At 42.9% G+C, this 72,089-nt stretch overlaps 2 protein-coding genes across 2 annotated transcripts; one reads left to right on the top strand and one right to left on the bottom strand.

Moving 5' to 3' along the window:
- Positions 1–22,721: 22,721 nt before the first annotated feature.
- Positions 22,722–35,770, top strand: cnpy1 (canopy FGF signaling regulator 1). Its single transcript, XM_080861824.1, has 6 exons — positions 22,722–23,086; positions 23,666–23,768; positions 24,640–24,755; positions 33,373–33,585; positions 35,203–35,302; positions 35,596–35,770. Exons 2-6 carry the CDS (start codon positions 23,675–23,677, stop codon positions 35,634–35,636), a joined length of 564 nt encoding a protein of 187 aa, XP_080717950.1. The 5' UTR covers positions 22,722–23,086; positions 23,666–23,674; the 3' UTR covers positions 35,637–35,770.
- A 27,240-nt stretch (positions 35,771–63,010) lies between these two features.
- Positions 63,011–67,081, bottom strand: LOC308383779 (homeobox protein engrailed-2b-like). The gene is made up of 2 exons (XM_080861893.1): positions 65,324–67,081; positions 63,011–63,476 (listed from the first exon to the last, which is right to left on the bottom strand). The coding sequence occupies exons 1-2, from the start codon at positions 65,787–65,789 to the stop codon at positions 63,160–63,162; spliced, it is 783 nt and encodes a 260-aa protein (XP_080718019.1). The 5' UTR covers positions 65,790–67,081; the 3' UTR covers positions 63,011–63,159.
- Positions 67,082–72,089: the final 5,008 nt, after the last annotated feature.

Here is a 72,089-nt window from a genome sequence, read left to right as displayed (position 1 = left end):
AGCAATGCAGATGCTGAACATGGTCCATTTGAACTCAATGTCCCCATTCTCCTTCAGGATACTGCTGAAGCTCTGCCAGAGGAGAAGTTGAAAATTTTGTGGACCGGGGTCTCTGCCAAATGTTCCCAGCACACCCCAATTATACATTTAGGCACCCCAGGTCTGTCCAGCATCCTCCCTAGCCACCTGATCCAACTCACCACCAGGTGGTGATCATTTGACAGCTTAGCACCTCTCTTCACTTCCAGAGTGTCCAGAACATATGGCCACTCCAAGACTCCAAGAAAGCTGGGTGCTGTGGTTCAGCACATTGGCACAGATAACAGTCTGGACCCAACAGTGTTATTTGAGTGATGTTAGATAAAAGATTAGCACTGTTGACTCAGACCTCATAGTTGGGAAAACAGTGATAATGGATGGGTGCTGAAAGGTGGAAGACGTGGTGCAGGCCGGGTGCTGGTGGTTGGACGAGCAGTGATGTTGGCTGATGGAGGAGAAGCAGTGTTGACTGAAGCTGGCTGGGAGCTGAAACATTTAAATGAGTCCAAATGATTCCATTGCTACAGCTAATGGACTTTTTTCTCTTTCTAAAAAATTGCTTGTTACTGTCACATTAGAGGGCACCGTGAAATTCTGTCAATAATTACACATTTAACCTAGCAATCTGTCCATTTTGCAATTGTCAGTTTGAGGAAAACAAACAAAACTTTGAGGGAGAATTATTCTGTAATTTTCACTAATCAGCATATTTTTTGTGTTTTATATATATTAAAATATCACACAAAAGCTGAAGGTAATAACTTTGATTTGAATCAGTTTTTCGCGAGCAAGCTAAAGCCATATGGTAGAAAGGTTGAAATATTTATAAAGAGGCCAGTTGGGTGTTATTATCTCACTAGTCCTGGGGTTGAGCCCCAGAGTATGAGAAGTATTTTTGCTGCTAGGCATATTAAGGTATTAATATTTTTTTGTTTATTTGTTGGCTGAACAGTTTGTGTTGAGCCATACATCAACAGTCAACCCAAGGAAGTATGGCGTCTATGGTCTGTTGTCTGCCAAAATTGATCTCACAGACTTTGTACCCCTGGCAATCCAGGGGTATACATTTATTTATTACTGATTAATTAATTAATTAATTGTTTTTTTTATTTTAGATTTTTGTATGTATTATTTTCATGTCATCCTCCCACCGTCTCCTCCCACCGTCCAAAGACATGCAGCTTGTGGGGATAGGTTAATTGGATAATCCAAATTGCCACTAGGTGTGAATGTGCGAGTGAATGTGAGTGTGAATGGTTGTCTGTCCCTATGTGTTAGCCCTGCGACAGACTGGCGACCTGTCCAGGGTGTACCCTGCCTTTCGCCCTATGACAGCTGGGATAGGCTCCAGCGCCCCCCGCGACCCTGAAAAGGATAAGCGGAAGCGAATGGATGGATGGATCATCCCCATGTGAATGAAATGTTGAATTCTCCTTTTGTGTTTGTTTCACATGCCATATGCAGTGTACATTGCCTGAACGTAACTTAACTGGGGATTTAAGCTTCAGCAGAAAATCTACATTGTAACCTGTGGTGTAACTTTGAACCTCTATGATCCCTAGGCTGTCATCTATTCACCTCCCTGAAAATGTGAGTCGGGTTAACGCAGCACACAACTCCTGTAATTGGTCTGTTCAGCAACATTGATTCCTGTTTTGCATTTGAGGCTTTTTTGCCGCAAAAAGCTGATGGTGTATTGTCATCCATTGTACATCTACTAAAAATCTCCTCGTGACCTTGACCCACAAGGTCAGAGGTCACGTTTTCTGAAAATCATGTGGATTCAATAACTCTGAGTGACTCTGAGCAAGCACAGAGTGACCTTACTTCCTACAGGGAGTGCAGAATTATTAGGCAAGTTGTATTTTTGAGGAATAATGTTATTATTGAACAACAACCATGTTCTCAATGAACCCAAAAAACTCATTAATATCAAAGCTGAATGTTTTTGGAAGTAGTTTTTAGTTTGTTTTTAGTTTTAGCTATTTTAGGGGGATATCTGTGTGTGCAGGTGACTATTACTGTGCATAATTATTAGGCAACTTAACAAAAACAAATATATACCCATTTCAATTATTTATTTTTACCAGTGAAACCAATATAACATCTCCACATTCACAAATATACATTTCTGACATTCAAAAACAAAACAAAAACAAATCAGCGACCAATATAGCCACCTTTCTTTGCAAGGACACTCAAAAGCCTGCCATCCATGGATTCTGTCAGTGTTTTGATCTGTTCACCATCAACATTGCGTGCAGCAGCAACCACAGCCTCCCAGACACTGTTCAGAGAGGTGTACTGTTTTCCCTCCTTGTAAATCTCACATTTGATGATGGACCACAGGTTCTCAATGGGATTCAGATCAGGTGAACAAGGAGGCCATGTCATTAGTTTTTCTTCTTTTATACCCTTTCTTGCAGCCACGCTGTGGAGTACTTGGACGCGTGTGATGGAGCATTGTCCTGCATGAAAATCATGTTTTTCTTGAAGGATGCAGACTTCTTCCTGTACCACTGCTTGAAGAAGGTGTCTTCCAGAAACTGGCAGTAGGACTGGGAGTTGGGCTTGACTCCATCCTCAACCCGAAAAGGCCCCACAAGCTCATCTTTGATGATACCAGCCCAAACCAGTACTCCACCTCCACCTTGCTGGCGTCTGAGTCGGACTGGAGCTCTCTGCCCTTTACCAATCCAGCCACGGGCCCTTCCATCTGGCCCATCAAGACTCATTCTCATTTCATCAGTCCATAAAACCTTAGAAAAACCAATCTTGAGATATTTCTTGGCCCAGTCTTGACGTTTCAGCTTGTGTGTCTTGTTCAGTGGTGGTCGTCTTTCAGCTTTTCTTACCTTGGCCATGTCTCTGAGTATTGCACACCTTGTGCTTTTGGGCACTCCAGTGATGTTGCAGCTCTGAAATATGGCCAAACTGGTGGCAAGTGGCATCTTGGCAGCTGCACGCTTGACTTTTCTCAGTTCATGGACAGTTTTTTTGCGCCTTGGTTTTTCCACACGCTTCTTGCGACCCTGTTGACTATTTTGAATGAAACGCTTGATTGTTCGATGATCACGCTTCAGAAGCTTTGCAATTTTGAGACTGCTGCATCCCTCTGCAAGATATCTCACTATTTTTGACTTTTCTGAGCCTGTCAAGTCCTTCTTTTGACCCTTTTTGCCAAGGGAAAGGACGTTGCCTAATAATTATGCACACCTGATATAGGGTGTTGACGTCATTAGACCACACCCCTTCTCATTACAGAGATGCACATCACCTAATATGCTTAATTGGTAGTAGGCTTTCGAGCCTATACAGCTTGGAGTAAGACAACATGCATTAAGAGGATGATGTGGACAAAATACTCATTTGCCTAATAATTCTGCACTCCCTGTAATCTGGGGCTACCATCAATCTAGTGATCTAAACAAGTACACAATCCTGTTATTCAGTAGTGATCTCTCCAGAATTAAACAATCATGGCTTTCAATGTCTTTTTATTAATTCCAAAGTAGTGTAATCTGGGGAAGTAATGACGTAGAATTCAGTTTCTGGGTCAAAACTCTCCTGATTCAATATGCCGCAATGCTGTGTTCCTCATTGCCTTAACAGGGATCTGAATTTTTTTTAAAAACACACTAATTAGTCATTTTACTGTTTTGACGAAATGGCTCCATCTGATAAGGTTACATTACAATTCTCTAGTGTTTGAAGAGGCATGTAAAATTAGCATAATTTTTTACTTCCTCTCCGTGAATCGCTACCTTATCGTGGTGGAGGGGTTTGTGTATCCCAGGGATCCCAGGGGCTATGTTGTCTGGGGGCTTTTGCCCCCTGGTAGGGTCTCCCATGGCAAATTTGTCCTGGGTGAGGGACCAGACAAAGAGCGATTCAGAAGACCCTTATGAAGAGAACATCGAGGGAACAGTTTACCCTGCCCGGGATAGGGTTACCGGGGCCCCGCCCTGGAGCCAGGCCCGGGGAGGGTGCCCGAGGGCGAGCGTCTGGTGGCCGGGCCTTAGTCCATGGGGCCCGGCCAGGCACAACCCGAAGAGGAGACATGGGCCCATCCTCCCGCAGGCCCACCACCCGCAGGAGGCACCATAGGGGTCGGGTGCATTATGTGCCGGGTGGCGGCCAGGAGCCGAGGCCCTGGTGGACTGATCCCCAGCTGCCAAGACTGGCAATAGGGACATGGAATGTCACCTCTCTGGTGGGGAAGGAGCCTGAGTTAGTGCGTGAGGTTGAGAGGTACCGGCTAGATATAGTCGGGCTTGCCTCTACGCATGGCTTGGGCTCTGGAACCAGTCTCCTGGAGAGGGGCTGGACTCTGTCTCAGTCTGGAGTTGCCCTTGGTGGGCGGCGGGCTGGGGTGGGTATTCTAATATCCCCTCGGCTTGCTGCCGGTACGTTGGGGTTTTTCCCAGTGGATGAGAGGGTTTGTTCCCTGCGCCTTAGGGTCGGGGAATGGGTCCTGACTGTCATCTGCGCTTATGCACCGAGTGGCAGTTCAGAGTACCCAGCCTTCTTAGAGTCCCGGGGGGGGCAGGGGGGGGGGGGGGTGCTGGAAGGTGCTCCACCTGGAGACTCTGTTGTCCTCCTGGGAGACTTCAATGCTCACGTGGGTAACGACAGCGAGACCTGGAGGGGCGTGATTGGGAGGAACGGCCTCCCTGATCTGAACCCGAGGGGCGTTTTGTTATTGGACTTCTGTGCAAATCACAGTTTGGCCATAACGAACACCTTGTTCGAACATAAGAGTGTCCATAAGTGCACGTGGCACCAGAACGCTCTAGGCCGTAGGTCGATGATTGATTTTGTAATCGTATCACCAGACCTGCGACCATATGTTCTGGACACTCGGGTAAAGAGAGGGGCTGAGCTGTCAACTGATCACCACCTGGTGGTGAGTTGGATCAGGTGGCGGGGGAGGACGCTGGACAGACCCGGTGCACCTAAACGCGTAGTGAGGGTGTGCTGGGAACGTCTAGCAGAGGCCCCAGTCCGCGAGATCTTCAACGCACACCTCCGGCAGAGCTTCAACAGCATTCCGAGGGAGACTGGGGACATTGAGTCCGAATGGACCATGTTCAGCGTCTCCATTGCCGAAGCTGCTGCATTGAGCTGCGGCCGCAAGGTGGTTGGTGCCTGCCGTGGTGGTGATCCCCGAACCAAATGGTGGACACCAGAGGTGAAGGGAGCCACCAGGCTGAAGAAGGAATCCTATCGGGTTTGGTTAGCCTGTGGGACTCTGGAGGCAGCTGACAGGTATCGACAGGCCAAGCGGAATGCGGCTCAGGCAGTGGCTGAAGCAAAAACTCGGGTGTGGGAGGAGTTCGGAGAGGCCATGGAAAAAGACTTTCGGACTGCCTCGAAGAGATTCTGGCAAAACGTCAGGCGTCTCAGGAGGGGAAAGCAGTGCTCTACCTGCACTGTGTATAGTGTTGGCGGAGCGCTGCTGACGTCGACTGAGAAAATTGTCAGGCGGTGGAAGGAATACTTCGAGGACCTCCTTAATCCCACTGACACGTCTTCCGAGGAGGAAGCAGAGTCTGGGGATGAGGGGAATGACCCACCAATTTCTGGGGGCGAGGTCACTGAGGCAGTTAAACAACTCCTTGGTGGCAGAGCCCCTGGTGTTGATGAGGTCCACCCCGAGTTCCTGAAGGCTCTGGACGTTGTAGGGCTGTCCTGGTTGACACGCCTCTACAATGTTGCATGGAGATCAGGGGCAGTACCCCTGGACTGGCAGACCGGGGTGGTGGTCCCCATCTTTAAGAGGGGGGACCGGAGGGTGTGTTCCAACTACAGGGGGATCACACTCCTCAGCCTCCCTGGGAAAGTCTATGCCAGGGTGCTGGAAAGGAGAGTTCGTCCGCTAGTCGAACCTCAGATACACTGCGGTTGGAACAATGCGGTTTTCGTCCTGGTCGCGGAACACTGGACCAGCTCTTTATCCTCTCGAGGATACTTGAAGGTGCATGGGAGTTGGACTTGGAGAAGGCATTCGACCGTGTCCCTCGGGGTGTCCTGTGGGAGGTGTTGCGGGAGTATGGGGTGTCTGGCCCATTGCTACGGGCCAGTCGATCCCTATACAACCGTTGCAAGAGCTTGGTTCGCATTGCCGGCAATAAGTCGGACTCGTTCCCGGTGGGTGATGGGCTCCACCAGGGCTGCCCTTTGTCACCGGTTCTGTTCATAATTTTTATGGACAGGATTTCTAGGCACAGCCAAGTGGCGGAGGGCTTTCACTTTGGTGGCCTCAGAATCTCATCTCTGCTTTTTGCGGATGATGTGGTTCTGTTGGCTTCATCGGGTGGGGGCCTCCAGCTCGCACTGGAACGATTCGCAGCCGAGTGTGAAGCAGAGGGAATGAGGATCAGCACCTCCAAATCTGAGGCCATGGTTCTCAGCCGGAAAAGGGTGGAGTGCCCACTCCAGGTTGGGGATGAGTTCCTGCCCCAAGTGGAGGAGTTCAAGTATCTCGGGGTCTTGTTCGCGAGTGATGGGAGAAGGGAGCCGGAGATCGACAGACGGATTGGGGCTGCAGCTGCAGTAATGCGGACGCTGCACCGGTCCGTCGTGGTGAAGAGGGAGCTGAGTGTAAAAGCGAAGCTCTCAATTTACCGGTCGATCTACGTCCCACCCTCACCTATGGCCACGAGCTGTGGGTAGTGACCGAAAGAACGAGATCGCGGATACAAGCAGCAGAAATGAGCTTCCTCCCAAGGGTGGCTGGACTCTCTCTTAGAGATAGGGTGAGAAGTTCGGCCATCCGGGAGGGGCTCAGAGTAGAGCCACTGATGCTCCACATCGAAAGGAGCCAGCTGAGGTGGTTTGGGCATCTGACAAGGATGCCTCCTGGGCGCCTCCTGGGTGAGGTGTTCCGGGCATGTCCCACCGGGAGGAGGCATCGGGGCAGACCCAGGACACGCTGGAGAGATTATATCTCTCGGCTGGCCTGGGAACGCCTTGGTGTTCCCCCGGATAAGCTGGAGGAGGTGGCTGGGGAGAGGGAGGTCTGGGCCTCTCTGCTTAGGCCCCCGCGACCCGGCCTCGGATAAAGCGGGTGAAGATGGATGGATGGTTTTTTACTTGTTTAGCTAGCGTTGAACAATGAGTACCCAATAGTAAAAAAAACAAACCGGCTTTTACTAGAGTCTTACATAGGCTTTGGATTTTAATGTGGTCTCTCACCTCGAAGACATCACTGTGTCCCGGATGTCATTATTCCCTCTCCTCCAAGTGAAGCTTGCAAGCTAAGGGTCAACAAATATCTGACAATCCTGAAATGGTCCAGTACTGTCAGGGTCCTGGGTCTCTGGACCTCAGTGTGTTTGTATTATAAATTTATGTTCTAAGTTTTCTTTGTTGCCCTAGTTTATTCAGAGCCTAGTGTCCCAGTTTGAGCTTCTTGTATTCTTTTTGGTTCCCTGTGTATTTAATAGGGTTCCCTCGTGTAGTTGCCCTCTGCGTCTCCCTTTGTGTAACTGTGTTTATATTGTGATGTTAGTTCTGGTGCCTTTTATTCCATGTTTTCCTCACCTCGTCATGTGCTGCTACTTGTTCTCTCTCTCCCTCCAGGTTGCCTCTGTGTATGTCTTGTGCTGCGTTGAAAGTTTGTGTCTGGTGTCAGCATTTTCAGTTTCCATGTCTTTCCCGTCCTGTCACGTGTAATTATCCTCACCTGTGTTCCCTGTGTGCTTCCACTTTCCTCGTTACCTTCTGGGTATTTATGTCCGAGTCTCCCTCTGTTCCATGTCACATCGTCCCTCATGCTGTGTGTTTCCCAGTGTCTCCTCGTGTGCATCTATTAGAGCAGGGGTCTCCAACTCCAGGCCTCGAGGGCCGGTGTCCTGCAGGTTTTAGATGTGTCCTTGGTCCAACACAGCTGATTCAAACGGCTAAATGACCTCCTCAACATGTCCTGAAGTTCTCCAGAGGCCTGGTAACGAACTAATCATGTGACTCAGGTGTGTTGACCCACAGTTATATCTAAACCCTGCAGGACACCGGCCCTCGAGGCCAGAGTTGGAGACCCCTGTATTAGAGTTTCCCAGTTTCGTTTCGTTTTGTATGCTTTCTGCCCTGCCAGCCAATACAGCTGTGGCTTTTTGAGTTTATTGCTTGTGTCCAATCCCTGCCTGCACACAGCCGTAACATGATGAGTACTATACTATATTGCCTGATCCGGCTACTGTCCCCTTTTTAAAAGCTCTTCTTTCCAAATTTGAGCTCAAATATCATTCTGATTGGACTGTCTATATGATTTCCTTGGTTGACCAGTCATTTCTAACCCAAATGAAGCTCAAACAAAGGTTGTTTGTTTTTTATTTAAGCTAATAGACTTGAACGAACTTTGGGACCTGTTTGGGAAATTATGTTCAGTTCAGTCTGGTACCTTTTTTTTGGACTGGCATTTTCTTCCAAGTTGTAATTTCTAATTTATTTTGCTGATTTTTAACTTAATGAATCTGTTAATGATTATTTCTTTTACTCTGCAGCAAGACAGCAGCCTGTTGGGCATTCTTTGAGATACCTACTGCATTTGGGAGCTCCATGAGGGAAGAACCAACACTTTTCAATTTGGTGTATGCACCAAACACTTCACTTTATACACTTCATGGGACATAGAGCACCTGCCTTGAAGTCTTTTAAGGTCCAGTCTTCTCCAGCAAGACTGCCATTACTGTTTTAGATTGCAGTTTTTCCATTTTTCACAGATGCTGGCAGACTTGGTAACTTTGTGGATGATGCTTCCAGTGAGATGGAACAGAATACATTTCTCGGCTTTTATGAGTTCCACTCTGACAGATGCACTGGGGGTTGCTCCACTGTGTCCACTGTGCAGAAAGCTACTGTCATCTTCCTGGTAACTCCCAGACCTGAAGGTGGCAAGGAACTGCCCAACAGATACTATCATTATCATATATTACTGAGTGCACATTGGAATTCAACTTGAGTTGGGACAGGAATTTTAGACCTCACACAGCGGAAAGTGTTTTTAAGGCAGCCATGTGGTGATGGAAGATTAAGCAAGTAAGCAGGACGTGGAGCAATAGTTTTCTGACCGTCGCTGTGATAATTGTTTTAGATATAATATCATAGAAATGTAAACTCAGCTCCAACTGGAGGCATTTGTTTTGTAGTTTTTGGTTTTGTGCGGAGTAAATAAATGTTTTCCTTTTTTACATTTGCCTCATTTTTTTCCTACCGAAAGGCATACAAGTGATCCAAGAAAAGCACGAGTCAGAGACTTTACGTCCTACAGAAGCGGCAAAGAAGGACCGAAGATTGCCGCTAGCTCCCCTTTGACCCGTCTTCATGCCATGGAATAGATGAACAATATTCTGGAGGAAGGAGATGGCCTTTTCATACTACTACATTTTGAGCTTGCTCAGGGCTGTAATTTGGATGATGAGATGACATGAGAACAAACCAATGATCTATCTACTCTACAAACCATGCAGTAGTAATATAGCAGAGAGGGCAGTTTTCTTGCTGCATTTTTGAGCTATTGGTTTTTGTAGATATTTTTTGGTCACAGAAAATTTTGTTTTCTTTAGAGCTCTATTTTCTTTCCTTGTTTTCCTTAGCCTTTGCGTTTTGGATAGTTTGTTCTTGTCTCTTAATTATTTTATTTTATTTTCAGGATAATTGACTGTCCAAAGGGTCCCTGGCATACTGTCTGTGTCCTGCCTCACTGGTATACTGGCAGACTGCTGGCTGACTGGGAGGTGTAAGCTCTTCCTGTCTCTGATCTCTAGCCTCTTCTCTGTCACCCTCACTTTTTCTTCCCTCAGTCTTTATAGCTGATATAAAGGATCAGAGGAAACATTAGTTGAACTACTGCTGATTTTGTAAGTTTGCCCACTAACAAAGAAATGATCAGTCTATAATTTCTATGGTAGGTTTATTTGGACAAACAGAAACATAAAAAAATCCAGAAAAATGCATTTCAAAAAAGTTATAAATTAATTTGCATTTTCATGATGGAAATCAGTATTTCCTCCCCTGCAATCACCAAGATTTCTTTCTCCCAGGTGTATTTTATACAGGAGCCTTCTCAACTCATTACATGTATAAAAGACAGGTGTCCATAGATGCAACCACTCCATCTAGATTCCAAACTCTGCACCATGGCCAAGACCAAAGAGCTTTCCAAGGATATCAGGGACAAGAGTGTGGATCTAAACAAGGCTAGAATGGGCTACAAGAACATCTCCAAGCAGCTGGGTGAGAAGGCGAGACGAGTTGGTCTGATTATTCGCAAATGGAGGAACCATAAAATAACTGCTAATCTCCCACGGTCTGGAGCGCCACACAAGATCTCACCTCGTGGAGTTTCAATGATAATGAGAACGGTGTGGAACCAGCCCAGAAGTACTCAGGAGGAACTTGTCAGTGATCTCAAGGCAGCTGGGACAATAGTCACCAAGAAAACAGTTGGTAACACATTACGTGAAGGACTGGAATCCTGCACTGCCCGCAAGATCCCCCTGCACAGAAAGCACATGTACAGGTCCATTTGAAGTTTGCCACGGAACATCTCAATGATTCAGAGGAGGACGGGGTGAAAGTGTTGTAGTCAGATGATACCAAAATCGAGCTCTTTGGCATCAACTTGTAGTGTTTGGAGGAGGAATGCTGCCAAGAACATCATGCCCACCGGCAAACATGGAGGTGGAAACATTACTGTGGCAGGCCGTGGTCTGCGGTACGGCAATGGGGGAAGCGGACGCACCTGAGCGGCATCCGCAATCATGACCCGCCAGCTTGAAACAGATGTAGCGGATGTCGGGGTGTGCAAGGGACCTGCCAAGCCCGAGGTCAGCGTGCTGTCTAGACCAGCCTTGCTTCCACCAGAGGCCGGTGCGCTGTGTGGTCTTGCACACCGGCTTGGGGGTAAGTTCGGCTGGATGGCTCCGTGGCCTCAGTCGGGCGATCAGGGCAAATTATGTATTTATGTATACTTTATCATGGGGTTAGTCATCGTACACACAGTTATTTAAATCAAGTGTTTTTTGATTTACAAAAAACATAACTGTGCTGTTGTACTCTGTTTAATGAAACTATAATTACGTCAAGAAACTTGTAACTGAAATATGAATTCTTACGCTTTCAGTCCCTTTCACTTCTCCATAATCTATAAATATGATAAAAGATGTGACTGAGCTTGACTGGCATACAAGTTTAGAAACTGTATTAAAAAGATGAGTGCAATAAACAATGTTAACTTACTCTTTAGCTGGCAGCCAAAACTGCCGAAAGGCTGATTCTGAAAACAGTTTTAACCAACAACCAAAACCATTGAGCTAACAGCCCAAACTGTTAACCCTGTGAGTAACAGTAACTGTTCAGACTAATCCTTGAAGATGTTACTGTTAGAATGCATATATATTGATTGAACCACATACACAATTGTATGTTTTATGTAAATATTGTAAATCAGTGCATTTATAGATAATTAATTACCAAAAATTGACAGTCTGTCTCCCTGGAAGTTGATTTAAATTTGCTGGTAAGCTAATTATTTGTAGTCGCCGTGTATCATGTGACAACCCAAATTCTGGACCCCTGCTGACACAACTCTGACTTACTCAACGACTCTGGTCGGAGTATGTCCACAGAGTAACTTGTGTAATGTACTGTAATTATATTATTTTACACATATAATATATAATTGAACTGAATCTATACTTCACCACCTCTTGACTTACCCTTCATGACAAAAACATCACAAATCTCTTATGCACAGTTACTCTGAAGCTGCATTTGATTTAATTTAATTTAAAAAAAGAGCTCTTTTTCATCTGCAATGGATTCACTGCCCTGCCTATAATCACAAATCACAAAAGAGTGGCAAAACAATTATTATGTCACTCTATCATCTGATTATGCATAATGTGGAGGTCAATAATCCTTTCAGTAAATCAGAGTTTATCAGGGTAAGCCATAAACTTTAGATTGTGCCTTCCACTGCCTTGGAAGTGGCTCAGCTCCTCACTGAGCATGTTTTCTGTCTTCGTGCTATTCCATATTTTGGACTGAGGTCTGCAATTCACGTTTAGAGTCTGGAAGAAATTCTGCGCTCAGGTCAGCCTGTCATAAGGTTTTCATCCTCATAGTAATGACCAGACAAGGAGGCTCAACCAGGAGCTAGAGGCAGCTCTGCATTGTGTAGCGTCCTCCAAGGGAACCACCTAAGCTCCCACCTAGTGTGGACCACAACACCCTAACGTCTGCTGCCACAGAGCTGTCTCCCTTTGAGGTGAGCTTGGGATACCAACCTTTCCTCTTTCCGTCTAAGGAGGCCAAGTTAAATGTCCCATCCATCCACCATCACCTCTGTTGCTGCCAGAGAGTCTGGAGAGCCACTTGGCCACTTTGCTAAAGAATCGCAGAATAAACAGCGTGCAGACTGACATTGCTTTCCAGCGCATAGAAACATCCCTAGTCAGAAAGTCTTGTTGTCAGCAAAAAATATCCAACTTTACAGTGAATCCAAAAACCGATCTCCAAGTTTTGGTGGCTTGTTTGAGATCCTGTATGTGTCTGCACATATACTTGGCCAATAAACACGATTCTGATTCTGTCAATAAATAATTCTGTCATTCCATCTCAGATTACCTCAGTATATGAAAATTCACAACAAAACCAAATTAACTGCTAAACCTTTCCTCACTGTCTTACGAGTAGGTTCATTATTCTGTTGGTTCACAACAATGACAGGTGTTTAAATTCTTTTTTTCTTTTAAGAAGAATTTATTTAGCATAAGAGCACGAAAACACTCTCAAAACACCTCACAACACATAAAACTGTTTTAGTGGCAAAGTGCAAACCCCAAAATAATTATGCTGCAGAAAAATAAAACTACACTAAAACACACACACCAACTATTTAACAGGTTTAATATCTGACTTTATAAAGGCATGGTGCAGACATGAAAAAAATAATTTTCTGCAATATGAGAGTAATGAGCTCCACTCTATCCGGTCGTTAAGTGATGACGTGACGAATCCTACTGCGTTTAGTCCTTAGTGGAGCAACAGAGTCAAGGATGTTGGAGCATATTGAGTTAAAAAGGTTAGCTAGTTCAACTGATAGTTCCGCACTAGGGTTGGCATCATAGAGGAGCGAGTTAGTAAAAGTGGGGGGAAAGTGAGCAGTGGTCACTGAATTGTTCGCATCTGACGCACAGGTCGCTCGCTGTCCAACTCCACATTACACACTGCAACATTAAACATAACTGGGAAATGATCTGATATCCCACAATCCTTGATTTCCATAATCCGATCGTTAAGTGATGACGTGACGAATCCTACTTCCGGGTCTAAAGTAGTCTGCGTTTAATATGGCTTTTGTGTTGTTAACATGTTTAATGTTTTGTATTTTCTTCTATTTAATCTCAAAAAGCCCCTAAAACAGTCAGTGATCCCTGTTGACCTCCCTCGGCTTTTATTACCGCTAATCATTTATTTAAGCTCAGTTTTTAAAACCTTAGGATGTAACTACAGCCCAGCCCATGCAGCAGTATATGAATGACTAACCTCGTATTGTGGATGGATTATCTCAGTTGTTCTCCTGGCTGAAGTTTGGTCCTTTTACAGCATCCTGCCATGCGATTACATTTGTTCCTGTCCACCGAGAACACTCACGTTAACTTTTATCCAGTGGAAAAAAAGTTCGCTTGTTTATATTATGCTAACATAGCTGTGTCGCTAGCGGTCACGTAGCACATCATTATATACCAGCTAGCCAAACTTCAGTAACCCTACAAACGTCACTGCTGTTTAGTTTTCTGTCTTCATTTATGCTGGAAGTGATAGCAGAGCTGTACGTTTTAATTTGTTTCCAAAACCCTGCAGTCAGGACATGCTATATTATATTTAGATAGAAGCTAGCGAGCTAACTTCCTGCTAACTTCTCTGTTAAATGTCATAAATTCCTTTTTCATGGATGCCTGGATGTTAAACTCAATTGTTACACCTGGTAGACCAGAACGCTGATCATTTTATTAAAGATGAAAGACTTTAGACAGTTTTTCAACTCTCAGTAATGCCACAGTGATCGTTTGATATATGGACCTGCAGCGGAGTTTAGACCCAGACACGGCTAGTGACGTCAGACTTAACGACCGGATTGAAAGGTGATAACACCAGAGCACATTTTACATACAGGTGTACAAACATGTGTGTGTGTGTGTGTGCGCGCGCATGTGTGCGTGTGTGTTAACCACGCCTTTTGCTCCATTTCTGAATCTCAGCTTATCTGTTTGTTCTTCTCTGTGCAGAAAACCTGGAACCACTGAGAGTGATTTACTAAGAGACAAAGAGAACTGTGGGTCTGTCTGCACTGATTGCAAATCTTTTTTAAAGCACTTGCTGAAATAACTCTTGCTAGGGTGTTTTTTTAACAGAAGCCCAGTGAATCATCATCAGAGTAATAGCTGCAAATGTTAACAATCCTATCCCAATACTTAATTATGACGCTGATAAAATAATGAAAAATAAATTTTCACTCGATCCAGCTGGACTGCACTGATAATTGATAATTAAGGTTGCTCTCGACTAGCTGCGTGCACTTGATTTGTAGAAACAAATATTCGATGTACATATGTATCTATCCTCTGACTTTTTTGTTTAGCACTGAAAACAAGAAAACATAGCTGGGGCAGTGAATGAACTGAGGCTGAACAAATTGACAGCACAAACTTTGTTATGCAGTGAAATGCACTCCCTGTAGGAGATAATGAAGGTAGTCCCTTGTAATGGTCCTGCTTCCCCTCACCATTCCCTCCTCTGGGACAAAGCCATACACCATGAACTGATAGATATGCAAAAGAGAAGACTGAGTGTAAATTAACTCAGTAATTTAGGTGTTACAGAGGCATAACGTGCCTGGTTGTTGTTGTTTTTTTGTTTTGTTTTGGGGTTTTTTTCCCTTGGGCGGGGGGGGGGGGGGGGGGGGGGGTATTCTTTCTTTCTTTTCCTTCATTTTATTATGTGCTGCTATATGTGGTGTGGTGTAAATGCCACTAGAAACACTATGGAGGCATCAACAATTTACATTTTGACGCCAGCCGTAGATCTGGCTCCTGTTATACCATAATCATTACTACATCTGAGGCCAACGGGAGCATTTTACTCACTTCCCCAGATAAGCGTGTCCACCTTCAAGCCAAGCTAATGATCACTAGTCTTTGAAACTGTGGTGGAGCCACAGTGTGATGCACTGTGCACAAATTTCTTTGCTGGTTAGAAAACAATTATACCGTAAATCATTGTGTTTGAATCTGTTTATTGCTCTCAGCACAGCCACACAGCAAAGTTGGGCAGAAAGAAAACAGGGTTCAAACAGGATGACAAGGAAATAACAGAGCACAATAAGGTGGTACAGTGATTAGCAGTAGTTTTATCAGATGGTAAGAATGGGTTTCCTCTAGATACAAACCAACTGCCTTAAGGACAAGAAGTGTGGAACCTCTTAAGATAAGATAAGATAAGATAAGATAAGATAAGATAAGATAAGATAAGATAAGATAAGATAAGATAAGATAACTCTTTATTGTCATTGCACAGTCATACATAGTACAGTAGTACAATGAAATTGGAAAAACTGTCCTACGTCGGCACTACATATAACACAACACGACACGATATGACACATCACAACGTAACAAACAACACAACACAGTATATTAACTTAGTATAAAAAAGAAGAATAAGTGTATGTGTATTGCACACTGTTATTATTGCACATTAATTATTATTGCACCTTGTTATAAATATAAATATTATTGTTATCGTTTTAAACATTGTTACCTCCCCCTAAAAAGTCCAGGGAGGTATCCAGTCAGGTCAGCTATTTACATTGATCAGGGCTATTGCCCTGTTGTAACAGCTGTCCTTGAGTCTATTTGTTCGGGACCTCAGCAGCCTGAACCTCCTGCCAGACGGCAGCAGCTTAAACACCCAGTGTCCTGGGTGTGTGCAGTCCCGTAGGATGCTGCGTGCCCTCTTGAGACAGCGAGTGCTGTACAGGTCCTTCAGGGAGGGAAGAGGATGTCCAATGATTTTTTGGGCCATATTGATGACCCTCTGGAGTGCCTTTCTGTGTGCTGTGGTGCAGCTGGAGAACCACACACCGATGCAATATGTCAGCACACTTTCAATGGAGCAGCGGTAGAAGACGGTCAGCAGCTCCTTCTTCAGGTCCATTTTTCTGAGGATTCTCAGAAAGTGGAGACGCTGTTGGGCCTTCTTTAAGACCGCAGAGGTGTTAGAGCTCCATTGGAGGTCTGTGTCTATGTGCACACCCAGAAACTTGAAACTGGAGACCCTTTCCACGCACTCCCCGTTGATGCTGACAGGCTGCAGCTCGGACTTCCTCCTTCTGAAGTTAACTACCAGTTCTTTTGTTTTGGTGGTATTGAGGTCCAGGTTGTTGTCTGCACACCAATCTGACAGCCTCTGAACTTCAGCTCTGTACGCCGTCTCATCTCCCCCTGAGATGAGCCCCACCACAGTGGTATCATCTGCAAACTTGATGACTGTGTTGTCTGGGTGGGAACTAACACAGTCATGTGTGTATAGAGTGTACAGTAGGGGACTCAGTACACAGCCTTGTGGAGAGCCGGTGTTGAGGTTGAGGGCTGAGGAAAGATGAGGCCCCACTCTAACTCTCTGTACACGGTCTGAGAGGAAGTCTCTGATCCAGCGGCAGGTGGTGGAAGGAAGTCCAATTTCCAGCAGTTTAACTATTAGTCTGTCCGGGAGTATCGTATTGAAAGCAGAGCTAAAGTCAACAAAGAGCAGCCTGGCGTAACGGCCCTGCACTTCCAGGTGAGAGATGGTGGTGTGGAGCGTTGTAGCAATGGCATCTTCAGTTGATCTGTTAGCTCTGTATGTGAACTGGAGCGGGTCGAGTATGGATGGCAGGTCGAGTCGAGTCTTAAGCTGCTGAGGTATCTCAAGCTTTGCCAGCCTCCATCCATCCTTTGTCTTCTACTCATCCAGTCCAGGGTTGCAGGTGGGATGGAGCCTATCCCAGCTGCCATAGCGATAGGCTCCCCATTTACACCCTGGACAGGTTGCTAGTCTGTCGCTGGGCTAACACACACAGACAGACAACCATTCACACCTATGGGCAATTTGGAATTACCAATTAACCTATCCCCACAAACAAGACATGTGGGAGGAAATTGGACTAGCTAGAGAGAACCAAACAGAAAGACCCCACCCAAATGGTGAAACCCAGAGCCTCCTTGCTGTGAGGCAACAGTGTTAACCACTACACCGCCATGCTGACCCCTTACACCTCTGCCAGCTTGTTCAATCACATTATCAGTGATGCATCTTGGGTTTGGATGGCCAGGACTACAAGACCTGGAGTGTACAAATTATCAGCCAATCAGCTTCTGTGTTACCCCACAATGATCTTCAAATGAGCCACCATCTCTCCCAATCAATGCCGATTTGGCAAAAGGTGTAGGATGACTGACAGCATCCATAGAGCCCAGCTGCATTTGGAAAGACCCCGGCAGGAAAAACAAGCCCGTTCTTATAGAATTTCTGGTAAATGAAAAAGTCTCACCAGGCTCATCTGGCATGCTTTTGGGACACATGACATGTCCAATGTGTCTAATTGCTCTGCCAGAATGTAACTAGACTGTACAATGCCCAGCAGTAACTTTGCTGCTTTTCAATGTCAGTGTTGGGATCAAACCTACCAAAGCTCTTTTTCCTCTATATAGACAAAGCAACAGCCGATTTTTAGCTTCCCTGGAACCTGCTGTATACCTGTTATGGCCCTGGCCATATTCATTACAGTTTAGTATTTCTTCTGTGTGCTGTTTTGTGCATTAGTATGACCCTTCTTCTTTATCTCTGAGTCTCTCTCTCCAGGTCTCCTAATAATTGGTCAAATCCATGGCTTTAAATCCAGCCTTCAACATCACACACATTAGTGGAAGGATTGGCTGGATGTGATGCCATGCAGCTAAATTTAAAGACATGCAGCGGGAGCCACAGGCAGATGGGGCAATGGTTGTCAATGGTTTAACCCTGAATAAGTGTTCAAATACTTGGCTCCATCATTTCCAGTGATGGCCAGAGGTGGCAAATGTACAGCATATCTGTACTTAAGTAGAAGTACAGATACTAGTGTTAAAAATACTCCAGTAAAAAGTACAGTACTGATTCAACTTCTTTACTTGAGTAAAAGTAAAAAATAACTCTTTGGAAAATGTTTCTACCAGCAAAGCTAACTGAACTTCTTCCTATATTAAGGTAATAATAAAATAATGTTAGTAGATGGAAATACAAACTTTATTTCAGTCTCTCAACTTGAATCTGTAAAGTAGACCATGAGCAGAGAAAAAGAAGGAAAATTAAAAAAACAAACAAAAGCAAAACAGTAGCTCTATTTTGCCTACACTGCACTAAAGAGGAAAATGAGTAGGGAAGAGGTTAGAGTGGGTTTCAGCAGGTGGATGATCCCTAAAATCACCTGTAATGGCTCAGTGTAGAGAAAAGAATCACAACTCACAATAATTTCTATTGTAGATTTTCCTAGTATACAGGCTGTGATTCAGCTACTTTAAGATGGCGATTTTAAGATGACGCGGCCACATCCAGACGCCTTCCTGACCGCTCCGTTCCGATTGTGCACCTTTTTAGTTTTTGCACAAGTTGAGGAGCGTGTCAGGTTACATTTCACTGTGTGTTATACTTGTATAACTATGCATGTGACGAATAAAGAACCTTGAACCTTGAGCTAACCTGCTGCTCTTTTTGGATATACACAACCGAAGTCAACAACTGGATTCAACCAAATGTCAGCTGATGTTTGATGAGTTGTCCTTTTTTTTCTATAAAGTTGTTATGAAGGTGGAATTCAGTAAATGAATCTCAGTACCATCAGCTTAACTTTAAATTAATCTCTGCAACACTTCATTTAAGCTAACTCTGACCATGAAACCACAGCTGCTGAAACCAGTCACACACACTTTAAATCCAACACAGTACAGCAAATTATCCTGTTTATCAGAGTATTTTCATGCACCCTTTAAAATGAATTAATGTTGCATGAAATAAATAAATAACACAGTAAGTCTACCTCAGTTCTTACCTTTAAATCTAACCTCTGTTGTCCGTCTCCTGTCCTGTTTTTCTGATCTTTCTCCATCTCTGAGTGAAGTTAATTCTCTTTCTTTTCTCTCCCTGTGAAATACAGCAACTGGACCTTTAGCCAGCAACACACTGTGAGACCAACTGCACACAAACACTTTGTTTGTTTGCTGATGTTTGTTGAGTATGTTGTTTGTATGTTGCATTTAAAATTGCCTGCCACAACATGTTATTGCCTTTATCCTCGCTCATCTTCTGTACTGCTAGGTAGATGTGGAAGTAACGCAAACGTAACTTATGGACACCTGCAGTCATTCTGGTGTCTAAAGGCTCGCAGTTGCAGATAAGATGCAAGAATCATGACTTCAATGGTGTGTATTGAAGACCTGTTGGACAGCTTCAAATACCTCGGAGTTCACATCACGCAGGACCTGTCAGGACCTGTCATGGTCCTGTCACATCAACACCGTGGTGAAAAAGGCCCGACAGCGTCTCTACCACCTCAGACGCTTGAGAGACTTCCAACTGCCCTCCAAGGTGCTCAGGAACTTTTACTCGTGCACCATAGAGAGCATCCTGGCGGGAAACATCTTAACCTGGTTCGGGAACAGCACCATGCAGGACAGACGAGCTCTACAGAGGGTTGTGCGGTCAGCTGAGCGCACCATCCGCTCCGAGCTCCCTGACCTGCACTCAATCTACAGCAGGCGGTGCTGGACCAAGGCCAGGAAGATCGTGAAGGACCTCAGCCATCCCAACAACAGACTGTTCTCTCTGCTGAGGTCAGGAAAGCGATTCCGCTCCCTGAAGACCAACACAGAGAGACTGAGGAGGAGCTTCTTCCTGCAGGCGATACGGTCTCTCAATCACACCACCACACAGTACTGACCCACACATATGGTTCTTACACACACACTGGACTTTCTGGACTTTGTTTTTGCACAACACTGGTCACTATATTCTTCATTTCCGGTTAATACTTGTACAGCTGCTGTTATTGTGTATATATTTATTTATATTTAGATTTCTTCATACATTCTTATATAGTTCTATATTGTGTATTGTGTATTTTGTTGTACAGTTATTTTATTTTCAACTTTAATTTATATATTTTATCTTATTCTTCCCAGTTAAATTTACCCTTCATTCTAATTTGTGTTGTACAGTTATTTCATTTTTAACCTTAATTTATATTTTATTCCTTCCTAGTTAAATTTACCCTTTTTAATTTTTCATATTTATTTCCTATCTTATTCATAGCCTTTTCCTTTTTTGTTTTCTTTAGGTCACGAGCAGTTGTCCAAGCATTTCACTACATATCGTACTGTGTATGACTGTGTACGTGACAAATAAAATTTGAATTTGAATTTTGAATTTGAAAAAACACCTTATGTCTCAAGCTCAATGACCTCAAGAGAGACTGAAGAAGAGAAGGCATGACCATCTTTAAGAGGACATACGGGGAGTGTGAACTTCATGCCAGAGGATTACTTCAACTTTTTCATATGGAATGCAGCTAAGCCTGTGCTTGCATGAGAAAAATCACTTATTGTATACAATTTTATAAACTATTGTTATAGTTATAGAGAAATTATCGTTCCCCCCCACACTCCCTAGCAGATCATTACATGGAGAAACCTTTGGAATGCAAGCATGCTGATCCACACAGGTATGCACACATGGGTATTCACAGACGCGGACTAAAGCTTTCTTGGCTGCTGCCTCAAAGCACACTGTGCGCTGTCTATCTTGCGTGCTGCACAATATCGTTTATTATTTAGTAAATATTGATATCTATGACTAGCTAGTTTATTGTGATGGTGCTTTGTTTTCTCTATTATTATGTTGCTCTTTGTTGTTTGCTGTCTCCTCTGTTTGTTTTTTTTGTTTGTTTGTTTTTTTTTTCTCCATACAGGTGACCCAGGAGTTCTTTTTTTTCTCTCTCTCTCTTCCCCCCCCCTTCTCACCGTCTCTTCTCCCCTTTGGTTTTCTTTCTTTCTCTCCCCCTCTTTCTCTCATTCATTCCCCCTGTCCTATTTATTTAAAAAAAAAAAAAATGACAAAGGATGAACTGAAGCTCTGCCATCACGTAATGTCGGATACTGCTGTTTCTGATGTCATTTAGAAAAAAAAGAAAAAAAAAGAAAAAAAAAAAGAAGAGAAATTATCGTTGAAACACACACACACACGCAGCAGCCAAAACATGTAAATAACATGTTGCCAGGTAACTAGAGTGTTGTTTTACACGTTCTGTGGTGTCATAATAACTCCTTTGGAGATTCAAGGTGTAAAGGTTTGTATATCTTTCTCTTTATGCCACAAACCCCAAAGGTCACTATTGATAAACTTATTTTAGGAAAAGTAATGGAATTTAAAGTTATGGCATTTCCATTTCACAGTTAGATACTTTAAAATGCAATGATGGACAAGAAAGGCAAGCAGCGCTTGCCTTGAAAACACACAAAAAAAAACCAAATTAATTAAAATGTACTAAAAAGCGATCTTTGTCCTTTCCTCTTAAACAGTGCTGTTGTTTCTCCTTGCCTATATGTAAAAGTTACTGCTTGCTAATGTTAAAATGCCAAAGGAGTCAAAATGACACATTTGGCACCTCCAGTGCTAAACTTTTAACCTTGCAGAAACATTATTTGAAGCATCTTTTCGGCATTTAAACATTAAAAATTAAAACATTAAGATGTGCAGACGGATGTATGGCTGTACAATCTGAGAACACGATGCCTCTGCAAGCATACTAAGCAGCACACTGACAAATATCTTGACTATATTTGACCTTTTTAGCAATGGCAGACAGCTTTTAATCACCACTGCACGCCATACTGTATTGTGAACATTTACATCTACCTGTCCAATCGAGACTTTGATGTTAAAGATAAGATTCAATTAGCAGCAGGAAAACCAGGTCAGATCCCCCCGTAAAGACACCACCTGGCTCTTAGTCTCGCTCTCTCACGCATGCACAGGTGGGAAGTGAATTACAATGCGTTGCTTGATTAACCTCAGCATGGAGCTGAGCTGTTATGTTTAGAGAAGGAGAAGGAGCTCTTCAGTCAGATCCATTAGTATTTACGGCCACAGCATATCACTGTGGTGGTATATTTTCTATAGCACTGCAGTCGAAAGCTCGAAAGTCACATGCACGTAAATATCTTCTGAACAGTTGAATATATTCTATTTAAATTACATTTAGTTTTAACTGACTGTAACAGGAGATGGTTTATGTTTGGCGTAAATGAATGTAGTTGAATTTATTGCAGTACTGTTTATTTATTTTTGTATGAATTCACAAGTCACCACTGTGGTCTAAAGTCATCAGCACACTGAAGTCCGATTTCCACATTCTACCAAAGCGTCCAGGAGTCAGCGCCTGTAGACGCTGCGTCAGTTTGATTGGTCCATGCTCTTTGAGTTTGGAATATGATTGGCTGTCCACCTCTATGCCCGACTGAACGTGGCTACACCAGAGCCGAGCACGTCAAGACGACAAGCGAGCCGGAACTAGGTGTACTAAGAGAAGTAGGCCGAGTGTGCTTTTAAGATTGACGCATGATTTTTGTTATGATAAAGATATACTGAATAATTATTTCGAGACAAAGATTCCGACTTATTTTTTATTATTATTATTTTGTGTGTGAACTTTACTACCGCAATTCCCGCACAATAGTTAAATATCGAATATTTTTAGGGCAATGCCCTTTTACTTTGAAAGGCACACCCGGAAAGCTAACTGTTGTACTGTATGTGTCAGTGCTGTTACCTGTCAGTAAGTGAAGCAGAGATAGGCATGTACAGACAAATGAGCTGAGGACATGTCATTATTGTAGTAACAGCGCTGCTGCACCGAGTCCAGCCGGCTCCACGTCCGCTGTTAGCTGCTATAGCTCGCTTTCCTCGCAAGGTAAGACAAGCTACCAGCGCTCCCTCACTATTCCCGACGTGGACCGTACCTCGTAAACAAATGTGAAATCTTAAGACAAGTCTCGTATGGCGATCAAAATCCCAGCGGTGAGAACGCGTTGAAAATATTGTTAATATTTTACTTGTATGAGCCTACAATTCGGCATTCGCTAAGTCCATAAATAGTTCGTTTCAAGTACAGTTTGATCGGATTTATGCTTGCCTTTTCCGCAAGTGACCATTCGGGGGCTTTGTACTGAACAACTACAGGTGACGTTTTAGGAAAAGCACTTGTTGATCCCTCCGTAAAGTTCCCAAAGTGCTCCCCTCTTTAAGGTTTCAGGTCTCAGTTTCAGTTGTGTACACGTGGAGGTAAAATAACACTTCAAAAATGTATAAGCACACTAAACTTACTGAAAATATGATTTGCATTTAAATTGTATGTGGTTTGGGTTTTTTTTTAATACACAATATGTTGTGTTTTTTGAAATGTCTTCACACTTTAAGACTCTGTTACTTAGGTGTAGTATACTGAAATTTGATTTTAGTTTTTACTGTATATGCCTTTCTGTACTATTAGGCTATCAAGATGACTGCATGGGTTATTCAGATGATGGTGATGGTGCTCTCTGTCTTTACTGGCAGCAGCCAGGGGAAGAGGGACAAGGTGCTCTACTGTTCTGGTAAGTCATGCAGATCTGACAGAAGCTTTCTGTCTCAAAGAATATTGCTGCTATTTTAAGGAAAACCACAACTGAACTGCAATGCAAAAGCATCTCACCAAGTAACTCCAGAGTTGGCAAAAGTACAGACATTCTGTGCTTAAGTACAAGTACAAATACTACTGTTAAAAAATACTTCAGTAAAGTTGAAGTGCTGATTCAACTTCTTTACTAAAGTAAACATAAAAACTGCAGGCTCAGAAATGTACTCAAAGTAATAAAGTGAAAAGTAGCTCTTTGGAGGATATTTCTATTTTCCTGCAAAGCTAACTGAACCTCATGCAATATTTATATGATAAAATAATATCAGTAGATGGGAATACAAACTGTAAAACTTTTTTAAAAATTCGTATTATACTCAGCTTGAATCTAAAGAAAAGGGACGGTGCGATTCCACATGTACAGACCCAATATCTGATTTAAAAACCTCATCAATCCTCATCTTTTAATCTAACCTCTCTTCTTCCTCTCCTGTCCCGTCTTTCTTATCTTGCACAGTGTGTTGTGCACAATAAATGCAAAAATGAGGAGAAATACTTACAACATGCACAAACATATGACCCACAGCATGTAATTAATTTGCATGAATGTAATGTTGTTGATATGCTGCTTAGAGATGCTGGTGGAGCCAGTGATAATCGATAAGGGAATCAAATCGGGAATCAATTCCCATCCATAGCATTTTGACCTTGTAGCACTTCCACAAACATCAGTATGAGACTGAATTCTGGATGATTTTTCATGTTACTTACGTACTGATGTTCACTAAATTCCAGGCTGTGAGCTGTTGCTTGTATTGTTTCCATCACTGAGGTTTACCTCTGTTTCCCAGCATGCAAGGCAATCGTGGATGAACTGAACCACTCAATCAGTCAGGTGGACCCAAAGAAAACCATCAATGTCGGCAGCTTTAGACTCAACCCTGATGGAACCATGAAAGACAAAAAGGTACTTTATGCCAGTGTTTACACACACACACCACTCACTTGCCAAAGCCCCAACAGATGCTTCCTCATCGGTGACCCCCCTATGAGTAAAAAGTGGGAAGGAGGATCAAAGTTTTAACAGGAAGAAACCTCCAGGAGAACCAGGCTCAGGGAGGGGCAGCCATCTGTCGTGACTGATTAGGGTTGATGGGGGACGACAGGACAAAGATACACTGTTTAAGAGTTGCAGAAACCAGTAACAACTAAAGATTAAATACAGAGTGGTGTGTAAACACACAGTGAGTGCAGGTGAATCACAGTGCATCATGGCAGGCCCTCAGCAGCCTGGGTCTATTGCAGCATAACTGAGGGAGGACTCTGGGTCACCTGATCCATCCCTGACTATATTCTTAAAAAGTTAAAGTTTGAAGCTTAATCAGTGTCTGTCTCCCGAATCCACCAAAGAGGGGTCTTAAGGCTCTGCCTTCCATTCTATTTCTAAATATCCTATGAACCACATGTCTGAGAGTGAAGTGTTCTCTCTCGTCTTCATTATTCAAGACCTTGTATGCGAGAAGAATTTTAAAGTTCTGGGTTTAACAGGCCAATGAAGGGAAGCCATTACCGGTGAAATTTGCTTTCTTTTTCTAGGAATGACGTTTTCCAGCTCTAAGTGGAGCATTTTGGATCAACTGAAGGCTTTTCAAGGAGTTTTTAGGACAGCCTGATAACATTGAGTTACAATAGTCCACCCTCGAATAGATGCATAAACTAGTTTTTTAGCGTCACTCTAAGACAAAATGTTTTGAATTTCCTACACATTTGTTTAAAAAACTCTAAGGTTCCTCACAGTGTTACTGGAGGCCAAGGCAATGCAGTTCAGAGTAGGGCTGCTCAATTAATCAAATTTTAATCACGATTACAATCTGGGCTTTCAACGATCATTAAAAATGACTGAGCCGATTATTAGCCCCTCCCTCGTGCTTTACTCTCGCGCTGCTCTGTGTGGCAAATCGAGCGCACCTCTCTGCATTTCGAACACGTGTCACAACAATTAAGAGCAGCGGTCTCCAACCTTTTTTTGCGCCACGGACCGGTTTATGCCCGACAATATTTTCATGGACCGGCCTTTAAGGTGTCGCGGATAAATACAACAAAATAAAACTAGTACCGGTACCGAAAAAAGAAAATTTATTCATAACACACGTGGAAAGACCCAGGAAAACAGAGTAAACGATAAAAACGATAACAAAATAACGCTGAAAACCGATAAAAACCCTGAAAACTATACATTTCACACCTGAGCCTCAACGAACCAAACGACTCACGCACCGGTACCGGTCTGAGGCCCGGGGGTTGGGGACCGCTGATTAAGAGGACCCGAGGGAAGCTCGGAAAGCTAAGCAGAAGTTATTTGGAGAGGAGAGTGACTGCTGTTGGTTGAAAAGAGAGGTAAAAACCTTCAGTGGTGTGGAAACATTATGGGTTCAGTCAGACGTGGATCAAGTGGACACAGTGTGTAAACTTTGCTACGGTGTCGTAGCTGCACCACAGAGCAACACTGCAAAGTTCACTAAACATAGATGTTTACATTTTTCATTTATTTTTTATATTGCAAACATTTGCACTGTTATCAGTATTTGCACACTATTTTATATTATTTTTTGACAATCTTTAAAGTCATTATTCAATACATTGTTATTGTTAAATAAATATCGCCAAAGAATCGAGATCTCAATTTCAGTGAAAATAATTGTGATTATCATTTTTGCCATAATCGAGCAGCCCTAGTTCAGAGTAAGCATCAAGAAATCTCGGGAAATCTTGGGATAAAAGGAAGGCTGGTGATTGGTCTATAATTAGCTAAGACCCCTTGTCTGTGAAGGTTCTCGGTCATCCAGGTCATCGTAGTTTAAGGAGCTTGGAAAGAAAAGCGTCTGGACTTTTTAAGTTACTTAAGTTACTTCTTAACTTAAGTTACTTCTTAACTTAAGAAGTAACTTAAGTAAGTCCAGACGCTTTTCTTTCCAAGCTCCTTAGACTAAGACCCCTTGGTTTAACTGATGGCTTTTCAAGTAGCAGTTTAATTACTGCGAGCTAGAAGGTCTGTGGTACATTGCCCATTAATAGAGAGAGTTGATTAAAATAGAAATTGAAGCATAAATAAATAGTTGGACTTCTTTGAACAGTTTTGTAGGAATGGGTCCTAAAGACACGTTGATGGTTTGGTAGTTGCTGAAGTTAACTCGGAGAGATCAGTTAATTCTCAACACACTCTCACCAAACTCTCTGCACTTGCTAGCACATCTCCACGTTAAGCACTCTAAGCTGCTGCACATCCTTTCCATCTCGATCACCCCGCCTAGTCCATTTGTCCTTCCTGTTTAGCCAGTGAAATCAGAGCTGCTGGTTTGAGTGTATTAAACAGTTTGGGTATACTGTATGTAGCCATAGGGAACACAATAGACTACTTCCACAGTTTAGGGACTCATTTCTGCACACAAGACATGATAAATGTGTCATAAAACACATGACCAAGTTGCTATGCATTCTTCAGCAGTCTTCCTGTAATCCCATCCGACCCGAGGCTCTTATTTGCCTTTGATTTTTTTCAAAGACTGACTGAACATCATGTACATTTTAACAGTGCAATCGGGGTACAAGGAGCCATTTCTACATAGATGCTGTGATTAACAGATGCGGTCTTTTCATGGAGGAGTCGATTGATCTTTGTTGTTACTGTGGCTGTGTGCATGACACTGTGTGAGCGCAGAAGATTGATCCAGGCTATTGTCCTGCTGTAATGAGGTCACCCCCCCCCCCCCCCCCCCCCCCCCCCGGAACTATGACATTTCCTGTTGCTCAGAGGCCAGAAAATCATGAGGTTTACAGCTATACTATTGATTTCTGGAGCTTTAGCGTTTGTTGTGACTATCACTATCACGATAACTGCACCGATCAGTGTGTGCACGTAGGCGTCGACACCTACAGGCAAATTCAGAATCACAGATCTTGCCTTATGACAACTGTTTTCAACACTGATATTACTAGCTCAGTGTAGCCATTAGATGTTCTGTGTGACGACATAAGTCATCAAGTTTTACTGCATAATTTTCCTCAAAACAAAGTCCAAACTATCCTCTAAGCATTTACATGTATCCTGATTAGAGTTAGAAAACAGCATTCCAGTCACCCAGCAGGGAGAATGAGCTTCCTCCAGCAGTGAGCTCCTGCTCTACTCTGAGCTGACACTTTCCTCTACCTGTTGTATTATCTGGTCAATCAGATGTTATTGAGCCACATAAGAAGCCAAACCTTGATCCCATGCCCTCCCGGCTCCCTTCTTTTCAGCAGCTTTTGACCTAGTGTGAATCAGAGAGGGAGGGATGTCACAGCTTAGATGCCATCAGTGAGGAGGATTTGCAGGTTTTAAGTCTCTGCTCTTTGGCCTTGTCACAGTAGGACTTCCTGGGAGTATGGGGCTGCTCTGTGCCACAAAAGTTAAACCTGCCTGCCACAACAATGCCACATTTAAGGCTTCCAAAGACATTGAACTTAGTTGGAGCGGGTTGATCTCATAGTGAACGGTGGGAAGTCATGCATTGAGAATGAGAGGATGCACAATAGCATGCTGACACAATGACACATAATATCATGGTCTAGAAATGTGACTCAGTGAGGTGACAGTCATTTTTTTTTTAATCCAACAAGGATCTTTTATTTTTCCTTGGAGGTTTCTTAAAGGAATAGTCTAACTTCCAAACAAATTTCCTTTCTTTGCTTACTGTTTGATTTGGTTGATATCAGTCTCATGTCTGAGACTCTTACTGCACACGGCATTAAAAAAAACAGCGACAACCCTCAGGGCAACAAAATGAACCCATTGTTGGAGTGCCAAGTTTTGGGACTTCCAAAAGTCAGTCAGTCCCAATAAAATTCCACGTTAACTTGACCTGCTAAACAGCATAAAAAGCATGTTTGAAGTTTCCCACTTCACACCGTTATTGATGTATGAGACTAGTATTTCATTATTCAACTTGTCATGTCTCAGGTCTCTTTTGTCTTCCTCCCCTCACCCCAACCGCTGTTGCACCTGTGCAGCACATAATACACCTTCTAACTTGGCAACATTAGTAGCTAACTTGGCGCTCCTGCTTATTATATAAATATGGTATCTTTTGGCTCTTAAAAACACAACAACAGCGACAACATGGCGAATGTTGAAGCCTTAACGTGAATTCTAAAGCCAGTGGGGAACACTGTGGTGGCTACATTCATCAGTTTGTGGACAGGACATGTTCTTCTGTGAGCTCCAGAGGCAGCGTTAGCATTGTGAACGGCCTTTGGGGCCCAGGCCCATCCAAAAGGATGACTGTGCCCCCTCAGCTGAATTCTACTGACTTACTTTTACAACTATAGGTAAAATTAATCGTTGTACAATAATAATTGTTATTGTAGTAACAACCAAGCCCATATTAATAATTTGGTCAATAGCAATTTAGAGCATCTACAATGAAATAGTAAAGTTAGTGAGTCTAATTCCCTCCTGTCAGAGTTGGTTGCCTGTCTAGTCCATCTTCTGAGGTGCTGACCCTGTTTAGAGGTGCTCGTAGATGTATGTTTGAAGTTTGGACAGTGTAGAAGGTCAAAAACACAACATGTGAACAGCCAGATTTTCCCTAGTTCAAGTCTTCATGATGGCTTTAGTGGATTTTATGAGATCATCACTAGGCCAGCATTTGATGTATTTCATCGTGGCATATCAAAAGTCAGCTGTCACTAGAGATGAAATATGATAAACCAGATCTGATCAGATGCTGAAAGGTTAAATACACTGGACTTCTTTCTGATTTCTAAGAATCACTTAGAAATAAATCACAGAAACTGGAGCATCACGAGACTTTCTAACCAAGTTTTCTAACCTCTGGCTAGTTTTTTTAAAATCTGGCTAATGAGAATAAACAGCATTATCAGCCTAAATTTAAAAGCACTATGAGAGCACAATTACAGTGAGAAAGGACCATTTGAGTGCTTTGAAATACTCACATTTACCACTGTAACAAACTAAGGAATGACTAAACTTACCTGACCATGAACACAACAGCCTGTAAAATGCCTCCACTCCTCTGTTAAAATACATAGAATATTATTTTATTCTGGATTTAAATATTTCAAAGACAAAAGATTTTTTACCACTTATTTTCAATACAATATGAAGTACCCAGATAACTTGAGCAAAATATCGTGCGACACATCCAGTTAAAAACAGTCTGGCATGAAGTAAAATGATACAAGGAAGCTTTAAATCTGCAGTTTTCAACTGTTAAAACAATAACTCTAGTTATGCTTGCTCCTCAGTAGAGCTAGCTAGATGCTAAAGTAATGTGACCAAGGCTTTCCCGGCGTGTGCACAAACACATGATAGGGACGAGGAGGAAAAAGGACCTCTTGTGGATGTAAGCAGAACCGTGGGATGAAGCTTTTCTCCACGGGCTAAACTCTAAGCAAAGTTGTGGCACAAGAACAATGATATTAAGTATCAATCCGCCCATCAGATTTAAACACTCACTAGGTGCTTCTGTCATATTCTTTGCTTTTGCCAGTTTTGTTTATGTTCATCAGTGCCATGTCTTACTCTTGTAGTATCTCCGGTTTGGCCTATAATATGGTCCTTTACACCACAGAAAAAGAAGGAGCTTGTGGAGCTTAGCGTACTGTTGAGAAAGTCTTCTCACCTGACTTCTGACAAGAGTGAAGAAGCTTTACCGCCAAACAGTGTTTCAGTCCTTGTGCTGACTCTGCTCGCCACTATCTTCCAAACTGCTGACATCAAGAAGCCCTGGTTTATGATTTAGAGCTCCTATAAAGACGCATAGCATTTCCATTCAGAATGACCAGCTGGTTACTATTAGCTTTACTACTCTATCATAATGAAGTAATATTATTACTGTTAGACCTTTATCAACGACTGCTATTAGAAAATTTGGGATTTAAATGATATATAAAGGTCAAAAATACATTTTAGGTTCTCCTTCCACTTGCTGCCAATGTGACATTATTATTGTTATTTTATTGTTTATTATCATTATTATTATTGTTAATTTATGGGTCTTCATTGGCCAGAACAATGACATTGAAAGGCCCCTGTCCACAGTGGTGCAATAATGGCTCCCTGTCCAATGGGAATTGAATGGAGGATAGCTTCCCTGAGAAGCCTATTCTCTGGGCCAACCAGTCACACCCCACTACCACCTCAGCCACCACCCCCCACCCCATTCTTCAAACAACACTGTGACTGACAGCTCCCTTTCACACGGCTGCAACTGGCAAGGAAGGGCTTTAATTCCAAACCATTTTGTAGCATGGCATGATAATGACTTAGACCCAAGCCCATGGATTGACATGGTTTTATTGTAGGGCCGGGGAGAGCAGCCCTTTTCTTCTCTTTTTTCATGCTGTTTGGATGAGATTGAGGATTTAGTTTTATATTCAGTTTCATTCTCATATAATCATATATATAAAAAGAAAGATATGACTGACATGATGACAATACAGGAACATGTATTATCAATTATTTCTGCAATGAATCAGTTAATTAAACCTGTGAATGTTGCATTGTCAAACATGTACTGTTTTTAAGTCAAACTCCAAAGTATTACATTTGTGCAACAGCTTCAACAGATGATGCTATATATGAGTATTGTTTCTACTGAATGTGCCTTCAGTAGCACTTAAGCTGCCGTTCAGTAATGACTCACTAAATACAGGCTGCGGTCAAACCTACCAACTAAACCTTAATCTGACTGCTGAAGCTGGGACTTTAAACAATGATGAGAAATGACTAACTGAAATATGCAAATATAAACTATGACTTGTCGTTTATATTATTATTATAAGCCTTCCGTCAAATTGGCATGGATATTAGAGTGTAATAAAAAACGAACCTAGCAAGCTTCAGGTAAAGATGATTTTGTGAAAACAGATCATGTGTTCTTCAAAATCATTAAAACAGTGGCGGCTTCTGCACATTCTCAAATTAGCTTTTTAAAAGCTTGGTGGGAAAAAAACCAAGGTATTTAAATATGTCAACATGGTTCTAGGAAAAGTGTGACCAGCATCAATTAATTGACCAAGTTTTAATCCAATAAACAAAAAATTCAGTCATTGAGTGAAAGAAATGACAGCACTGATGCCAAAGTCACCACAAGCAAGTTTTGATTGATAGGCGAGCCTCATCGCCACTGCTCTACATGACCTACATCCCCTAGTGCCTGGCCCTTCCAACCTTTAGCCCTGTGCTGTAACACCTTCTGTCGACCAGCCAACTTTCTTCCTTCTTCCTCAGCACACTGTTAGCAACCCTAACAGTGTTGTCAGGCTCAGGGTCTTCTGCAAGGATTAATGCAGCGTCGGAGAGCTCAGGTGGTTCTAATTGTCAGAGGAATCGCTGGCTGGTTTTGCTCTACTACCCAAAATTTCAGTTTGCTGAGCAGGAAGAGGCAAAGATTTGATGAAAGACAGATGGCAGAGCAGTCCTTTGTCACATCATCACATCTCAAAGTGTGTGTGTGTGTGTGTGTGTGTGTGTGTGTGTGTGTGTGTGTGTGTGTGTGTGTGTGTGTGTGTGTGTGTGTGTGTGTGTGTGTGTGTGTGTGTGTGTGTGTGTGTGTGTGTGTGTGTGTGTGTGTGATCAGTATGGCTGGTTAGAGAAACAGAAGAAGAAACAAAGGCTGAGAGTATAATTTATCTATCATTATAAGATCCAGTTCATCTGCAAGAGGCTCAAAAACGCTCCCTTCTTCCTCTGTGTTCTCTCACCACCCAAACTGTCCCCCACCCCCAACCTCCGTCCTGCCACTCTTTGACCAAAGAAAACAAGGAAGATTTCCTCCTTTGATCGTCAGAGGATGGAGGGGCTGAATGGGCCAAAAGACAGCGCAGAGGCAGGGTGGGGGCCGAGGAGATGAGCCGTTTACCCTGCACTTGGCTTCTGTTTAGGCCTTCTGCTTCTCCCATCTCCTCCTCCTACAACCCCACCCTTCTCTGGATCCCAACCCCTCTTTTTGCTAGTTCGAGGTATAACAAACACTGAAACCCACCCCTCCCCTACTTCACCCTTTTCAGTGCCCTATCCTTGCATCTTCACCCCTGGGCGTCACCCCTGTCACCCAATATCCTTCCGGGGATGGAGGGAGCAGAGCACAGCACCTGTCTTGACCCGTCTAGACACCACCGCCCTGTTGATTTGTCTTGAAAGGGATGGGTGGTGGAAGAGCATGGCTGAGTTTGGATGGAGGGTTGGGGAGGGTATTCATGCAGGTTAAAAGTCAAAGTTGGAGGGTGAGGTATTTCAGCGTTGATGGAGAAAACACAGCGGAAACAAGAGGCCACCCCACTGACCCACCCTGAGGCCTGTGGTGTAACACAGCTAACACTAGGCCAACCCAGAGTCTTTTCTTTTTTGCCATGATGCAGCCTTGCTGTTTTGGTCTATCCGGCACGAGTTCTTAGACGTTTCAACGTGGCAATCGGGTATTGGAAACATGAGACAATGGCTACACGGTCCAAGAAGAAGCCGTGCTGGAACATGCCAGTCCAACATGATGATTCCCTCCTCTCTCTTTGGTTTGATTTGCCAGGTCCCATTCGCTCGCTCGGAGACTCACCTCAGCGAGCTTCTGGACGGCGTGTGCAACAGTATGAGTGACTATGCACTCTATGTGGATCCCATCACCCAGCACAAGCAGTACAGGAGGTTTGCTCCCAGAAGCAGTGCTTCCACCGACGACTTCCCCGACTTTAAGAACTTCCAGTTTGATGGGCCAGAGGCGTCCAATGACATCAAATTCGCAGTGAGTGGAAACATGCACTGAAAACAATGTTTTTAAGTAGAACTATAGTATAGTTAGAACTGCAGCCTAGTTCAGGATCATGTACAGAAGCATTGGAAGCATTTCCAGGCCAATTTCATCCATTGCTATGTATTAAGAATCAAAAAACAAAGAAAATTCTCAGAGTTGCTAATTTTGAAACAAGTTGTTCAATAAATGAAGATGTACATTTAAAATTGGAGGCGGTGATTATGACAACCCTGCATCAGTCGGTTTCCAGCGCCGTCCAATCGAAAACAACACGTTTTGTATAGCAGAAGCATTACAAGGTAGTCATACAGTTACTTAGATGTGTAATCTAAATACACGTTTGCTATTTTCATCAATCTATCAGTTGGGACAAAATGTTAGACTAGAAAATCGGATAGTTGCAGTAATGCTATTATTGAAATTCCTTTTATATTTTTATTTATTTTAGTAAATTAATTATTAATCGGTTTGTTAAGCTCACATTGTCAAAATTAACAAAAGTATGCATTTTATTCTAGGCATTTTCGTATATGGATACTTTTATGTAGATGTATATTTCATGTTATTTAAAATAATTGCTCCTATGCAGAAAAAATAGTCTGTTTAAAACACACTACTTGAGCTACAGACAGATGAGAAATGAAAGAAAAACCCAGAACAATAACGTGGCGACCTGCCACATCAGCGTCAGAGCTCCTCGCCATTTATTCTTGCAGTAGACGTTGGAACAGAATTAGATATCGCCTTTTGGGGTTTTTTGATGGTGGTGGTGGAGCATGATGTCAGTAAAACTAGAAAACAAAATAAATAAATACAAGTATATTACTCTTTTATGTCTGACATTGTTCCGAAATCAATTTTCATATTCTTTAAACCGTTCAAAGACGCTGTGTCACATAGAACAAGTGTGTCTACGTAGCAGTGACCCTTCTTTTGATACAAATGGCCCCCTGTAGCATAATGGAGCCAACGGAGCTCTTCACTGTAGGGGTCAGTGATTCAGGGTTTTCCTTTAATTTGTCATGCGTTTGTAGTGTGGCCAGTTGGTTGTGCCAGCCATTTCACCTGCCTTCAATTTGAGAAAGTACTTGATATCACCAGTCACTGCAGAAAACCCGGTCAGTGAGCCATGATTGGATTTAGTGATGTGTAGACTGAACAGCTGTGAGCTTCACCACGACGCACCATGGCGGCTTCACGTGACCGAGGGGTCTGAAGGAATTAATAGGACAGATGAAACAACAGACACGGGGAAAAGTTTGTGGTTTATTCTGAAGTTGGATTGCATCACGAGTGTGATTGGGTGAGCCAGCTCCCACTGAAAGCTGCTGCTTTAATAAACAGCTTCGGACTCGCATTTTTGTACTTTTTATTCACCACCATGTTCCTCACTAAAGAAAAAGCAGCTGGAGCAGAAGTCGAATTCATAAAAAGCGAGGAAGGGTGCTTTCACAGAGTCTTCGAAATGGATGAGCGGTTCGATAAACAGGAGAGAAACGTGGCCGCCGCCGCCATGCAAATGGCGTGCCCACAGTGTGTGAAAGATGTGTGTTGTGCATGTATGGTCGAAGCACACTTTGACCAGTGTTTGCTGCGTCTGTGTCTCAGTGTGAAACGCTGGTGGAGGAGTTGGAGGAAGAAATCATCTCTGTGCTGAGCCGGGACAGGCAGGAGAACGTGCACAAGGAGCTGTGCAGCAGAGTCTCAGGTAGCAGCTATGCTTCACACGCGCACTCTCACAGAGCTCACACACACACACACACACACACACACACACACACACACACACACACACACACACACACACACACACACACACAGCTGTGGAAGCTGCTCGGGTTTGGCGTCCACAGCATTCAGTAACAGCAGAGGCCAGTGTCAGCACAGCTCAGTAGCCTCAGTGTAGGTCAGTGTTAGCTATTTGTGTCTTTAGATGGTGGCACATTTTCGGGTTGTGGAACATAAACACTGATGTGTTTGTCGTCATGCTTTTCCTTTCAGACTACTGTGAAGACAGCAGCCGTGCTAACGAGGAATTGTAGCATCACACTGGATTTTCGGTGCAGCGAGGAGAGACCAGCTTTGACACACATTTCTGAGAAAAAGGTTTTGATAAAAAATGTTTGACAAACAACTGAGACTATTTTAAGTAAATAAAAACCAAATGTTGAGAAAGCACAGTGTTCATTTTTGTCTCTGCATGCTGCTCACACCACAGTATATTAACCAGACCTACAGTAACTGTTTGTTGGTGCGAGTTCCACATATCAAAAGTTAAGATAGTGGTCTCCACAGTTAGTCAGCTGATCAGTTTATCTGGCAAAACTCTTTTCTGCTCTCTGTCACAGTCTGGCTTTATCACCAAGTCCAGGAAAAACATTTGGATTTCTTTGTTTTTTTTTATAGAAAAAAAATACACATTATTTCCTTCCTTTGCACACACCATAAACATCCATGGGAGATAAATCTGTTAGTGTGGAATTGTAGACTGCTGGATGATAGTGCTGACTCTAAATGTTCACAGAAGCTAAATGTATTGTGTCAGTGTGAACATGCAGCTTTCAAATTGCTGTATCTTTTCACAAAGACTAGCAGGTGGACAGACCCGAGCCACAACTCAAGCATCTGTTATCTGATTGGACCAGACTTAACAGCAGCTGATTGGTTGAAAACTTTGCATTGATATGCTAAAGGCGGCCGCATGCAGGGGAACCAGAGAGTGCGTTATACTGACGCTGCTTTGTGCCGATTCTGTAGCTTGGTTGGGTTCGCAATAAAAAGGAGACCGAACAAGTGCTGATGGTTATTATATATAATGCATTACTGGGCTGTCATTAAGTGTGACCTGCGCCTCTCCTGAGCACTGGGGGCTGGGTCTTCAGGGAATGGGTATATAGTATCTTTACTTCATTATGCATCGCTAAGAAAACTATCCTCATGAACTGGAAATCAAAAAACTGTTGATGTATTAACATAAAAATGTACTTGTCTGCCTCCTCAGAAAACCTACTGGATGAATTTGTTCCTCTCTGGTCCCCACTGATCTATTCCATTAGTTGGTGTGAGTGCTTGGCTATAGTCTCCTTTCCCTGTATGCCTTGCAGGTGGATGCAGGTCGTCTCTGGGACTGCAGAGGTCTGGCAGCAGGGGTCCGTCTGTCCCTCACACACCCCACAACAAGATTGTTGATTTATGTATATGTCCATTTTCAAATTTTTGTGTTGCAGGTACTGTATGGTTATTTTCCCCACAGGTGCAGCAGTTGGGGATACATTATGCATTTCTATTTGTACTCCTTTTATTACATCTTCGCCGACTCCTGTTTTTTTTTTTCCTCCTCCCAGCAGATTTAAGCCTTATGGGAGTGTCGTCCCCCCCCCCCCCCAAGAGGGAAAATAGACCCCCTAATGCAGCAGTCTCCAACCTTTTTTGTGCCACGGACCGGTTTATGCCCGACAATATTTTCACGGACCGGCCTTTAAGGTGTCGCGGATAAATACAACAAAATAAAACTAGTACCGGTACCGAAAAAAAGACGATTTATTCATAACACACGTGAAAAGACCCAGGAAAACCGAGTTAATGATAAAAACGATAACAAAATAACGCTGAAAACCAATAAAAACCCTGAAAACTATACATTTCACACCTGAGCCTCAACTCTCGCGGCCCGGTACCAAACGACTCACGGACCGGTACCGGTCCGAGGCCCGGGGGTTGGGGACCGCTGCCCTAATGGACCACCATTTGACCTTAGAACTGAAGAAGCTTCTCCGTTGAGAGTTGAAACATCTTCAAGCAACTTAAAGAAGTCCAAATGCCTTTCCTTTCCAAGCTCCTTAGGCTAATCTAGAATTCTTTTGTCTAGAAAAAAGTAATATATGAATGTGTTATTTGGACTGGGGAGACGAACGAGTGTGCTCTTGAAGATGTTACGGAAATGCCACACACCGGCCACTCCATATGTTTCAAGATATAAATGAATGGCTTGTGTGGATTTTGACAGGGATGCCCTCCCGAGAGCACTCTGATCAAAGATGAGTAAAAACAATTTGCATCACCACATTTATAAGATTAATGGTTGACAGATTTGGCAGACAAGAGAAAAAATTGTTGGAAAATGCAAGATCATCCCAATTAGGTGCATAGAAGCATGCTAATATCACTGGAACAAATATAGTTTTCCAGCAGCAAACACACATCGCTCAGCTGAATCGGCCTGTACACTAGACACCGAACTGTATATTGTTACTAATCATGATAGCAAACCCTCTTCCTCTGTACCAATAACTGGACCGGAATACTTGCCTACATGTAGGCGGACATATCTGGGTCTCCTGGAAAGTTGAATGTCTGCTCTCAGCTGTTTCAGATCTGTGCTCACTTTTTTAAATTTCACTGGTTGGTTGATGGACTTAACATTCCAGCTCACAAAATTTACTGACAAACCATTAAACGTTTCAATGTTGCTTACACAGGCCATAGTCTGTATCACCTGAAAATCAATGCATACATTTAATCTGCCACATAACGGAAACACCATCATAATGTATATAAAGGTCTGAGAAAATAATTCCAACCCCTTTCACCTATAGGAACATGGTGATTACAATACCCATCAAAAAGAAATGTGGTGGCGAGAATATACCAGAGCGCCCACTCAGCCACATTAGTATATGCATGTTCATATATTCAATTCTATGCTTCAATCGCGACCTCGGTTGTGCTAAGAGCATCTGGTTAGATGATCTCAGTGCTCTTTTGGGGTCATACATGTTGAGGAGTTTGCTTAAATAACTGGGCGCCACATTGTTTAAAACTTTAAAAGTAAATGAATTAATCTAAAATTAATATGATATTTGACAGGGAGCCAGTGCAAATTTGCTAAAACTGGAGTGATGTGTTCATACATTCTAACACCCATGCAGCAGCATTTTGGACTAACTGCAAGCGATGGAGAGATAGATGAGTGTGAAGACCCAAATAGAGAGTTGCAGTAGTGGTGAGTAGAGGTGATGAAAGCCTGAATAAGTGTTTCTAGGTCTCTTGGAGGAAACAATGAAAGGAGATGTTGTATTTCCTAAAAATAGATCCCAAAGGTAGCATGTATAAGGAGAACAGAGTTGGACCCAAACAGACCCCTGTGGCACACCACAACACATCGGGGCAGAGGAAGAGGAGTTATTGGCCAATAGTAACAGAAAAAGACCTTGTAGTGGCGGCACTCCGTCTCTATTTCACTCTTCTTTACCACCTTTAGGAGTCAGTCCGGCAACATGCATTTGAAACGCGAGCAAGTCCAGGTACTTTTCTTGCAAAAAAGATGTTTATTGAAAATTTTAATTTACATGGCAAGACTCGGTCAAAAAACTGTTTTGCTTCCAGCTTATCCGACTCCCCAACTATGTAATTACAGTGTGCCGGAAGCCCAAAATACTAAAAAGTGCATTAGAATGTCGCACTTCTATATTCTATACCTTTAACAAAACAGTATTTTGAAATTAACTAGAAATTATATTCTTAACATCAAACATGTATATTTCTCCTCTAATCATTTTACCAGTACCAATAAAATTAACATTTAATTGGCTCTTACAGACCTCTCTGATAAATATGATTTAAACCATGAAAAAACTGAGCCTTTAAGACCAACAACGTGTTCAAGTCTTGATAAAAGAATGTTGTTATCAACTGTGTCAAATCTAAAAGGACTAAAACCACAGAACAACCTGAGTCGACGGTTAAAAGAAGATCATTAAAAACTCTTAAAAGCGCCGTCTCAGTACTGTGACACGACTTAAAACCAGACTGCAACTCTACACAAATGCCACGAGTGTCTAAAAAGATCTGAAGTTGCTTGAAAACAACTTTTTCCAAAATTGTGGACATCCAGATTTTTTGGTTTGCACAACAGCATGTTTGAAAACAGCTGGTACACAACCTGATGACAAGGAAGCATTTAATAAAAATAAAATACTAGGCCCAATAATGTGAAGAGCTTCCTTGAAAAGGCAAGAAGGAAGAATATCCTGAGGGGAATTAGACAGTCTTAAGCGATCAATTACTTCCTTTAAGGCAGAAAATGTCACAGGCTCGAACTGCTGAAAAACAGCTGAGCATTTAGAGGGTGGATCTAGGTCGAACACTGCTGTGAATTTGGAGACCTTAAATTTTTTCAATGAAGTGTTTTAAAAAGTTTTCACACAGTGCAAAGGAAGCCTCACTAGGAACATTGGCTCAGGGGTTAATCACAGAATTAAAAATATTAAAAAGAACTCGGGCCTTGTGATTGTTGGTAGAAATTACACCGGATAGGAAAGCAGATTTTGCAGCTTTAACAGTTTTCTGATTATTTGTTAAGCGGTCATGCAGGATGCCCAAAGACACCTGGAGTTTCTCCTTTTTCCATTTTCTCTCTGCACGTTGACATTCGCGTCTGAGAGTGCGGGTGGTTTCATTCAGCCAAGGTTGACGTGAAGATTTGGTGCGTTTAGTCCTTAGTGGAGCAACAGAGTCAAGGATGTTGGAGCATATTGAGTTAAAAAGGTTAGCTAGTTCAACTGATAGTTCCGCACTAGGGTTGGCATCATAGAGGAGCGAGTTAGTAAAAGTGGGGGGAAAGTGAGCAGTGGTCACTGAATTGTTCGCATCTGACGCACAGGTCGCTCGCTGTCCAACTCCACATTACACACTGCAACATTAAACATAACTGGGAAATGATCTGATATCCCACAATCCTTGATTTCCGTAATCCGATCGTTAAGTGATGACGTGACGAATCCTACTTCCGGGTCTAAAGTAGTCTGCGTTTAATATGGCTTTTGTGTTGTTAACATGTTTAATGTTTTGTATTTTCTTCTATTTAATCTCAAAAAGCCCCTAAAACAGTCAGTGATCCCTGTTGACCTCCCTCGGCTTTTATTACCACTAATCATTTATTTAAGCTCAGTTTTTAAAACCTTAGGATGTAACTACAGCCCAGCCCATGCAGCAGTATATGAATGACTAACCTCGTATTGTGGATGGATTATCTCAGTTGTTCTCCTGGCTGAAGTTTGGTCCTTTTACAGCATCCTGCCATGCGATTACATTTGTTCCTGACCACCGAGAACACTCACGTTAACTTTTATCCAGTGGAAAAAAAGTTAGCTTGTTTATATTATGCTAACATAGCTGTGTCGCTAGCGGTCACGTAGCACATCATTATATACCAGCTAGCCAAACTTCAGTAACCCTACAAACGTCACTGCTGTTTAGTTTTCTGTCTTCAATTATGCTGGAAGTGATAACAGAGCTGTACGTTTTAATTTGTTTCCAAAACCCCGCAGTCAGGACATGCTATATTGTATTTAGATATAAGCTAGTGAGCTAACTTCCTGCTAACTTCTAACTCCGTTAAATGTCATAAATTCCGTTTTCATGGATGCCTGGATGTTAAACTCAATTGTTACACCTGGTAGAGCAGAACGCTGATCATTTTATTAAAGATGAAAGACTTTAAACAGTTTTTCAACTCTCAGTAATGCCATAGTGATCGTTTGATATATGGACCTGCAGCGGAGTTTAGACCCAGACACAGCTAGTGACGTCAGACTTTACGACCGGATACAAACATCCAGACCATATGACAACACCAGATCGAATGTATGACCTTTTTGGTGAGTTGGATCACTCACCCGCTGAGTGACAATAAAAGTGTCAATAAGGGCAAGGAAGTCCTTTACTAGTGGTCCAGTCTCACAGCATACATGGATGTTAAAATCACCAACAATTAAAACACGGTCATATCCTAACATAAGACTCCCCAATAAGTCAGCAAAATCGAGATTAAAATCCTTAACGCATTTCGGTGGACGATACACCGCAGTGCAGACAGCTGATGGAGCGCAATTCAGTTCCAAAAGCTGCACCTCAAAGCTAGGATACGAAACAGGTGGCAGTTGCCGCCAGCGAAAATAATTTTTAAATACTGAAGCTAGCCCTGCACCTCTACCAGTGGTCTGCGGAGAGCTAAAAAGTGAACGATTTGGGGGGAAGGAGTTCTGAGAAAGAAAAAAACTCACTGGGTTGAAGCCAAGTTTCAGTCAGGAATATAAAATCCAGTCCTGACGAGATAAAAAAAAGTCATTTAGGATAAAAGTTTTGTTTGACCTGGTGTTTAGCAGGGCCATCCGAAGTGTGATCAAAGTGTTGCTAACAGGAGCACGTCCCAGTAGACGAAGGTTACTGAGATTCACGCCACCTCTGTAGAACTGCACCAATCGCCAGACAGGTGGAGGCTTCGCCGGCAGGTCCGAGGGAGCAGGAGGTCTAACAGCCCAGATCCAGCGATGCCAACTGCCAGACTGGACTGGTCCCAGACAGCACGAAAAGATGGTAGCACATCTGTAAGAGTACGATGTTTCTTCACTCAGGTAAGCCTTGATGCGTACCAGGATGCCACCTCGTTTCCCCATCTTCTTGAGCGCTTCCTGGGAGGAAGGGTAAATGGTAGGCGACGTAGGCAATCAGGAATGTCCGCCAGAAGTGTAGGACGATTTTCTGGCTTGCTTTCTAAATCAAGCGTTCTGGGTTTTAGTGGCCCAAGGTTCAAAAGAGTTTGGCGATCATAGACGAATAAAGCAGAGCCATCAGGGCAACATAGAAAAGGAAAGATAACACCCAGCAGACAGGACCCAAAAAGATGGCTCGCCGTGCACACAGGTGCCATCTTGGTTCTGGCTGTGAGGCAAATTCATTATATCTCAAGGATATAAGAAATATGATTTAAAAAAATTTAACCTGGAGCATGTAAACACAAATGTTCTAGTGTTAAAGTTACTCATCGGAGACTGGAGTAATTTTCATCTTCACGTAAGTCACAGTCTTATCAGGATCCGTAAATTTTTTATCTTCCCCTATGTGCGTGATGCGAAGTCGAGCTGGGAGGGAGTAGAAGGAGAATATCAAACCCCTCGTCAGCCATGTAGACGTCTCCTAACTTCTGTAAATGCTGCCCGGGCTTGCCACACTCGTGGTACAGTCAGGGAAAATGGTAAATCTCCGTTGAAGTGAAGTGGGCCCTGGCTGCGTATGCAGCACTGGATTTCCACACATTCTTGATAGTAATGCAGCTTGGCAACAACGACCCGGGGTTTGCTGCCAGTATTCCTTAGTCCCAGGCCTCAAAGAGAGCCTGGGGCCAGAGTATCCTGGCATGTAATTAAGTAACCGATGTGTGGGAGCTGGAGCCAGGTCTCCCAGGAACACCCAGGATCCTTACGTTACCCCCCTAAAGCCCCCCCTCCATGTCTTTACATTTGCCCTTTAGATCCTGTAGTTCCTTTTTCATTTCTCACACCATATCTTGCAACATAACGGCTTCACAAGACCAGGTGGACAGGCCGCCCTCCATTTCCTTCACATTAGCACTCACCTAGACTGTGCTTCAGATTAGTGGTGTCCATCTCGCTTTTGTCCAGAGAAGGCTGGGACAGTCCACTGGACAGTCCACAGTCCCAGGAGGCCTAGCAATGGAAGGACCAGCATCCTTGTATTTACGTAGACTCATTGCTAGGTGTGTCTTGTTGGTTTTTTTAAGGAGTCGGCTTCTTGTTTGTGGCGCTGTCACTTAGTGTTTGCTGTCTCTGCAGTAGAGGATCACTTCCTGTGCCTGTTCCAGCACACAGTGGTGTTTTTGTGTAGCTCATCTGCATAGCAATTTAATTAAAACTTGCAGATAACTTCTTATGTCATAGTTTAATCTTCACGTGCTTCATCCGAAGCACACTCTTTGTCTATTCACTCGCTAATCTATAGTCACAGTATTCACTCACTGTGTCTTTAGGCATGGCCTCTTCACCAATGTTCCCTCTAATGTTTCATGTGTCTGAGCGAACACACAAACTCCCTGAGCGTCCCTTGGACCACTGTGAGCAACATTAGACGTGTGCACTGTGGTCACATATTTGGAATAAATGTAGCCTATTTGCAGCCAGGATCACTGAATTAGAGACTCGGCTTCGCACCCTTGAAAAACCCAAAGCTAGCCAGGCAGAGGTTAATAACAGATATGATTCAATGCAGAGAGGTCTGTTAACACACAGTGAGTGAGAAAGGTGACTGGAAAGGAAAAACTCAATGCATCATGGGAATCCCCCGGCAGCCTACGTCTATTGCAGCATAACTAAGAGAGGATTCAGGGTCACCTGGTCCAGCCCTAACTATATGCTTTAGCAAAAAGGAAAGTTTGAAGCCTAATCTTGAAAGTAGAGATAGTGTCTGTCTCCTGAATCCAAACTGGAAGCTGGTTCCACAGAAGAGGGGCCTGAAAACTGAAGGCTCTGCCTCCCATTCTACTTTTAAATACTCTAGGAACAACAAGTAGGCCTGCAGAGCGAAGTGCTCTAATAGGGTGATATGGTACTACAAGGTCATTAAGATAAGATGGGGCCTGATTATTTAAGACCTTAATAATAATAATGGATTGGATTTATATAGCGCTTTTCAAGGCACCCAAAGCGCTTTACAATACCACTATTCATTCACTCTCACATTCACACACTGGTGGAGGCAGCTACAGTTGTAGCCACAGCTGCCCTGGGGCAGACTGACAGAAGCCAGGCTGCCATATCGCGCCATCGGCCCCTCTGGCCAACACCAGTAGGCAAGTAGGGTAAAGTGTCTTGCCCAGGGACACAACGACCAGGACAGAGAGCCCAGGGATCGAACTGGCGACCTTCCGGTTACAGATGCGATTCCCAACCCCCTGAGCCACGGTCGCCACGGGTATGTGAGGAGCAGGATTTTGAATTGAATTCTGGATTTAACAGGAAGCCAAAACAGGAGAAATCTGCTCTCTCTTTCTAGTCCCTGTCAGGACTCTTGCTGCAGCATTTTGGATTAGCTGAAGGCTTTTCAGGGAGGTTTTAGGACTTCCTGATAATAATGAATTACAGTCGTCCAGCCTGGAAGTAATAAATGCATGAACTAGTTTTTCAGCGTCACTCTGAGACAGGATATTTCTAATTTTAGAGATGTTGTCCCTCTGTGGCAACAGTTGCCTCATTCATCCGACAATGTGTGATCTGCCGCAGACTCCGCAAAGCTCCAGAGGGTCAGAGGATGAGTGACCTACCTCCACATCGCTTAGAGCCCTCTCCTCCCTTCACACACTGCGGCATGGACTGTTTTGGTCCATTTGTGACAACAGAGGGAAGAAAACAACACAAACGGTATGGACTCTTATTTACTTGCTTTTGTTCTCGTGCCATTCACATCGAGTTCTTAGAGGACTTGTCTACTGATGCATTTATTAATGCAGTAAGATGTTTCATTTCAATCAGAGGTGCAGTTCGACACATCCAATGTGACCAGGGAACGAACTTTGTTGGTGCTCAGAATGAGTTTAAAGCAGCTTTAAATGAGCTAGACACTCAGAGACTAAATACATACTTGACTGAAAAACAATGTGACTTTGTGATGAACGCACCCCATGCAAGTCATGCAGGGGGAGTGTGGGAACGTCAGATAAAGACTGTCAGAAGTGTGCTGAATACCACTCTGTCACTGGCTCATGACAGACTCAATGATGCTTCATTACGGACGTTATTCTACGAAGCCATGGCTATAGTCAATACCAGACCCCTGACTATAGATAACTTGAACAGCCCCAACAGCCTAGAACCGCTCACGCCCAATCATCTGCTGCACATGAAATCCAATGCACCGTTGCCCCCACCTGGTGCCTTTTCAAATGAGGACCTGTACAGCAAGAAGAGGTGGCGCCGCGTGCAGTTCCTTGCAGAGCAGTTCTGGAGCCGCTGGAGACGAGAATACATTCACAACATCATTTCAAGGCAAAAGTGGCACTCACCAAAGAGGAATCTAAAAGTAGGTGATGTTGTGTTGGAAATGGATGAACTGGCACCCAGAGGGGAATGGAGACTTGCAAGAGTTGTAGAGACTGTCAGTGGAAAAGATGGACTTGTGCGAAGGGTAAAGATCTCACTTGGAGAAAAGAGACTCAATAATAAAGGTCAACGCTCTACTAAACTATCAGTTGTTGAGCGTCCAGTACAAAAACTTGTATTGTTGTTAGAAAGTTCCTAAGGTAACTCCTACATGGGTTATTTTGTTTGGGAAAATTATTCATTTTGGTTCTTATGTAAACCGATTATTCGTAATTTTGGTGGGAGTGTAAACAACCCTGAATGCCTTTCCTTGCACCTTATTTTGGCACTCATTCCTGTTTTCTACTACCAACTTCCTGTCCGTGTGTAGAAGCTTTTATTTTGATGGGACGATCTCCTGAAAAACTGTTTTTGGCGCAGTTTTCAGCAGCAGTTGCGGGAGTTTAGAAAAGTGATGGCTTAACGGAGCCTATGGTGATTTCTTTTGTCATTAGCAGCCCCCTTGATGGAGGCACAAGGTATGGTTATGATGTAAATAAGGAGACGTTTAGATGTTTTTGTGACAGTCGCTACATTTGTTAAATGTTACGTTGAAACGAACTTCATGTTATAAGGTTTACGATTGTAAGAGTGTGGATTATGTTGCTTACACGCTGTTTCTATGTATACATCCCGAGCTCTTACGGTGAGATTGATGGTTTACTGCCATTAAACCTTCAAAACGTCATCAGTAAAGTGTCATCCTTCATTCGGGGGGGTCCGCTACAATATGACTATCCAGAGTTGGGACCAGGAAACAGAGTTGAGTCTTACACGCCTCTCGGCAGCGTCTCTCCTCCTGATACCCCCCCCCCAAAAAAAAAACCCATCTCCATAGAGACTGTGCCAGCTCCCAAACAGACAAAAAAACGAACTAAAAACCAGCAAAAAAACACTTAAACATAAAAAATCACAAAGAATGAGAAAAGAGAACACTATAGAAAAATCTCACAGATGTAACATGGTCTACATTGATATTTATTTAGTCTCTTTCTCCAATTGAGCTTTCTGAGTTAACTTCAGTAATTACTATCTCCAAACAAACCACAAGACTGCTCAAAGAAGTCCTGCCATTTATTAATGCTTTAATCTTAAATATGATCAACCTATCTCCAATAATCGTCTATGTACCACAAACCTTCAAGCTGGCAGGAATTAAACCTTTACTTAAAAATCCATCACTTGATCCAGCAGTCTTAGCTAATTATAGGACAAGCTGTAACCTCCCTTTTACCTAAAAAATCCTTGAAAGAGTAGTTGTCAAACAACTAACAGATCATCTGCAGAGGCTTATTTGAAGTTTCAGTCAGGTTTCAGAGCTCAGCACAGAAACAGCTTTAGTGAAGGTTACAAATGATCTTCTTATGGCCTCTGACAGTGGACTCAGATGGCCACTCCTCCCTCCTGGCTCTGCCAGCGATATCTTCCTTTTAAAAGAGAGTTTTTCCTTCCCACTGTCGCCAAAGTGCTTAATAGGGGGTCATATGATTTTTGGGGTTTTTCTCTGTATATATTATTGTAGGTTCTACCTTACAATATAAAGTGCCTTGAGGCGACTGCTGTTGTGACAGTCCAGTATGCTGAGATATGCAAGAAAAAACAATTTAAAAAAAAGTCAAGCTAAGCTAAATGGAAGCTCAATTGCCATCCATGCCACACCCTTGAGTGCAACTTGATGTTGTTATTCTTTTTATTCGGTACTGCTTCACAATTGGATCTTTTCTATGGAAACGTGTGAAGAAAATTGAATTAGTAGTTTGATCATTTATCTATTGCCTTCCTGAATACAGCTGTTCAATACAGGTGTTCATTTTTTAAATGATTCCTTTCAGGGTGAATTTAAAACAAAGGGGATTATTTTGAGCCTGGCTACTTTGTGATTAACAGTGTTGTAGGCCTCTCATTCAGATCCACACATCCCTCAGCAGCCTGGACGGAAAATGTAAGACAACAACGGGAAAAAAAATACTTCATACTCAAGGATGCAAAACTGTAGTCTACAACAGGCAAGTGTACAAGCTGCTACTTCCGTCTTTTATGTACAGTTTGTTTCCACACTTGCTCCACCTTGTCTTGACGCATGATCAATCATCCAGGTAAGGAAATCCCAAAAAGTTGATTCTGTTCATCTGAACTAATGTTTTCAGTGGGACAAATGTTTCCTCATGCATCCAAGTGACTTCTTCAGTCTCAGCTGACTGCAGGTTTCCAACCTTATAAACAGCACATTTGCATAATGATTGAAACTAGCACTGGTGAACAGTGGGCTGTGAGGGGGCCTCACAGCCCACTGTTCAGTCAAGTTCAATCAAGTGAACACGGTCACCAACCACTGGGTTTGTTTCTTATTCCCTCAAGAAATGCTTGTGATGTTTTCCCTACTTCCATTACTTTGTTCTTGTAGAACAAACACGCACCAGGAAGGCTGAGAACACATGCTCCTTCTATTTCCTTTTCTGTTCCTATGTTCAACAATGTTTTTTCCTCTGATAAGGAAGTCATCTCAAAAGTAAAATGATCTACTTGCAGTTCCTACAAGATCTCAGTCTTTGCAAAGTCTTATAACCTCACTACTGCAGAGGAGACACAGCAGCGTATGTAACTGACCATGTGATATGAGTTTATGGGTGCAGTGATTATTTCTGAACTTGTTGATGCTATAATGATGAAGATCGTTTTCATTTCTAATAAGTGTTGTAGAACTTATTAGTGTGGCTGTAGTCTAACCTCAGATGCCCCAAATCCTCCACACCTCTCCTTGCCATCTCAGTCTGTTTTAAAGTTTGCTACTAGCTAAAGCAAGTCTACCAAAGTCGGTATCTTTAAAGGAAAATAGCAGTTGTGTGTTTGTTTCACGTCAGGTAAAGTCAAATGCAGTTCCAGGATGAATAGTATTTTTCAGTGCTTTTAGAGTATAGTTACCAAAATGAAAAGGCAGTGGATGGGTGAAGACATGCAAGTGATCAGAGTAGCTCAACGTGCTGATTACAAAAGGGTTAAGTGATCTGTGTATATACCCTCTCCCTGGTTCACAGGGAGTTTTGTAACATATTTTTCACAATCACATGTTGATGGTTCATAGCCTGATTGATTACTTGACATATTTATTGCCCATCTTTTACTTTTGTTATGATGACATCTGCCATGCTCCTCTCTGCCTTCTTTCTGTCCTCCTCTCCTTTCACTCCTTTCTCCTTTCAACATGTGCATGTGTATTTGGCTGGGAGTACTAACTCTGCTTACTACTCCCCAGTTTCATCTACCATCTCCAGTCATAAGTATCCTGGTTAGGCTGGATTGTGGAGTTTCTCCATACTGACCTGCACCTCTCTCTGCGGTGGCTGATGCTTAGGAGGTAGAGCAGGACATCACTAATCAGAAGTTTGGTGGTTCGAATCCTGGCTACTCTAGTCTGCTATGCTGAATATCCTAAGGCGAGATACTAACCCCAAGTTATTCTCTGTGCATCCATCAGAGTGTGTGAATGTTAAAAGCATGGGGGGGTACTTGTATGAATACAACTTGTTGAAAAGAAAACGCCTTTAAGACAAAGTGTGATTTCTACATCCTTACTCTTATAGCATAAGGTTTGGTCACTGAGCTGCAGCATTAACTTGTATTCTAACAAGATTAAAATATATTTGTCCTGGAGATTAGCATATTTAAGACCTTCTCTCGCTCTCGCTCTCTCTTTGGCTTCTGGGGCAGCTGCAGCAGGCTTTGATCAGTGTAGCACGGCGAGGCCCAGGCTTGGCCTGACCATCCGAGGCCTGAGTGTGAAATTAGTCTGATGTCATCCCCCATTCTCAGCCTTTACTATCTTTAAGCAGCCGTAATTATATTTCCGCCCAAAGCCCCCATCCCCGTCATTCCATATTCCAAGTTTGAGTAGGAAACGTTTAGAGAACTATGGCTAAATTACTCAGTGGGGGAAGGGGCACTGGATGAGTGCTCCTTTGTGTGACAAAGACACAGGGGACATCAAGACTTTGTGACATGTACTTTTCCTTTCAGTCTGCCCTTTGGCTCTGCCTGTTGGAGGGGTTAGGTTTATGATAAGGGGATAAATAAGATTCATATTTTTTACACATTATTTTTCTCTTGATATATCTATGTTTCTTTTAGCCAGATTTAGTCAAATATAACTCAACAAGCACTTGTTGTTATTATTAGAGGGGGGTGTGATTTTGAAAAACGATGTGCCCAATCTGAGCCCAACTGGTGTTTTGTTTTTGGACTTTTGTGCTAACCATAAAACACCAGTTTGTCCATAAAACACCATGTTTGGTATTCAACCAACTGATTTTGTACCTGTATCATCAGATCTGAGCCTGTGAAAGGCGAGGAGCAGAGCTGTCAGCTGATCACCACCTGGTGGTGATTTGGATCAGGTGGCAGATGAAAATGCTAGACAGGCCTTGTGTACCAATTCAATTCAGTCCAATTTTGTTTATTTATAAAGCACCAAATCACAACAACAGTCGCCTCAAGGTGCTTTATATTGTAAGGTTGACCCTACAATAATACATGCAGAGGAAAAACCAACAATCATATGACCCTCTATGAACAAGCACTTTGGCAACAGTGGGAAGGAAAAACTCCCTTTTAACTTTTAACAGGAAGAAACCTCCGACAGAACCAGGCTCAGGGAGGGGCGGGGCCATCTGCTGCGACTGGTTGGGATGAGAGAAGGAAGACAGGATAAAAGACATGCTGTGGAAGAGAGACAGAGATTAATAACAGATATGATTCAATGCAGAGAGGTCTGTTAACACATAGACCCAAACATATAGTGAGAATGTGCTGGGGACATCTGGCAGAGGCCCTGGTCTATGACATTTTCAGTGGCATCTCACTAATTTAACTCTCTTTTTGCCAGGCTGACAAAAAGTCAGAATTCTGTTGAGCTAACGTTAACTATTCAGTTCAATTCAATAAAACTTTATTGATCCTGAAGGTTGACCCCGAAGGAAATTGGGTTAAGGCTGCCTACCTTTGCCAGCGCCATCTTACCCTTCCGACCATACATACATTACACAACATCACACATGGGGTAGACAGGTCAGAGAGGTATATGCACAACAGGAGGAAAGACGAGGAGAAAAAAGAACTCCCCCCAGACTGAGCTCCAACAGGAAGATCAGTTTGAGAACAGAAAAGTGAGTGTAGGTCTGTGTCAGTGTACATGCGTATGTGTGTGTGTTCCGTGTTCAACCGAGATAAAGTGTCACTTCACCCGGTTAAGCAAAGGTCAACAATCTTCGGTCGACTCGGGTGGCCTTGAAGGAGGGGGAAGAGAGTCACAGTCTTGTTATCTAAAGGAGAATTGTTATTCCCGTCAACTTTTGCCTTGAGCATCCAGCTGGCGCCAGGGGGGCCGCATGAGATAAAAATGATAGTTGTTTTGGTTAGTGCGAACAAACTGCTTCCAATTTTACAGTTGGTCTAATGTCCGTCACTGGTCACAGGTCTCTCAATTCCCGTTGTTCTTCTTCAAGGTCTTATCCATATTACAGAGCCAGGAGCTTCTCCAAGACCGTATCCATATGGTGTTCCAAAAAACACAGTCTGAGTACTCACAGCCCTGCCCATCGTCTATCATGTTGGCCAGCCTTGTGGGATTTTGAACAGCTGTAGCTGCTTCTTGTTCTTCGATAAGCCAGGTCCAAGCCAGCTCCAATCAGCCAGAACTCTGTTATCTACCTAATTGGTAGATCTCATTCAATGTCCTCCATCGAGAGTGTCGCCAGACACACGACGCAACCGACCATCGAGTATCCAGCAGCAAACATCTCCGCAGGACAGTCGGGCTCTCCCAAGCCCAGGAGTTGTCAGTTTCGTTAAGGGACTAGTTGATCAAATCCATAATTCTTCTTTAGGTTTTTAGAGAACAAGTCTGGGAGACTCTCTTAGGGTTAGAGAATAAGCGAGACTATACAATAGACATGAGAAGCCAAGCAGGAAAGATAAGGGATAGGGGGAAAGTGTGACTGCCTCCAGAGCCAAGCTGGTGAGTAGCCCAGTAATAACTTTGTAATAACTTTCTTCACAAATAAATTATTTAAGACTCTTTTTCTCCAGTTGTTGCTTCTGAGAGAAGTCCTAAATATGATCGACCCATCCCTATTAATGGACCTTGTACCACAGGCCTTCAAGCTGGCAGGAGTTAAACCACTACTTTAAAAAAAATCACATGACCCAGCTGGCTTAGCTAATTAATGACCGATCTCCAACCTTAGTTTTTTCTAAACATTTCTTGCAAAAGTAGCTAACTAATCATGTGCAGGTTTATTTGAAGAGTTTCAGTGAAGTATCAGAACTAAGCACAGTACAAAAACAGCTTTAGTGACGATTACAAATGATCTTCTTATGACTCTGACATAAAAAGATTAAGACCAGCACAAACTCATCTCCGTGCTGGTCCTCCTAGACCTCCTACTGCAGATTCTGTTGACCATAAAATTTTATTTTAGTGATTAGAGCGTGCAGTTACTGTTACAGGTACTGTGCTGCAGTGGTTTCAATCATATCTATTGAATGGAGTTAATTTTGTTCAGTGAACTCATCTCCATATGTGTCCTGTTAGACCTCAGTTCAGCAATACCACAGATAAGTGTGTTTATGCATGCTCAATCTTCCAGGTAAGGAAATCATGACCCTGATGAAGGCCACAAGCCGAAACGCGTTGGTCAATTATTAAAGTTGTTCATCTTCCCTCAAGTGTTGCTGGAGTTCCTGCTTTGTGAATTCTTTCATCCTCTCCATGCACCTTGGAAGCAGGTGAAGTTGTGCCAGAAAGGTTTTGCTGCGAGGTAAGGAAATCCCAAAAAGTTGATTCCATTTATCTGGACGTAGCATTTTCAGTGGGAGAAATTTGAATGATGACTGAAACAAGCACCACTCACTAACAATGAGCCGTGAGGCCAGTTTCATGATTATATGATTATTTCTTATTCTCTGGTGCTTTGATTATGATTATGTCTTATTCTTGGTGAGGGATTAGTTCTTCTGTTCATGGTATTTCTCTGGATTATGAGTCAAATGCTGTTTACTTTGTGATACTGTGTTTATTATTGTATTAGTAGGTTTTGTTCAGTGTCAAGTCCGCCTTTCTGTCTAGCCCAGGTCTTGGTAAAGTGTGGTTTCCTGTTTTATTGTGAAGGTCTGTGTCTTATGTTAGTGTGTCCAGCTTCGCTCTCCCTGTCTCGTCAGCCCTGATCTCTCCCAGCTGTGTCTCCCTCCTGTCTTCCATTCCCTGATTACCTCCCTGTGTATATTAGCCCTGTGTTGCCTTTGCTCAGTGTCGCGTTGTCCCCTCAGATCCTGCCTGTGTGTTCCAGTTAGTGGTTTCATGTTTGGTGCCAGCAATAAAGCTGAAGTTTTCAGTTACATTTACGTCTCTGAGTCCTGCACTTGGATCCACATCTCCACCTGCCCGCACACAGAGCCCTGACACATGATCATTATGAAAAGCATCACGATCACTGATCAATGGCTATGAGTAGCATTTACAGAGAGTTGGGGAATGGCTGCAATCACAGCATAGTAAGATGGTGAAAGATGTACCCTTAGGCCCCCTCCTCGATTCAGAGATGGTCTTTCCCTTTTCACGTAAATGGCCTCCTTGACTCCGCGCTCAGACCAGCGTTCCTCCCTGTCCAGGATGTTACATCCTCATCACTGAAAGAGTGTCCACTGGCCTGTAGGTGTAAATAGACTGCAGAGTCCTGGCTCAACCCAACCTGGTTTCATCTCATCTTAAAATCCTCGTAGTACCATATCACCCGAGTAGAGCACTTCGCTCTTAGACTGTTGGTTCACTCGTGGTTCCTTGGATATTCAAAAGTAGAATAGGAGGTGAGCCTTCAGCTTTTGGGTTCCTCTTCTGTGGAACCAGCTTCCAGCTTGGATTCAAAAGACAGACACCCTCTCTGCTTTTAGGATAGGGCTTAAAACTTTCCCTTTTCATTTAGCATACAGGGTGGGGTTCAGATCCCCACCCGACTTACATCTACCCCGGATATAGATGTAAATCGAGAGTTTCCCTTTAAGCTCTGCTATCTCTTCACCATGTACAGCGTCCACATTGTTGCAGCCGCAGCACCAATCCGTCTGTTAAATTCCCGCTCCCATCTCCCTGAGATACTTAAATTAAGACTGACCTTGTGCAAGAGAATAATGCAAATTGAATTAATTAATAATATGTATACTATAAATTTAAGAAAAACAGTTGCAACACGGTATAATATAGAAATATATGTGTAGAATATTATGCCTGACTAAGGTGTGTTCACAGGAAGTGTTATTGTAAAGTTTCACCAAGAATGGTTTGAATGAATTCCTGAAGCATTCTTTACGGCAGCAGGTACACATTAGTCTGAGGGAGAACTAGCTCTGCTGCCTCAGTGGAGTGTGTATGATGGGCTGTCCATGACGGAGAACCATTGTTTCATGACCATACTTCTGCAGAAAGTATGGTCTGCTCATCCCCTTATTAGACAAAGCGATTCTGGAAAGCCTCGGACGACTCAGGAGCAGGGAGACTATATTCAGTGGGGATGGAATGCTGCTGACCTCAACTTTGGATATAGCCAGGAGGTGGAAGGAATACACTGAAGACCTCCTTAATCCTACTGTCACGCCTTCCATAATGGAAGCGGATCCTGGGGATGAGGGGGACCCTTGCCTATCACTGGGGGTTAGGTCACTGATGCAGTTAAACAAATGCTCAAGAAGGGGTGTGTGCTCCAACTGTAGGGGGATCGCAATCATCAGCAAAAACTTTTGTGCCAGGCTACCAAAGAAGAGAGTTGAACTTGAAAGTTGATTCAGAAGCAAAAATGTGGTTTTTGTCTCTCAGAATAGCTTACTTATTTCAGCACCACATGGTGGCCCAGTACACACCAGTTTACGGCATGTAACAACACTTTACAACAACAAAATATATTAACAAATCAGGATGAATCAATGGAGCATAACATCTTAAATTCCAACAGAAATTTACATAATGAAGATCAAAAATGACAAACAATGCAAATTCAATTCAGTCTAATTCAGTTTTATTTATATAGCATCAAATCACAACAACAGTTGCTTTATGTTGTAGACCATACAATAATATAGACTCTAAAATAATACATAGACCAGTAAATCAAAGCAATTACCAAAATGAAATATTTGCCCAAAATGACAGTCAAACAATACTTTAAAACCACTTGTTTTATAAAGCTGAACTAATTGTTCACAAATGAGTAGCATGGTAACATAATGGCATTTCAGTGTTACACACTGCAATTTTTATGTAAACTGAAAGAGCAACAAAAATGATCTAAAAGGAGAACAACCATTCAGTGGCATTCATAACACTGTTTTCTATTTTTTTAAAAACATAAAGAACATAACAAAATATTTTAATATGGTTTAATATACTGAAGTGAAATACTGGCCTGTGTTCTCTATGACTACAGTATAGTACTCTTGTTTACTTTGTTTGTTTGTTTTTAATGAAAGCCCCGGGCCTTTATGTCATTAAGAAATTACTACAGAAATTTCTGCATTTTAAGTAATTAGTGAGTGTCATGTAGACACTTGGGTCAAGTGATGGCTTTTTAAGTAATGGTTTAATCACTGCCAGCTGGAAGGCTTGTGGTACATTAATAGGGATCGATCATATTTAAGATTTAGGCATTCATTTATAGCAGAACTTTGAGCAGCCTTGTAGGAATAGAGTCGAAATAAATGTCAGAAGAACTAAAGCAGCTGTTCGTCTGTGAGATGGTTATGAATAATTTCTCAAATAATGGTTACAGTTTTTTTGTCAGAGCTCTAACTTTGTCGGTCTGGCTACAGCGCTGACATGAAATCTGGGGTCGATCTTTTTTTTCCAGTTAATAACAAATAATAAGGTGTCCTACCTTTACAGAGGGCTTTTTTGTAGAGCAACAAACTCTTTTTCAAGGCTAAGTGAAGATCTATTTCAGTGGCCGGCTTTAATTTGCACAATTGTAAGTTATACTAGGGAGTTAAGTACTTCTGATTTGACGTTGTCTTTTTCAGCAGAGTCCAAGTGTCCAAGGTCAAGCGATGTGAGAAATGCACTGACTATGAACTATTAACAAGATAACCTTTGTGGGAATTGAGTTTCGGTGGCTTCTCTGCACAGTGTTGGGATATGGCATTGAAGAAGATAACAGTGAAGGAACTATATCCTTAAACTTAGTTACAACACTTTGGGAAAGACAACTACTGGAATGAAATGTATTTTTCATTTTCTCAATTCAATTCAATTCAGTAGTGACCTTAAGGTTCTAAATGCTTAAATGTTCAGTTTCTTTGCCGTATGTCGAGCACCAGAGTGTAAATCGAATGGTGGGTGGGCTCATTTATATTTTGAGAGAAAGCACGCGAGTCTAATAACAGATTAAATGCATGTTTGATGCTGTCAATTTAAGCATCTACATGAATGCTAAAATCACTCGTTATAATAATTTTATCTGAACTGAGCAGAAAATCAGATAAAAAGTTTGAGAATTCACATAGAAACTGTGCTTAAAGGCCAGAAAGATTAAAAAACAACAAATCAAAGCATGGAAAGGTGAAAAGTCAGGTTTTCAAATGAATTCAGTTCAGTTTTCAAATTCAAATTCAAATTTTATTTGTCACGTACACAGTCATACACAGTACGATATGTAGTGAAATGCTTGGACAACTGCTCGTGACCTAAAGAGAACAAAAAAGGAAAAGGCTATGAATAAGATAGGAAATAAATATGAAAAATTAAAAAGGGTAAATTTAACTAGGAAGGAATAAAATATAAATTAAGGTTAAAAATGAAATAACTGTACAACACAAATTAGAATGAAGGGTAAATTTAACTGGGAAGAATAAGATAAAATATATAAATTAAAGTTGAAAATAAAATAACTGTACAACAAAATACACAATATAGAACTATATAAGAATGTATGAAGAAATCTAAATATAAATAAATATATACACAATAACAGCAGCTGTACAAGTATTAACCGGAAATGAAGAATATAGTGACCAGTGTTGTGCAAAACCAAAGTCCAGAAAGTCCAGTGTGTGTGTAAGAACCATATGTGTGGGTCAGTACTGTGTGGTGGTGTGATTGAGAGACCGTATCGCCTGCAGGAAGAAGCTCCTCCTCAGTCTCTCTGTGTTGGTCTTCAGGGAGCGGAATCGCTTTCCTGACCTCAGCAGAGAGAACAGTCTGTGGTTGGGATGGCTGAGGTCCTTCACCATCTTCCTGGCCTTGGTCCGGCACCGCCTGCTGTAGATTGAGTGCAGGTCAGGGAGCTCGGAGCGGATGGTGCGCTCAGCTGACCGCACAACCCTCTGTAGAGCTCGTCTGTCCTGCATGGTGCTGTTCCCGAACCAGGTTAAGATGTTTCCCGCCAGGATGCTCTCTATGGTGCAGGAGTAAAAGTTCCTGAGCACCTTGGAGGGCAGTTGGAAGTCTCTCAAGCGTCTGAGGTGGTAGAGACGCTGTCGGGCCTTTTTCACCACGGTGTTGATGTGACAGGACCATGACAGGTCCTGCGTGATGTGAACTCCGAGGTATTTGAAGCTGTCCACTCTCTCCACTGGGCACTCGTTGATGACGGGGGTCTGGTAGTTCCTCTCCTGCTTAGTGCTGAAGTCCACTATCAGCTCCTTTGTCTTACTGACGTTTAGAAGGAGGTTGTTCCTCTGGCACCAGTTCTCCAGATTCCTAATCTCCTTCAGGTAGGCCGTCTCGTTGTTATCAGAGATCAGGCCCACCACGACGGTGTCGTCAGCAAACTTGATGATGGTGGTGGAGCTGGTAGTGGCCACACAGTCATATGTGTACAAAGAGTACAGCAGGGGGCTCAGAACACACCCCTGGGGGGCTCCAGTGCTGAGAGTGGTGGAGGCTGAGACATGTCCGCCCATCCTTACTGCCTGTGGTCTGCCAGTTAGGAAGTTGGAGATCCACTGACACATAGATGAGCTGAGTCCCAGATGCTCCAGCTTGGTGGTGAGTGTGGAGGGAATTATGGTGTTAAATGCAGAGCTGTAGTCTATGAAGAGCATTTTAACATAATTCCCCCTTCTAGTGTCCAAGTGAGTGAGTGATGTGTGGAGGAGATGAGAGATGGCATCGTCTGTGGAACGATTTGGACGGTAAGCGAACTGTAGTGGGTCCAGTGTGTCTGGTAGTGAAGAAATGATGAAGTCTCTGACCAGGCGTTCAAAGCACTTCATCACTACTGAGGTGAGGGCTACAGGGCGATAGTCATTGAGAGAAGCAGGGTGGGGTTTCTTCGGGACAGGAACAATGATGGACTCTTTGAAGCATGTGGGGATCACCGACTGAGATAAAGAGATGTTGAATATCTCAGTGAACACAGGAGCTAGCTGGTATGCGCAGTCTCTTAGGATACGACCTGGGATGCCGTCTGGTCCTGCTGCTTTCCTGGTGTTTACTCTCTTGAAGGCTCTCCTTACTTCATGCTCGGAGATGACGAGCACGTTTCCGGTGCTGGCAGTATCTTCCTGTCTGCATCTGTTAGCGCCGCTAACACTAGCATCGTTGGAGACCTTAGCTGCAGCCTCGAAGCGAGCATAGAAAGTGTTCAGCTCGTCTGCCAGAGTCACGGCCGCGTTCGTCATACCGGTTGTTGGTGCTTTATAGTCCGTTATTGTCCTTAGTCCCCGCCACAGGCTCCTAGAGTCACTCTGTTGGAGTTGTGACTCTAGTTTCCTCCCGTAGCGCTGCTTCGCCTCTTTCACCGCCCTCCGCACGTTATATGACGCGGCTTTGTTTTAGTTGTATTTATACAGTGTTACAACATTAGTCACCTCAAGGAGCTTTATATTGTAGGATACCCTCTGCAATAATACAGAGAAAATCCCAACAATCAAACAACCCCCTTTGAGCAAGCTCTAGGCCACAGTGAGAAAGAAAAACTCCCTTTTAACAGGAAGAAACCTCAGGAAGTGGCAGCCATCTGCTGCGAGTGGTTGGAGGGTGACGAATTAAAACTCTGTCTGGGTTGTTGGTTGATTAACAAGCTGGAGTGAAGGATTGTTGCCACCTCTGACACAGTCTAACACCCACAGGATGACAGCATGAGAATAGCTGCAATTTATAGTTTGTAGAATTGATGTTTTTATGAGTTTTTGTATTCAAATGTTTTTGTATTCATGCATCTCATCACCCTGTTAATATAGAAACACAATCTAAGCTCAGGATAAAAAACCCTTAAGCTCTAAAATCTCCCAGCATGGTCCAATAGAGGGTCCAGTGTTACCTGCCGAGGTGTGAAAAAAGTCATCTGTCCCTAAACCCAGCCAAGTGCTTTTGGTGCCTTAACATAACCAAGCTACAATTTAAAATGGAAAGTTAAACTCATTGTGTTTAATCACATATAAATAAGAATACATGATCAAAGATATGATAAAAACATGTTAGTGTCCCTGCAAAGATGTCCTGGCTACACCTTTGCCACCTGCTGCTTTTTGCATGGACACCAAAAGCATTTTGGTTCTATGGCCAATATGCTCCCAACCCTCAACCTCCTGCACCCCCAGCTCCTTTTGACTGACATCCCCAGACTTTGCATCAAAACCCAACTCACAACAAGCCCCCCCCCCCCCCCCCCCCCCCCCACCCCATCCCCCCTCCACCCCCCACCCCCAAGTCAAGACTAGCTCTGCTCATCAAGTCAGAGACCGTTGGGCGTTACTTCCACATACAAGCCAGCTAAGAAAGGAAATGCAGATGAAGGCTTCTGCAGCCATTCAGAAACCCCAGGTCGCTGTTGCTGCTGCTGCCAGTGAACGCGCCTCAGACAAATCTCTGGCTTTTGGTTAATGGATCTCCCTCTGCTCTCCACATTTCATTCTGCTTCTGTTTGATTTTTCTTACCATGCACCGATGTTCAGGTAAACTGCCCTCAGACATAAACGTGTTTGTAAGATTTCAGTGATGCTATCAGGGTACTCTTTGGGCTCTGAATTTGCAGATAATTTTGGCTGTTGCTTTTCTACTGGTTTACCCTAATTTGTACAACACAGGAACGCTTGGTTTGTACTGATACATAATACTTAGATATGGATTGAAATGAATAATCTCTGGAAGCATTTTCTTGTGAATGAAAAGTCAAATTAACAACAGTTATTATTCAGAATTACGCTCCTTATTTGAGACTGGCTTATTTTTCAACGTGTGTCTTGCAAAAGGACAATCTATAACTGAATGATTTGCTGGATATTGCACTCTATAGATGGTTTCTAGTTTTAGCTGAAATAATGACCTTTTTATTCTCATATCATTCGTCTGTCTCTTGTCAGTCTCTTCTGCTCTTGTTTCAAATTGAATTTCAAGTAGTGTTGGTGTGCAAATTGCAAATGATCCTGAATTAAACATTATAATGAAAATGTGAGGGAAACCATGTAGATGCAGCTATGCAGCGGTCCTGAAGATCAAAGAATAAAGACGGTCAACTAATCTGGTTCAGATTTTCCCACATTAAGGAGTTTTGGGTGCAAGCCTGGCAGATATGTCGCTGTTAGTGTTGTCAGGCACCATATAGGGTGAGGCTTTTGGAAGTGACTGCATGTCTCGGTTCCTGCCCAAACTGCAGCTGAGGGAATTTGAAATTGTGCTCATGGTGAACACACTGTGTTGCATTCTGTCACACGTGGTCACAACTGAAATACGGAAACTGAGTGTAAATGATTTCTTTATGTGTGTGTGTGTCTGTAAATAAAATTATATGTGTGCGATGAATAGTTTCTTGGGTGTGTTCATGATTTCCATCAGTTTAAAGCCATAAGGGCTACTGCACCAATGATGTGATTGGAGATGAGAGTTTTTGAAACTGTTCTGTCACATGGGCCAATTTTGTATCCCAAAAATGCCTAGGTTAATAATCATGGATAGTTTCTTTCCAACTACACTGACGTGCTCCATATGGGTTATGTCAAATATGGAACTGTTTTTTATTTTAAAATAAAAGTCTCAAATAAATTTACAAATATTAAATCTCTCCATGATGAAGATACCCCTCTGCCCTCTTAATTTTTATCCGGACCCTAGCCCATGGCCTTAAATGTCATTCTACTGAGGGCTGCTGTGTGAAAAGCTTGCAATCATCGGGTCAACAAACTCAAAATTAAAATAATACACTTTTAGGAGGTTTAGAAGGGTTTTTTTTAAAGATGCCCTTTGGAAATGTATGGAAAACACCTGGAGATACATTTTAAAGGAACAGAAAAGTAACTTCTTCAGATTAGCTTTCTTTTTTAATGCTCTTTGTAATAAAAGTGGACCACAACTATCAGCTAAAATCGAAATTGTGATAAAGAGCTTTTGGCGATGATTGTATCTGACATGCTGTGGCTGAACTTCACAGCCTGAACAGGACCTGTGCAGTAAGTGGAGCAGATTACGGTAAAATGCAAACATTTTACGAAATGAACACCTGGGTTTTGAGTAGAGGTGCAGACGTGTTGAGCGCGTAACTTTGTGTGCAGACCGCAGGTGTCCTCCCTGTTGCGCTCTCATTATGTCATCCTAATCAGTATCAACACATTTCATTTTTTTAAAGTTACTTTTTTCCTTTTTTTTTCTTCTTTTGTCTTTTTGATGAATTTCGTGTTGTGAAATAAAAATATCTTAAAAGTCAAGTCTGCATTGTTGTCGTTTATTTACAATGACACCATTATAATATAAATTATTTACACGTTGTATATAAAAGAGAACCTCGGATGAGAGGGGAAAACACTAATATTTCATCTTTAAAAATATCGATTTCAAAAAGTCCCATTTGCCATATAGAAAACAGCCGCTCTCTTAACACCGTAATACTTTAAGGCAGAAACGTTTCCAGGTGCCTAACTCAATCCCAGAAAACATGACTGAGGCTTTAACATAAAATAAAGAAGTCCAAACATTCACTGCATCGTAACAATACGATTTGGTTCGGAGCCGGCAAACGTGTTCAAACAGAAAAATGATTGCAGGAAAAATAAGTTATGTAAACACCTGCGCGCGGGTGGATGTTTATTGCATTTAAAATAAGAGTACAAAGTATCTTCGTTAACAACAACAGGAAGTGTGTTCTTGAACATTCTCGGGTTGCCTGGAGGCCTCAGGATGATGCGGTTTGATATGAATGGAAATTTTAGCTATGGTCTACTGGCTTTTTAAGGCGATAGTTTATTTTTCGAAATGTCGTTGGCTTTCGGGAGAAAGTTAAAATAATAATAATAATAATAATAATAATAATAATAATAATAATAATAATAATAATAATAATAATAATAATAGCTAAAATCAGAAAATTCAAAGCCGGTTGTGTTAAGTTGTGTGCGCATCTACTGGCAGATATCTGAGAGCAATTTTGCTGCTAAACACTGGTCACCAGATTTAAAGCACACCTTTAACTCCAGACATACCGTGAGGTCTCACATTCCGCATCCGGGCGCAGTGCGGCACCTGAAGGCCGCACAGGGCTGCTTCCACCACAACAAGCAGACCCGCAGGTCAACATTCAATACAGTCCAGCGGCATGACACAGCAAGAACAAAGAGGAAGCAAGAGGCGCTGCAGAAATGAGCCCCGTGGTCAGAAAGTACAGTAAGACAGGGAGAACACAGCGGACCGTTTGTCCACGCCACAGTTCCCGGAATGCAACAGAAAGAAATCTTTGGATATTAGCTCAGAGTTTTCAGACAGGGCTGCAGTGCGCGTGATGCTTGATCGCGTGATCACCTGCTCTCGAGCCCGTCGTGGTTTCGGCTGCAGCTGGAGCCATTTTCCTCCTCTGCAGGCCCACAATATCTAAGTTCTATCCACTCTGCTTTTTCTGTGCGGGCAGTTAGGCCACACTGCAGCGCGATCACTGTCACACATGGTTTGTTAGTTTTTATTTATTTTTAATTCCACGATTCGAAATCTCTTGTGGGCACGATGTAGCAGGCACGCAGGTAGGATGTGTCACATGACGCTGACACCTACTAAACCAGGAACATGGCTCCTCAGCTGTTGTCCGAACACCTTTGACCCTGTTTGTTCCGGGTTTCCATCGAGTGGAATCCCCGGCCTGCAGTCAGGTCACAGTAACAGAGGTCTGCCAGGAACCAGCGACTTTAAACTAATTCAAGCTGCGGAGTACACTTAACTGTTTTAAAAGTAGTTCTTAAAGTCGTTTATTTATTTTTATTCTACCTAAAGATATGTTATCCCATACTTCGATGAGACTGGAATTTATTATATGTCTTCTCGGTCAATTTTAACAGAGCAGCATTAGTATTAATTGTTCGCCATGTCCGCAGATATTTCCGTTGGACCCTGAATGCCACATTGGTCGCGGTTTCAGGCTGCAGCGAGTGAAAACGGTGGAGATTCCGGCTGTGACATGAATGCGGCTCCATCTTGACTTGAGCTGGGCCTCGTCATATCTACAGCCCTGAGTACACAGTATACAGCCGTAATATCTCTGTCACAAACAGAGAGGTGTGTGTGTGTGTGTGTGTGTGTGTGTGTGTGTGTGTGTGTGTGTGTGTGTGTGTGTGTGTGTGTGTGTAATTGAAATATGAACGCTGGTGATTTTATTGCATGTTCAGAGTCAACTGTCATCCTCTAGTCGCTGTCCGACTTGGCGTCCTTGGCTGTCGAGTGGTTGTACAGTCCCTGCGCCATGAGATGCAGCGCCAGAGAGTTTTTATTCCCGGATGCCTTCTTGATTTTGGCACGCTTGTTCTGGAACCAGATTTTGATCTGAGACTCGTTGAGACCGAGGTCCCGGGCCAGGCTCTGCCTCCGTTGTTCGGTCAGGTAGCGGTTGTTCTGGAACTCTGTTTTTAACCGCTGGAGCTGCTCCGCGGTGAAGGCCGTCCGAGGCCGTTTGTCTTCTTTACTCGGGGTCGGCGCGTTCTTTGGTTTGCGAGATCTGGGCCCTGAAGTGCAGCGGGAGTGAAACAAATGACAGCCAGTGGTTAGAGTCAGTACCGTGGACTTTTCACACGTCACATTTTTACACCTCAGCTGTACTTACAAAAATGAAACGGGCTCAGTTATGAGTGGAAAACGTCTCTGTTCACATTTGCGCCAAATTAGGCAAATTTATCCTCGCGGCCAGGACTCACGTGACCTCCTGACAAAGCTGTTTAGATTCGGACTGAAGAAGAAAGTCAGCGACATGGGGCTAATCTAGTTGATTAGTTTTTAGCAAGTCTAATCTTATTTTAAAGGACATATTGGTCACAACCTTTAATTCCATCCAACTGGATGCAATGGACCACACTGGGCATTAAGCACAGCTTAATGCTGAGGAGGAGAGGGTGCAGATGGGGGTGGGGTTTGGAGATGAGGAGGGATGGGGGCGTTGGGCGCCTCTTTCCCTCTCTGTAGCGTAGGAACTCTATTTTTTAAAAGTACTTTTCTTTTGTCTCTGCACTGACATTGAGGTGTTTCTGCCGTGGTGGGATCAGGTGGACCATCCATGAGAAATGATTGAACTCAGTGTAAAAGACAGTAGGCGTACCTGCTCAGTACAGAACTCCCCATCAGTACAGGTGCACATGAAGCAGCTGCGCTGAAGGCCTGCATGCACTCTGACCTGGTCACGCGCATCGGGACGCTGTAACGTGCGCCGGGGCTCAGGTAACCGGACCGGTGCGCGGACGGAATCATGCGAGGGAGGCTGCGGGCTCTCCGGCCAGGAGCCTTTCATGAACTCGATGAACGCTTTTTTCTTTCGATTCATCGATTTAAATAAATAAATAAATAAACAAATAAATATTTTTGTTAGGAATAAAAAAATAAATAAAAAAAACTCTTCCAAACGCGTCTTCGATACATGACTACGGTCTCTTCCTGTGCTCGGCTGCTGTGCTGTAGCATCGTTTTAGCAGCTGACATGGTGACAAAGGAAAAGTCCAAGTTTCCACGCATCCGCTGGCTGAATGAGCCGAGCCCGTTGCAAACTTCCACTTTAGCCCTAAAAACTCCCAGAGAGAGGGACAGGCTGGAAACAGGCTTCACCGCGATGCACCATAACGTGAGGGAAATGCTCCATTTGCAAACATTTACTACGCAGATGTGGGGTTTCTTCTTCTTCTTCTTCTTATCATCATCATTATTATTATTTATTTATTTTATTTTTTTACAAGTGAGATGAAATAAAATAAAATTAACTTTGGAACTGTGTTCTTAAGCATTTTTAGATTGAACCGACGGACTTTGGATACACAGCCTTCACTTTTTAGACTACCCCATTGTCAAAAATATGCTAATAGAATATTAACAAAGAGGACTGGGGAACAATGGCGTTAACTTGGTTTTACTTCACTTCAATATCATTTAACTTTACTTTCGACTCATGTTTAATTTCGTCGTTTTTTCAGAGCACTTTCCAGCCGCTTCGTGGATTTTGTTTTTATTTTAAAGCTACATTCAGATTGAATTCTGTACAGAATAGAAACGAGTTTCCAATATGCGTCTAAATTCATGTGAAATCTGCGCTCAGACTGCTCCTGTCATTTCAGGTTTAAAGTATGAAATTATTACTCAAACATCAGTTGTGTTGATTTAATGATGAGTTGTTACAAGTGATGAGTATATTATATGAAGGTGGGGGTAGAGGCCATTACTTCGGCACTGCTCAGAAAATGATGCAATAGCAGCTTTTTGGCTCCTTCCTGAAATTCAGCCTTTAAAGTGACTCTGAATTGCAAAGAGGAGCTGCCTTTTCCTTCTTTTGCTTTTCATGAATTAGACCTGGATGAGGAATGTTTTTACTAACCTGATGACGGACGGTCCGAGTAGCGAGTACAATACACCCAAGCTGGCCACAGCATCGATTTGGCCGCTGTGGCAGTGCTGGCCTGAGGGCTGCGGCAGCAGTCATTAGCCGCCACATCGCCGGGCCTCCTGGCGTCAATGTCCGGATGCTGGTCTTCATGCTCTCCTGGGTTCTCCTCTTCTTTGCCTCCTGCTCCACCCTGCCGAGGGTTAGCACTTTTGGGAGGCTTTCTCCCTGTCAGCTCCTCTCTTTGTATGAGCACTCCAAGAGCGTCTCCCTGCCGATCCGGAGCCCCATCCTTCCTCTTCAGGCCGAAGTCCGGCCTCAAAATGTTGTCGATGTAAAAGTTAGTGATCCTGTGAGACTGTTGGTTGCCAGGTGGCTGCAAGAGGGGCAGGATGGCCCGGTTGGACTGCTCCCCGGAGTCCCGTGGGCGCTCTGGGTCTCGGCGAGCATTTCCTTCCATTCTGATGAAGCCTGAGCAGCTTCAGCACCTGCTCCCTTCCGCAGCGTAGTGTCTCCAATATCACTTTATTATCAGCTAATATCTATATTTGTCGCTGCAGTGAGAAGAGCGAGTTGGAGCGTGGCGCAGTAGTTTGTATTGTTTTCTGTGCAAACGCGCCTGTGGGGAATTTGACAAAGGAAAAAAAAACATGCTTCAGTTTGTGCTCCTCACTCCTCGACCTGCAGCTCACCTGCGTCACTTTGAATCTCATAAAACTCCATTTCGTTTGTTTGCTTTGTTAAATCACTCTTTTGATTTTCTTGCTCCCTGCACACAATTACTGACGCTCCAGCAGCTCCAAGTGCGCTCATCAAGACGCCGCTCAAATACTTTCACTACTGATTTTTGGTTTTCATTTCTGATTGGTTGCGAGACACTGCGATGACGTCGTACTACGGGTCGTTCAGACACGTGCCTCCGACCAATAGAGGCAGAGAGTTGGTGTCATGTGAGGTTCCGGAATTCCCGGGAGGCGCAAATTAATCCAATCCACTCAGTCACTTTACGGTGCATTCAGGTTCCAGCGGAAAATTCCACTTCTCTGAATGTTTGAAGGTTCCGTTTGACCTCTGGAGTCACACTAGCAGAAACAATACTCAGAAATTGGTGATGACATTATTTCAGTTCCACACAACTCCTTATTATCTCATTACAACTACAAGACAAACAGATAACGTGGGCAGACACGAAGAACGAAAGCTTTGATCTTCCAGGCGCTACCAATTCACATCCAACATCCCAATGGAAAACACGCAGCTCAGCAGCTCCATTTCCACGAAGGATTGAGAGGCTAGGCTTCCACTGACTGGGTTAGTTTCCTGCTCACACATAGTGATGAGCAGGGCTGGCTGTTTGCTCTCATAAGGTTATGAGCACACCTCTTTGGCTGTCATCTTGGAAAAAATAATTCATTTGCAATATCCTACAGAATCCTAACCGGCTGAAGGCCGCCTGCTCACTGCCATGACCTGTAATGGAAATGCCGCGCAAAGTTTTGGTGACTCGCGGGCTCATTCCAGCTCCTCTCACAGAGCCTGAATGCAGCACAAGTTTAGCATCAACACCTAAACACAAACAGCTTAACACCGATTACCGGGACCAAAGCGTGGGTCGGGGTTGGGTAGGCCTGTGGGGCTGTGGCGGTGTTGGAGGTCGGAGAGACAGTCCGCATTCTGACTGCCTGAATGATATTATTATTATTATTATTATTATTATTATTATTATTATTATTATTATTATTATTATTTATTAACTAATGATAAAATGGGCCTTTACAGCAAGCTTTAATACCTCAAGTGTGTGTGTGTGTGTGTGTGTGTGTGTGTGTGTGTGTGTGTGTGTGTGTGTGTGTGTGTGTGTGTGTGTGTGTGTGTGTGTGTTTATAATAGTTTCTTGTTCATGGTGCGTACTTTACCCCCGCATAAAATTGTTTAAAGGGGCCTGAGGGCCGATCTTCCTCCCGTCTGGGTGAAGATACAGTAAACAGAATATAGGGATGTATTTTCATCGTTGGGATGTTTTTCACTGAACTGGAACCAAAAAGGTTGTTTGGGGTTTGTTTGTTTTTTCAAATCTTTGGAAAAATATTCCCAAGCGTTTTTTTGTTTTTTTTTACTGTTCCCATCCATTAGTCTTTTCTGTTTTGCCATCCTGCGTAAATATGCGCGCAAAGTCGTGCAGGGACGCATGTCTCTGTGCCCTGTGGGGCTCATTTTGTTGAAATTTTCAACAATGTAGTGGAATATAGCCTGTAAAATTTACACTGATATAAATACATCAATGCATATTGTCACTAACTTTAATATCCACGTGCTATTCAGCAGAAGAGCTCCCAGTTTCATAAACATGACCAAACACACGCAGTTCTGATGTAAAGCCAGCACTACAGCTGCGATCATTCATCAATAATCTCTGACAGTCCGATGAGTCTGTGTTTTCACTGATATAAATGTAAGCATATTACAAAGCAACTGCTACAGGAATTTTCTAGTGTGCGAAAGTTGGTTCAGAATGAAAGACAAATTGTAGCTGAATAAAATAAAGGAGCAAATAAGGTGGAAGTGAGAAAGTGATCCAATGAGGAAAAGTTTCAATAGAAGAAGAAAATCATGAAAGCGAGAAATGTGAGCGCGGACACACGCACACGCGCTGTAGTCACGCGCAGCTCGAATATTTAGCAGGACTGACACAACAAAAAGTGCACCGTGGGAGTTTTACAACACGTGAGGAATTATTTTTTAATTATGTACTGGTTTCTTCAAAGGTCTTGTGAAGCAGTGGTCTTGAGTAGTCAAGTAATAATTTTCTGCCTTCGGTTGAAATAAAAACAAACTCAGTGCGGGATGTGACGCAGCAGTCAGTGAATTCAGAGGCCTCGGTTAGCTGGGCGGAGAGGAGAGCATGCTGGGCTTTTAGCTTTGGTCACACGAGGTTAGTCTTACACACAGACACACACACCTGCAGGTCGCTGTGTTTCTGTTCTTTAACTTTGTGTTTTCATGTTTGAAACACGTTAACAGGCTGAGTTACAGTGTAGCAGGGCTTTGGCTGTGCCTTTGATGTCATTTCTGCTCCCTTTAAAAATGCACCAACCCGTTTTCTGTAGATAGTTATGAGTTATCATATTTTCGTTGCCGCCTGGAACAAATTCGGCGTCTTGTTAACATAAACAGATGTTTTTGAATACAGAAATGAATCAGTTAAAGACGTCACCCTGATGACCTCACACATAAACATGCAAAGAGGTAAAAATCATATGCGTTTCACAATCTTACACTGATCAGTTGTTTTTGCTTTGAGTTCATAATAGGTGGTGTTATTTGAACTGGAATATTTGGAATATCTCTCTGTTTTGTATATGTACAAAATATTGGATAACAATCCTGCAAACTCCAAGTCATGATGTACTATTTGGAATTTTCCCTGGAGTGATATTAGATCACAGGTGGAAATTGAATGCTTGTAAAATATGCCGTGGCCATGTGTTAGAGCAGAAAGTTTGTGGTGTTATTTTTTTCCCCTTCATTCTTTATCTGCCGTTGGTGAGTACAAGGACTCCTTGATACATATCCCAGCCCCAGATTTTTTAAATAAAAGATACAAGCTAATGCCAGGCAACAGCTAAAGGACTTTGATAAGTGTATGGGAATCAGAGCTCTGATATCAAAAATAAAAAAACAGCTAAACTGGTCCATCTCAGTGATGAGCAGCAACATTTCTACAATAATTATCTGTCCCAGCTTTTGGATTTCTTAAGGTTGAGCAGCAGGCTTTATGAAACTGCATTTGTGCCCAGATGAGCCAGAAGACAAAGCAGAGGTCAGCCAGGACCATCAGCTTCTTGTCTGCCTTTTCAAAAGCCTCCTGGAGGGGGGAAAGGAGCGAGGGGAGCTCTAAGGTTAGAGGACACTTCCGATTCCTCCCTAGCCGCTTTTTTTTTAAGTAGGTGGTGGAGGGTGGTGGTGGTGAGCTACAATAATCACTCACACTTTGACTCTAACTTATCGCTAGTAGGGAATGAAAAAGCTGGCTGAACTGTGACCTCCATCATCACGAGGCAGAAAAGCTCAAAGCTTTTGTTTCACTCTAGCACATACAGGGCATTATGATGTCACTGATATCTGTCACAGATCACACAGAATTGTGGATTTTTTGATTTTTGGACAAAAACCATTTTTAAACAAATATGAAATAAACCATTAAAGCATCAAGTCATCGTCAGAAGCTCTCTGGCCATTCTTCCTCCTTACTGAACGCTGAAGATGAGACTTACAAAGGCAAAGCTGAGACGTGAATATTAACATTAGTAAATGCATCACAACTAAAAAAAGAAAGGACAACATATCAACAAATTCAGCAACTGCTCCAACTGATGTGAAGCTAAATTGGCCACACTGGGCTTTGAAAAGCACTCCTCACTGTGAAAACTTCAATCTTTCCAGGATGCTGCTGAGATTTAAGCACAGTCCATGTTGTGAGATTTACTTTTGTTAGCCCCACAGAGCAGACAAACCGTTCATGTGTCAGATGACAGGTCACAGAGCTGTTAAATGTAGCAAACTGCACTTAGAGTGGGAAGTTGTAGAATTCTGATGATCTTTGGCAAAAAAAGAAAATACAATTCACAAGTGTTTCTTTGTCACTGCAGATCTGAACTACATGCCCAAACTACTGCTTATGGCCTCAGTACAGTGTATATGTAGCTCAAAGGTAGCATAAATAATTCTGGATTTATGTATTTTTAGAACACAGAAATAAAATCATTCAAAAGTCAAATCTGTTTTTTAAATGCATTTACCCGACGAGGTCTGCTTTCAATAAAAGCCTGCATCTTCCTCTGATGGCTCAGTCAGTTTGTATTTATCTGCGTCCTGGATGCAGACAACCATACTTACACAGTTTTAGTTGAAATTCAAGCCCCTGTTTCCCTGTAAACCACACTTTTTATTGTGGAATAAAATACTAACACAATTTAAAAGGCACTTAGGCGAGGCAAGAATGCGTTTGATACAAATGACTCAGCAGTCATCAGAACAACACGTAGTGTAATAATCATTTTCCTATTAAAGGAAGAATAAGAGCCATACCTGGACATCATCTTCTGCTCAGCTCGTCCAGCTCTACTTAGCTCTGTCTTCCCCTTTGGCCTCTGACAGCATCCTCAAAAGCTGTGAGCAGGCTTTTTGCTATCAGTTACCACTTTAATCCTCCTGATCATTGTGCCATGGATAAAACCAGTGTGAAAGAAGCCCACAGGCCAGACTGATGGGCCTCCTGAGCTCTAGGGAGCTTGGCATCTTAGACAGTTGCTTGGTCCTGCATGAGTTCACAGCAGTACTGACTGACAAAGGATGGTTTTGCTCTGTTGCTCTTTTAATTTTAAGGGCTCCTCTGCAGAAGAAAAAGCATGCAGCACACACTGAGTTCTGCGGAAGGACACAAACCAGGGACAAAAGCATGAGCTGAAACATCTACCTATTGTTAATGTGTTCTAAAGGACAAGGGAAAGTTTTGCCTGTGTGAACCCAGAGTTCCTCACGCATATATTCCTTATCTTATGCAGCAGAGTAGAACAGAAAAGACTTCAGACTTTAGCAAATGACCACAGAAGTGCAGAGGGAACCTCATTAAACTTACTAACGTGTAGTGACATTAGTCACTCTTCAGTTCAATTCTAATTTATTTACATAGCACCACATCACAAAAACAGTTGCCTCAAGGTGTTTTATATTGTAAGCTGAAGACCTACAATAACAGAGTAAACTCCCCTAGAGCACGCAGCTGGGGATAGTGGTAAATGGAGTAGTTCTTAGATCACTTTCTGACCACTCAAGACAAGACAGAACTTGTCTCATTCACACAAGCATGTTTTTCTATCCAACATTCACATGCATTCACACTCCAATGAATGCATCAGAGAGCAACATGGGGTAGTATCTTGCCCATGGAGACTGGAGTAGGCAGGATTGAACCACCAACCTTCTGATTAGTAGGCGACTTACTCTGAGCTACAGCCACCCCAAAAACAGCAGAGTGGGAGGGCAAAGACTTGCTTTTAACAGGAAGAAACCCCAGCAGAGCCAGGCTCAGGGAGGGGCAGTCCTCTGCCATGACCACTTAAATAAATAAAATTGAATTGAAAGTGGAATTGAATTATTAATGACAGTGGAGCAGAAGGCTTTAATGCAAGACATTTACCTCACAATGAAAGAACAAAAAGAGAACCGCTGCACATTTGTGATATGACCTTGACCGACGAACAACCATTTCTGTCCACATTCTGTCAGCTTTCTACCAAACATCACTCAAAGGCAATTATTATTCCAACAAAATATCATACTTGAAAATGCCCTAATTAAAACTGTGTTGCTCCATATCTTTAATCTGATTCTGCTGATTGAATCTAGGTGGCAGTAAGTACCACTTTCTGTAAAACCCTGGGGAAGTTTTCTATTAGACAATCTCTTGCTTCTTTCTCTCCTCTTTGGATCTTAGAGGTCATTTTCTCTTTTTCAATTAACATCATTATATTAAAATGTACTGTTTCTCCATTATGGTCTGACAACATTTAATCTACAGAGAATACAAAGTGGATAGAGGAGGTCTGGATGGATATGTGACAGGTCTACATTTCCTTCACACAGGTACAGCGGTGGGAAGAAGTGTTTGCCCCCTTCCTGATTTCTTCTTCTTTTGAATGTTTGTCACACTTGCATGTTTCAGATCATCAAACAAATTTAAATATTAGACAAAGATAAC

Source organism: Rhamphochromis sp. 'chilingali' (assembly GCF_963969265.1).
Source record: "Rhamphochromis sp. 'chilingali' genome assembly, chromosome: 16".
Classification (NCBI taxonomy): domain Eukaryota; kingdom Metazoa; phylum Chordata; class Actinopteri; order Cichliformes; family Cichlidae; genus Rhamphochromis; species Rhamphochromis sp. 'chilingali'.
The sequence above is the reverse complement of the archived record's forward strand: the minus strand, read 5'-3'. Positions and strand labels throughout refer to the sequence as shown.

Bases quoted from the DNA above. Each gene is read 5' to 3' on its own strand.
- cnpy1 (XM_080861824.1), top strand. From the start codon at position 23,675: ATGACTGCATGGGTTATTCAGATGATGGTGATGGTGCTCTCTGTCTTT. The intron at 24,756-33,372 runs GTACTTTATGCC...TTGATTTGCCAG, and splicing joins GAACCATGAAAGACAAAAAG to GTCCCATTCGCTCGCTCGGA. The intron at 33,586-35,202 runs GTGAGTGGAAAC...TCTGTGTCTCAG, and splicing joins CCAATGACATCAAATTCGCA to TGTGAAACGCTGGTGGAGGA.
- LOC308383779 (XM_080861893.1), bottom strand. From the start codon at position 65,789: ATGGAAGGAAATGCTCGCCGAGACCCAGAGCGCCCACGGGACTCCGGG. The intron at 63,477-65,323 runs GTTAGTAAAAAC...GCTGCACTTCAG, and splicing joins CTCGGACCGTCCGTCATCAG to GGCCCAGATCTCGCAAACCA.